Source organism: Sus scrofa, chromosome 6 (genome assembly GCF_000003025.6).
Source record: "Sus scrofa isolate TJ Tabasco breed Duroc chromosome 6, Sscrofa11.1, whole genome shotgun sequence".
Classification (NCBI taxonomy): Eukaryota; Metazoa; Chordata; class Mammalia; order Artiodactyla; family Suidae; genus Sus; species Sus scrofa.
The window spans coordinates 45,986,044-46,045,885 of NC_010448.4; the positions used below are offsets into that span (position 1 = coordinate 45,986,044).

The 59,842-nt window shown below is 42.2% G+C and overlaps 1 protein-coding gene and 1 long non-coding RNA gene across 6 annotated transcripts; both read left to right on the forward strand.

The window, feature by feature from the left end:
- ZFP14 (ZFP14 zinc finger protein) lies at positions 1,617 to 29,625 on the forward strand. 5 transcript variants are annotated; one of them, XM_013998451.2, is made up of 5 exons: positions 1,617 to 1,727; positions 8,435 to 8,521; positions 14,628 to 14,754; positions 16,290 to 16,388; positions 25,650 to 29,625. In XM_013998451.2, the coding sequence occupies exons 2-5, from the start codon at positions 8,513 to 8,515 to the stop codon at positions 27,014 to 27,016; spliced, it is 1,602 nt and encodes a 533-aa protein (XP_013853905.1). In that variant the 5' UTR covers positions 1,617 to 1,727; positions 8,435 to 8,512; the 3' UTR covers positions 27,017 to 29,625. The 5 variants fall into 5 exon arrangements, with proteins under 5 accessions (XP_013853905.1, XP_013853908.1, XP_013853909.1 ...); XM_013998454.2 differs by having other exon boundaries at positions 16,293 to 16,388; XM_013998452.2 differs by lacking the exon at positions 1,617 to 1,727 and adding an exon at positions 5,774 to 5,816.
- Positions 30,208 to 31,288, forward strand: LOC110261281. The gene is made up of 2 exons (XR_002345324.1): positions 30,208 to 30,496; positions 30,988 to 31,288. It is a non-coding gene; the product is annotated as an uncharacterized LOC110261281 (long non-coding RNA).

Below are 59,842 nucleotides of genomic sequence, written 5' to 3' on the forward strand. Positions count from 1 at the left end.
TAAATGCAGTGTGTTAGCATTTACAGAAACTATCTGAAGGGTATATAAGAATTCTTTGTGCTATTGCAACTTTTCTCTGCATTTGATATTTCAAAATAAAAAAGTTTTATTAACAAAGCATGTTTGCATTCTCCCTTCTCCATTAATTGCTCTGTGATGTTGGACAGGTTTCTTCACCTCTCCATGTTCTGTGTCTGTTGCATGAGGATCAAAATAGTACTAACATGATGGAGTTATGAAGAATAATTAATACATGCAACAGTCTTAAAACGGCCTGGTAAAAAGAAAGAGCACTGTATATTTTAGCTTTTAATTTTTGCTTGAAAATTTGTCTAGATACAGAGAAATGTTTCATAAAAGAAGGGTCAATTCATCGGGAAGACACACAATCATAAATGTGCACGTACTATAATAATGGAGCTTCAAAATATATGAAGCAAAAACTGAAATTCACAATCATAGTTTTCATGTGACTCCTACTTCATATCTTCCTGTTTGCAAAATGAGAACTAAGATTAGCCTAGACATTTTCAAATACTTTCTAAAGTTTTATATTTTTAAAAAAAGTTTTATGTTCTTGAGAGAAGAAAAATTCTTCCTTCTATTAACTAATACATAAAAAATGTAAGATGGAGAAGCTGCTACAGTGTAGTCCCTGGTAGGCTTATCCGGTTTCTTAGGAATGAACCCAGGACGGGATGAATTCAATTATTACTCATCTGAGAGACTTCGGAAGACACCCTTCCTAATGTTCACTTTTCAATCGTCCTCATCAGTATGTATGTATGTATTTAACAGGGCTTGAAAATACTTTGAAGCAATACCGGGTAGAACTAAAAGGAAAATAGAAATAGACACACCTCTCTTAGTAATTACTAGGACTAGATTTTTTAAAAATCAGTAAGGATAAATAACATCTAAATGACAATACCCACTACCTTAACCTAACAGATTTTTACAGAACTATCCGTCCACAAGCTCAAGAGGGAAGGAGGGGGAAAAAAAAAAAAACCAAAACAATCCGGGAGAGAATAGGAAGGGAGGAGGGAGCGAGCACTAAGCAACCTCTGTGTGTCCAGGTTCTGCTAGGGTTTGGAGGATATTGAGACTTTTTTTCCCCCCCCAGGGCCGCACCTGCAGTTTATGGAAGTTACCAGCCTAGGGATCGAATTGAAGCTGCAGCTGCTCGCCAGCCACAGGCTGGATCCCAGCCTCGTCTGCTACCTACACCACAGCTCATGGCGATGCTGGATCCTTACTTAACCCACTAAGCGAGGTCAGGGATCGAACTCGCATCCTCATTGGTACTAGTTGGGTTCGCTTCCTAAGCCACAACGGGAACTCCGGATTTTGAGTCTTGAGGTACAACCACGTCCTGCTTGGGTATACACACCCGAGCACCTGCTATGTGCGTAGTACATATATTAGGTGCCTGCTGCACTTCTCTTAGCACTAGTAGGGGTTTCTCAAAAACAACGCTAACCCAAGTTCGAGGAGGGTGCCTCGGTCAGCCTGGGACAGCCTCGAAGGCTCTCAGGCAGCAGTCCAACCGTCTCGGAGACTCAAGGACCCTGGGGATTCTCCGCCTGAGCTGGACAACCCGCACTTGCGCATTCGGCGCAGCCAGCTGGGGCGCGGACCAGGCCCTCCCTAGCCGGGACTACATCTCCCACAGGCCTCTGCGCCTACTTTCCTTCCGCCTTCCTTGCTGGTGTCGGCTCGGAGAGGTGAGTTGCTCGCGTGCATTGAGGAAATGGGCGCGGGGGCGGCGCGGGGGCGGCGCGGCCCTGTGTGTGCAGGGCTGCAGTGACTGTGTAGTTTGTGACGCTGAGTGGACATTGGGTTCCCCGATGCATCCTCTGTCCGCCCGCTTCGGGGCCGCACAGATGCAGCGGCCCAGAATGGCTCCGAGTTAGATTTATGAACCCCACAGTGAAGGCCCCTAACAAAAAGACGCAGTCTGAAGAACAACAGCTTTCAAAGCCACAGCTTAACCAGAGCTCCCTCCCAAGGCAGCTCTAGAGAACTCGTAGACAGATACCAGCCCAGGTCTTTGTACTCTGGCCGTTCTCTCTGATACCGGGAAGGGTCAGCTTCACCCCAGGCTCCCTGTTATTTCCATCGGGTTTGGTGTGTGGTGGATGGTGGGAGAAAGTGTGGTAGTGAAACCGGACACGGTCCTGTGGGGCTCCTGGGCGCAAGAGTAGCGGGGGTGTGTCTTTAGCCTGGCCTGGCTTACCTCCAAAAAAAGGCTCAGTGCGTTGAGATTCCTGTTTCCTTACCCCAGCCTGCTGATCTTTAGGACGGAGAGAGAAAGGAGGAAATAATTGCATATATTTATATTTGTGTATGTATATGCACATATGTATATATATATGAGTTTGTTTTTTCTCTTTGTTCCATGAAATGTAATTTTTATTTTTTCTGGACATGGTGGTATTTGCTTCTCCTGATGAAAGAGTGAAAAAATCAGGTCGGACCGAAAAGAGAAAAAGCGACGCTCCCATTAATGAGATTGGAAAAGAAAAGATAAAGCCAGCTGCAGAGTTAATAGAAAACATTATTTCTGCCCAGGTCATGCAGCAGTTGTAAAATGCTCCCTGTTTGAGAGCTTAAAGTGTGCTTACCAATGATGCTACTTTTATTTTATTACTAGAGATACTCAGTTGCTAAATTACCCTCACTTCACTGATAGCACTTAATCTCCAGTTAATCCTTGCCTCTTCTGTTCTCACCTCAGAAACAGCAGTGGTTCCAGAATTGTTCCCACTTCCTCAGGTTCCTTCAGTTGGAGCTCAGCTCTTTACAGAAGAGGTTTTCTTATCCTTTTTGTTGCCGAAACTCGGCTTCTGTCCACTGGTGCTGAATAGAAACACAGAGTTTTGGGTGAAAGAGGAAAAAAGTAGCCCTTATTGCCTTGCCAGGCAGAGGAGGCCACAGCAGGCTAATGCTTTAAAGACTGTGCCCTACATTGAAAAGTACTGCAGGGAGTTTTATAGTAAAAAGAAGAAAAACAGGTTTCTGGATAAGAATCAGGGTTGAGGGCAAATATGCATTCTTCTTTCTTTGGGGGAAATCTTTATAGTCATCGAGGTTGGTGTCAGGACATCTCAGCTGACCCTGCTTATCTTCTGGGTTATTGTATCTTGATTTTTCCTGAAATAAAAATACTTGGAAAAGAGGCACGTTAATCAGTGATGAGGTCAATCTAGTTAAGTCCTAAAAAAAAAAAAAAAAAAAAAAAATGTGCTTAATAATCTTTAACTCACAGGCATTTATGCTCAGGGTGCCTCATCTTTAGCTTACAGGTAATTGTGTTTAGGGTGCAGTTAAGCCAGGGAGAAGGACAAGGAAGGGCGCTAAGCTGTTCAGTTTTAAAGTATTCATTATGTGTTATTCCTCAAGAGGGAACCAGGGTCCTGCCTGGGCGCTGTACTCTTGTTCCTTGACTGCTCCTGCTTTGTCTTTGCGTCCCCTTCCTTCCCTGGTCAGCAACTGTCTGAACCTGCCCCTTGGAACTCAGGGAACACTATGAAGGCTGAATGAGGCCCATTTCCTAAAAAACAAGAAAAGAGACACACAGAAAGGCTTTTGTGCCGGGGAGCCCCACAGGGCCCTGCTCTGTTACAATTTGCCCCATCACGTTCCAGCTGTTCCTGTGAACTTTCCTCCCTCTCTTGAGTCAGTAACTCTTAAATTTTGTTGCACTTTACAGGCTTGTTCCAGGTAGTCTAGCTGGCTAGGCTTTAACACCTGAAATACTGTCTCTGTGGCCCCGGTGCTTTGTTTTTCCTTCCTAGTGAATGATGGGGAGGATGAGGATAGAGCACCCCAGCCCCACCAAGGGTATCCTCTCCTCTCCAGTGGCTATTCACATGAATATTTGGCAGCTATTTAATTCCTCCTCTGAGTGGCTGCTTTCTCTTAATATGAATGGTCTGCAACTAAACCTCATGCAGGGAGGCTAACTACAGAGCTTTATTTATTTATCTTCTTAGGGCCGGCGTATGGAGGTTCCCAGGGCAGGGGTTGAATCGGAGCTACAGCTGTCTGCCTACGCCACAGCCACAGCAACGCCGGATCCGAGCTGCATCTTCGACTAACACTGAAGTTCACGGCAACACCAGATCCGCAACCCACTGAGTGAGGCCAAGGATCACGTGAGGCCAGAACCTGCATCCTCATCGATGCTAGTCGGGTTCGTGGACCGCCGAGCCACAATGGGAACTCCTGCAGAGTTTTATTTTAGGCTGTAATATATCGAGAAGATTATAGTTGAGTTGAAATCTTTTTTTTTTTTTTTTTTTTTTTTTTTTTTTTTTTTTTTTGTCTTTTTGCTATTTCTTTGGGCCGCTCCCGAGGCATATGGAGGTTCCCAGGCTAGGGGTCCAATCGGAGCTGTAGCCACCGGCCTACGCCAGAGCCACAGCAACGTGGGATCCGAGCCGCATCTGCAACCTACACCACAGCTCACGGCAACGCCGGATCCTCAACCCACTGAGCAAGGCCAGGGATCGAACCTGCCATCTCATGGTTCCTAGTCAGATTCGTTAACCACTGAGTCACGACAGGAACTCCCGAGTTGAAATCTTACACTAGTGACTTTGGTATTTTCCGCTGCCCTGAGGTCAACATCGAGGAAAGGAGTTCCTAGCATGGTGCAGTGGAAATGAATCTGACGAGATCCCATGAGGATGCAGGTTGGATCTCTGGCCTCGCTCAGTGGGTTGGGGATCCAGCGTTGCTGTGAGCTGTGGTATAGGTTGCAGACACGGCTCGGATCCTGTGTTGCTCTGGCTGTGTTGTAGGCTGCCAGCTACAGCTCTGATTCTACCCTTCTGGAACCTCCATATGCCACAGGTGCTGCCCTAAAAAGACAAAAAAAAAAAAAAAAAAAGAAAGATGGGGTATGGTTTTATTGGTGACAGGGTCTTGTACTTTTGAGGCTTTTATGAGTGGTAATGTTGTAGATTTTTAACAGAGGAACCTGTGTCAACAAGAGAAAAGGTTATTAGTGGAAGGGAAGGGAAGACATCAGTAGAAATTTGAGAAGTGGTTTGAAGTTTTTGACAGTATGAGTTTGTTTCAGGCCACGTATTAATGTGGTCTCATGAAAGGCGGTTTAGTATAGTGGCAATAGTATGGGTTATGGAGCTAAATAAATTATCAGGGTTCTCATCCTAAACCTGCCACTTAGAGCTCGGTGAAGTTGGGGCAGTTTATTTCATTTCTTGGTGCGACTGTTCCTTCATCTATTAAAGGAGGATAATAATAGAACCTACCTATAGTTTGCTATGAGTAGATGAATCAAGTATTTGTAGAGTCCTCAGATAATGCTTGACACATAAATCCTCAATAGATTTATTTTATTTTTTCTTTTTATGGTCATACCTGTAGCATATGGGAATTCCCAAGCCAGGGATTGAATCTGAGCTGCAGCTGTGACCTGTGCCACAGCTGCCACACCAGATCCTTAACCCTCTGCACCAGGCTGGGGATTGAAGTTGCAACTCAGCGGCGACCTGAGCTGCCACAGAGACAATGCCGGATCCTTAACCCACTGCCTCACAGTGGGAATGCCATATAGATGTATTTTTGATGCATTGGTGGGAGGAGGTGAGCTCTATGTCCTTCTATTCCACCATCTCAATTGGAGCCTCACAATTTACTGTTTTTTTTTTTTCTTGCTCCCTTATCTGAGTTATAGTTTCTGCCTTTTCATTTTGTATAGGTTTTTGGTGTGGTCTCCTTTTTGCAGAAAACAGAGTTGTAGCCTCTCTTGCTGCTGGTGTCCACCTCCCTTGTGGCTGAAGTTGGTATGGGGGGGGCTTGCTTTGGGCTTCCTGATGGGAGGGACTGGTGCCTGCCCACTGGTGGGTGGAGGTGATTTATCCCTGTGGTGGGTGGGGCTTTGTCTCTGGGTGAGATTAGAGGCGGCTGTGTTGGAGCCTCACCATTTTTACTTTAATGATGTTGCCTGCAAAGTGAGACTAATAGGACAGGAAGATCCATTAGTAGTTGGATAGACAGCTCGTCCTAAAGGATAGGTTCAGAAGCGAAATAAAACCATTTGTCAGGACGATCTGAAAGGAAGCAGCCATGAGACTGCTATCAATGCCTAAAAGACATTGTCATTCTTTTGTAGATGGTACTCTAACGTCCATGGGCAGATTAAATCATAAAGTGGGTTCATGAATTGGTAGCTGAGGGAAAACAGAAAGGCCACTCAGGGAAAACAGCAGCCGTTTTTTTTAGAGCATCCTGAGCTTTTTTTTCTTCCTCAGTTCAACAGAAGACGGAAAGGAAACTTGAACTGGGAAGGTCTTTCTCTTCTTTGGAGTGTTTGTGTATTTCACTCTCACGCTGCGTTTAATGTGGTGAGGAGTGTTGTGGGCTGTTGCTGTAAACATTTTAACTGATCCTTCTAGGCTCACATGTAATGTTTATTTGTTTGTTTGTTTGTTTCTGTCAGAATAGTTTAATGCCACACATACTGGGTTTTTTGTTTTTAGCATACTGATTTCACGAATTTCATCAAAATTAGGATATTATCACTGTTTCACTCTTTGCGTGGTGTTCAGTGGTATCGATGCACCACAGTTTATTTAATCATTTCCCAGTTTGATTCTTTTCAGCTTTTATTCATTATAAACCACATCGGTCAATCAGTTGGCATACTTCTGCAAACACCTTTTTTTTTTTTTTTTTTTTTTTTTTTGTCTTTTTAGGGCTGCACCCACAGTATGTGGAAATTCCCAGGCTAGGGGCTGAATCAGGGCTGTAGCTGCAGGCCTATTCAACAGCCACAGCAGTGTGAGATCTGAACTGCATCTTCAACCTATACCACAGCTCACGGCAATGCCAGATCCCTCACCCACTGGGTGAGGCCAGGGATTGAACCTGTTTCCTCATGGATACTAGTCAGGTTCCTTAACTGAACCATGACGGGAACTTCCTGCAAACATCTTTATGTCCATGTTCAAATAGTTCCTTTGGAACCAGAAGTGGAATTTCTGGTTCACAGGGTTACAGGGTTTAAATGCCGTTTTACACAGTTCTACATTTGTGGGGTTTTTGTGGGGTTTTTCCTTTTTGGCCGTGCCCACAGTGTGTGGAAGTTCTTGGGCCAGGGATTGAACCTGCGCCACAGCAGTGACAGGGCTGGATCCTTAAACTGCTGAGCCTCTAGGGACCTCCCACGCACAGTTCTAAATTTGGACCAACCCCATTTCCTTGTGACCTTGCTAATACAGCATATCATCAGTTTTGTACATCTCCCAATCTAGTCACTGCAAAAAGATATTTTTGGTTGCTTTAACACGTCATTAATTAGTAGTGAAATCTAGTATCTTTTGAAAGGTTGTTTCTATTTTTTTAGTGAATTTCCCTCACTCAGGTTTCTCTCACTGAAAGAGAAATCCTAGCCTTCAGAAGTTAAACACCAAGATTGAAAGATGGCATCTTAGAGAAATGTAGACTCAAAACAAAGCTCTGCCACTTCATAAGTGTGAATCTGAGCAAATGATTTGACCTCTGACCCCTCAGTAGTTTTCTGAACTATTGGAGAGGGAGGAACTTCCTTGCTGAACGATGCTGAAGAGCAATGGGTGATGTGTATAAAGCAGCTCTCAAATAACAGTTCTCAGTGAATATTTGTTGCGTTCCTGCAGGGATCATGAATCCTTTACTGAAAGAGAGCTTGTAGCAAAGGACGTCAGGGGATGAGAGGTTCTGATTGGGAACCAGAGTAGCGAGTTGCCCTGGCTGGGGAAAGGCTGATGCTACTTCACAGTGGCAGGAGCTGCCGGGCTCACTCTGTACAGTTTTCAGTCTTTGTATTCAGGAAATTCAAGCAAGATCCTGGCAGGAGGTTGGGGGGTGTCATAGGAGCCTCTGTGTGGTTGGTGTGGCCCTTTCTTAGCCCTGAGAAATGGTACCAGAAAGAAGAGGAGCTGCTCAGGAAAAGTCTGAGGAATGTAGTGTTGGGACCAGATCCACACTGCCAGATGGGAAGCTGGTCAGAACTCCTCCTGCTAGAAAATCCCTTGTGGGGCAGTGGGTTTTTAGGATCTGGTGTTGTCACTGCAGTGGCTGTGGTTGAAGCTGTGTGGCTCAGGTTTAATTCCTGGCCTAGGAACTTCCACATGCCACAGGCATGACAAAAAAAAAAAAGAAAGAAAAGAAGAAATCCTTCCACTGAAGTATCTGGGCTTCTACACGAAGGTCATCGTTGTTCAGCTGGGTTTCGTCAGGGCTGGGATTTCTTCAGCCTCCCTCCACTCTGCTCCAGTTTGGGTGTGAGGGCAGTGTGGCTCTAGTAGTGAGGAAGAGTTTAGAAGCAGGAATGGAAGAGAAAAAAAAAGCTTACACGACCATAAATCATGTTGGGAGTTCTGAGGCACATGAGTTTCATGGCTGCTGCTTCTTCTTCCAGATCTGACGTATCTGGACTCTGCATTTCTCCAACAGAGAGATCTTGAAAAGGACTGACCGGTTCTTGCAGTTGGAAACAATGGCCCACGTGAGTTGATGTTTCTTCCTCCCCTTTGCGATATTGCTGGTTTTTAGGCCTTGGATACCTATTTATTCCTTATCCTGAGACTTGCTGTTTACCAGAACTCTATCCAAGACCCTGCTTCATTTCCTCTCATTCCTGTGAGGGCTGGGAACAAACAGCCCAGCGTCCCCTCTGTGCGCCCTTCTCTTTTATCCACTAAGGTGGTCCATCTCCTTTCTACAAAATCTTCTGTCAAGGGCTGTGAGGGAGCAGAAGTGAAATGCCTTGAGAAAAATGTGGGCGTTCTCTGCAAAACGTCCCCCCATTAACATTTTTTAATAGAACAGCTTTAGATTTTAATAATTCTGAGAAAGGATATTTCTCTGAATACAGTGCTTTGGGGGCTTTTTTTTTTTTTTTTTTTTTTTTTGTCTTTTAGGGCCACGCCTGTGGCATATGAAGGTTCCCAGGCTAGGGGTCCAGTTGGAGCTGTATCTGCTGGCCTGTAGCACAGCCACAGCAATGCAGGAGGCTCCAAGCCACATCTGCAACCTACACCTCAGCTCACTGCAACGCCAGATCCTTAACCTTTTAAGTGAGGCCAGGGATTGAACCCTCATCCTCATGGGTGCTAGTCACGTTTGTAACCTGCTGAGCCACAATGGGAACTCTGAGTCTAATTTTTATATAGGAAAAGTTTACATCCCCAGTACACAATTTGACCTTTTTTTTTTTTTTTTTTTTTTTTTCAGTGTACAGCAAGTTTTATTTACACCCTCAGAGAGACCAGGCCACCCTGGGTAGGGCCTGGCAATTTGACATCCTTTAAAAGATTTTTGGGAACTATATCTAGTCATTTATGATGAAACATGATAATGTGAGAAAAAAGAATGTATACATGTGTGTGTGATTGGGTCACCTTGCTGTACAGTAGAAAATTGACAGAACACTGTAAACCAGCTATAATGGGGAAAAATAAAAATCATTAAAAAAAAATACAAGAGAACAGAAAAAAAAAATTTTTTGAAATTTGTATTGACATATAACGTACATAGAGGATAGTGCGCAAATCATAACTACAGCTGAATGAATTTTCATAAATTGAGTGTATATGTGCTATTAGCCCTCAGGTAAAAAAAAAAGTGAATATTACTAGCGCTTAGATGCCCCCCTTTCAGTTACTTTCTACCCACCCAGTCCAGATGTAACCACCATCCTGACTTCAAACACCATACATTAATTTTGCCTATTTTTAGAACTTCATGCAAGTGAGGTTGTATAGTTCAATCCAACATTTTTTTAAAAACCAGAAAACAACGTGCACAGAATTCGCTTTGGCACAATGGAATTGGTGGCATCTTGGGAGCCCTGGGGTGCAGGTTTGATCCCCGGCCAGGCAGAGCAGGTTAAGGATCTGGTGTTGCCGCAGCTACGGCTTAGGTCAAGACTGTGGCTCGGGTCTGATCCCTGGTCTGGGAACTCCGTATGCTGCAGGATAGCCAAAAAATAAAAAGAAAATGTGCAAGAAGTCTTGTTATATTCCAAATACAGTTGCTGGACCATGAGAACTCTCCGCAGATGTTTTGAAATGCATGCATATATCAATAAAGTGGACATGTATAACTCATGCTGCCAGTGATAAGGGAGGCATCAGAGCATCGTATAGATAGGAGCCCTTTCTGCCATTATGTTCTTGTTGGAAATGCATGTTCATAGTGCACGTCACATTGTAGCCCCTGTTGTTGTCATTTTGTAAAACGAGTTCTTAAAAAGTTGGAAAAGTATTGAAGCAAATTGTGGAGAAAGAAACAAAGCAAGTGAGAAAAAAATTCAGTAAGACAGTGAAAACCCTAAAGCCAAAGATATCATGTATGCACTGATCCACGTGTACTGTCGTCCTGTGCTGGGGGAAATGTTGAGAAGCTAGTTGGAGGGTTGGAGTTTGATGTGTAATGTGATATAATTCTTTGCTTTAAAATAGTGGGAAACCAAAAACCTGGTTAATAATGTAGTCTTAGACTGTCTGATTTTCAAGAATGTACTATTGATATTAAGTGAGAGATCCCTGTTTTGAACTTTTCCTGAAGATCTTATGGTTTGATGAAAGAGAATTTGGTCTTATTTGCTTATAGGAAACACTCCAATCTTCTCCACAGACCTGCGTTTTTTTGGGTTTTCTTGGCTGTGCCCACAGCCTTCAGAAGTTCTCGGGCCAGGGATCAAACCTGAGCCTCAACAGTGACAGTACCAGATCCTTAACCACTAGGCCATCAGGGAACTCCCCACAGACTTGAGTTTTTTTAAGTACATAAGTTGAGATTTAGTATTTGTCTTAGCCCCTGTACATGTTGAGATCTTATGGTCTATAAGACTTTTAGGATCTTGTGGATAGGAATGCGATTGGGATCTTGTATTGTGAGGCCTGAAATTTCATATGCTGCCCTGATACCTTTTTTTTTTTTTTTTTAGAGCCACATCTGCAGCACATGGAGGTTTCCAGGCTAGGGGTCTAATCGGAGCTGTTGCTGCTGGCCTATGCCATAGCCACAGCAACACCAGATCCAAGCCGCGTCTGCGAACTACACCACAGCTCACAACAACGCCGGATCCTTAACCCACTGAGCAAGGCCAGGGATTGAACTCTCAACCTCATGGCTCCTAGTCGGATTCGTTCCACTGCACCACAACAGGCACTCCTGCCTTGATATCTTATCAAGGCTCCCAAAACCTACCCATGAGTTCCCCCACTCTCCCCAGATATGGCCCCCATCCAGTGGAAAAGACTACCTGGCTAGCTTCCCTATCAGGCAGACTAGCTAAACCCCTCCTTGTCCTCAACCTAAGAGGTTTCACTTCCTTGCCAGCCCACAGACTCATTCAGACAAGCCAATCACAACCTCCTGCTTTGGCCTGGGAACCCCTCACCCTCTTTTACTTGGCTTGTTCACTCTATTCCTGAATGCAATCCCTGTGTGGCTCTGTGTGACATGTGGTGTCCTCTCCTGGGCTGTGAGTATATGTGACTAATAAACTGCTCTCTATCTCATCTGTCAGGTGTTGGATATTCAGGCATCTCATACTATTTAGGGAGAACGATCCCTTTCTCACCAATGGAGTGAGTAGGGGGTGACCAGAACAGGACTGCACATAGATCAAGAATTGTCTTGGAGTTCCTGTCATGGTGCAGTGGTTAACGAATCTGACTAGGAACCATGAGGTTGTGGGTTTGATCCCTGGCCTCGCTCAGTGGGTTAAGGATCCGACGTTGCCGTGACCTGTGGTATAGGTTGCAGACTCAACTTGGATAGATCAGTGGCTACAGCTCCGATTGGACCCCTAGCCTGGGAACCTCCGTATGCCGCGGGAATGGCCCTAGAAAAGGTAAAAAGACAAAAAAAAAAAAAAAAAAAATAGAATTATCTCCAGGGAGTTCCCTTCATGGCTCAGTGGTTAGTGAACCCAAGTAGCATCCATGAGGACACAGGTTTGATCCCTGGCCTTGCTCATTGGGTTAAGAATCTGGCTTTGCCATGAACTGTGGTGTAGGTCACAGACGTGGCTTGGATCCCACGTTGCTGTGGCTGTGGTGTAGGCCACTAGCTCCAGCTCTGATTGGATCCCTAGTCTGGGAACATCCAAATGCTGTGGGTGCATCCCTAAAAAGACAAAATGACAAAAAAAGAAAGGAAGGAAGGGAAAGGAAAGGAAAGAAGGAAGGAAGGAAGGGAGAGAGAGAGAGAGAGAGAGAGAGGGAGGGAGGGAGGGAGAAAGAAAAAGAATTATCTCCAGGATACCTGAGAGAAGAATGCTAGGAACAGAGTCCATTGTGTAGTTTTACGGAATGTGCTGGTTTAGAGCGGGGTTTCTCAGCCTTGGAACTATAGTTGACCTTTGAGCAACACAGGGATTAGGCACATGACACGCTGTGCAGTTGAAAATCTGGCCCTCTGTATATGCCACTCCTCAATATCCAGAATTTCTCGTTATTTTTGGTTCTACATCCGTGGATTCTGCCAACCCAGAATCACACAATACTGTGGTATTTACTATTGAAAAAAATATATGTATGACTAGTACCGGACAGTTCAAATCCAGGTTGGTCAAGTGTTAACTCTATTAATATTTTGAGCCAGAGAATCTTTTACTGTAGGGGATTGTCCTCTCCGTTGTAGAATGGCTAACATTTTATCCCTGGCCTCTACTAATTAGTGGCTTTTTTTTTTTTTTTTTTTGGTCTTTTTGTCTTTTTGGGGCTACACTTGCAGCATATGGAGGTTCCCAGGCTAGGGGTCTAACTGGAACTGTAGCTGCCAGCCTACACCATAGCTACAGCAACACCAGATCTGAGCCGCATCTGCGACCTACACCACAGCTCACAGCAATGCTGGATCCTTGACCCGCTGAGTGAGACCAGGGATTGAACCTGCATCCTCACAGTACCTAGTCGGATTTGTTTCCACTGCACCACCATGGAAACTGCAGTAGTCGCTTTTAATACACCTCCCCTTCCCCAGTTGTGCCGATGGAAATTGTCTCTGGACATGGCATCATGTCTTCTGGGAAGTAAAATCACTCCTTGTTGAAAATCGCTGGTCCAGAGTGATGTCTTTACCATTTAGTATCCTCTAACTCAGGAATAAAGGAAAGGTGTTCGGTGAGGGATGATGAATGCTAAAGGCTAAGAAAGTCTGGAGACCCTGTTGTGGCTCACCGGGTCAAGAGCCCGACATGATGTCTGTGAGGATGCAAGTTTGATCCCTGGCCTCACTCAGTGGGTTAAGGGTCTGTCATTGCCACAAAATGTAGTGTAGGTCACAGATGTGGCTCGGATCTGGTGTTGCTGAGGCTGTGGTGTAGCCCAGCAGCTGCAGCTCCCATTTGGCCCCTAGCCCCGGGAGCTTGCATATGCTGCAGGTGTACCCTAAAAAGAAAAAAAAAAAAAAAAAAAGAGGAGTTCCCGTCGTGGCGCAGTGGTTAACGAATCCAACTAGGAACGATGAGGTTGCGGGTTCCGTCCCTGCCCTTGCTCAGTGGGTTAACGATCCAGTGTTGCTGTGAGCTGTGGTGTAGGTTGCAGACGTGGCTCGGATCCCATGTTGCCGTGGCTGTGGTGTAGGCCGGCGGCTACAGCTCTGATTCGACCCTTAGCCTGGGAACCTCCATATGCCTCGGGAGCGGCCCAAGAAATGGCAAAAAGACAAAAAAAAAAAAGAAAAAACTAATCCAGATGCATGTGTAATAAATAATGTAGAATGTGAGAGTTGAGGACGATTTTTGAGATTGTATTATATTCAGACATCTGAAGGGGTGGGAGACTGAATCTAATATACTCAAAAGGTGAACTTCTCTGTTGCAAATTTTTTAAAAAATTACTAAAGAATTGCTCATAACAGGGAAAGTGCTTATTAAAAGTGATTTTTATGATGAGCTTGAGACTGTTTTCTTAGAGATTTTGTAGTACATTTGGGAGACATTTTTATCAGTTTTCTTTTTTCATGATCATTAAAGGGGAAAGAAGGTAGAAGACCTCATATTTCCGAAGAATTTGTGATGGAGACACAAATTGTAGGAGTCTTGTGTATACTGTTTCACTTCATCAAGATTTGGGGGGGGGGTATTTTATTCCTTTCTAGGTATTTGAGGGTAAAAATTTAATCTTGTTCAAAACAAGTAGCCCTCTGCTTCAGTAATACTAATTTTCATTTTTGTTTGTTTTTGATTTTTGGGGCCGCACCCACGGCATATGGAAGTTCCCAGGCCAGGGGTCAAATCAGAGCTACAGCTATCTGCCTACGCCACAGCCACAGCAATGCAGGATCCAATCTGCGTCTGCGACCTATACCGCAGCTCACGGCAGCGCCGGATCCTTAACCCAGTGAGTGAGGCCAGAGATCGAACCCCCCCCCCACCCTTGTGGTTCCTAGTCAGGTTCATTAACCACTGAGCCATGAAGGGAACTCCCGTAATACTAATTTTCTTACTGTCCCTTACGCACATCATAAGTTTTTAGCCCTACTTTATTTGCTTGCTATGTGCTCCCTCTACAATGCAATCCCTCATCTCTTCTCTTTAATGTTTAAAAAACATTTCATTTATTTTCACAAATAATGCATGATTTTTTCTCTTTCAGGGTTCAGTGACATTCAGGGATGTGGCCATAGACTTCTCCCAGGAAGAATGGGAATTCCTGGACGCAGCTCAGAGGGACTTATATAGGGATGTCATGTGGGAGAATTACAGCAACTTCATCTCACTAGGTAAGGCTTTTTATCCCAAGTTATACTGGCTTTCTCTTCTGTCAGTTTCAGGACTCCATTTTGGCAGACTAGGTACCATTTTTCTCTGTGTTCCAAAGGGAAGGCGTAAGCTTTGTTAGGTTGGCAATGGGCCTCTCTTTTTAACACTTCATCACCCTCAGGCTCAACAGGCTCCGTCCTTCAGACTTTCTTTAGGCTCTGTTATTTCCTTGTTCCTTAAAAAATTTCTAGGGGCCTAGGTTTGAATTCTGGGTTGTTTTTGAAAGGGGCACTGTCCACGAAACCAGATTTCCCAGTGTATTTGAGCTCAGAATTGATGTAGATGCTTAACCCTCCCTTCTCATCTACTTGCAAAGAGAACACCTAGACGCAAGGATTCTGCATCTCTTTAAAAAATCAGAGGACCCTGTAGAACTTATATAGTATGAAATGAATCCACAAAGTTCATTTCAAACTCAGGTAAATGTGGGAGCACCCATTGTGTCTCAGCGGTAACAGACCCAACTAGGACCCATGAGGGTGTGGGTTCCATCCTTGACTTCACTCGTTGGGTTAAAGGATTTATTGCCGTGAGCTTCGGTGTAGGTCATAGATGCGCCTCAGATCTGGCATTGCTGCGGCTGTGTCATAGGCCAGCAGCTACAGCTCCAGTTCAACCCCTAGCCTGGGAACTTTGATATACTGCAGGTGCAGCCTTAAAAAAATAAGCAAAATAAATAAGTGAATAAAACTCAAGTAAGTGCATTCTGTTTCCAATAATAGACATAGTTCTACTTGCTTTATGGTTAAAAGTTAAAATCTAAGAACTTTTCATTTAACATTGAGTGAATATCCTAGTAAGGTTCTGAGCATTACACATTATTAATTAATGCTCACAACAGTTCTAGGAGAAATAGGCGGTTTTTATCCTTATTTCAGATAAGAAAACTTAGGCACAAGAGAGTAATAATTTGCTGAGATAACACAAGAGCCCAGGCAGTCTGGATCCATATACTGTGTTCACAACCATTGCACAGGACTGCCTCTCAACAGAACTTCTATAAGTTTTAAATTGTTTTTTTGTTTTTTTTTGTCTTTCTCTCTTTTTAGGGCCGCACCCACGGCATATGGAGGTTCCCAGGCTGGGGATCCAATCAGAGCTGTTGCTGCCAGCCTACACCACAGCCACAGTAACGTGGGATCCGAGCCATGTCTGCGACCTACACTATAGCTCACGGCAATGCCGGATCCTTAACCCACTGAGTGAGGCCAGGGATCAAACCTGTGTGCTCATGGATGCCAGTCAGGTTCATTAACTGCTGAGCCATGACAGGAACTCCAATAAGTTTAAATTGTTTTAAGGCCAGTTTTTAACCATCTGGTGTCTATTCCTTGTGGTCCTGTGGTGACGCTCATACAAATGTTTTGACTCCCTTGCATTCCTTTGCTCTTAGACTTTATTAAGTACTGTTTTAATCTGTAGTTTGTTCTAAACTTAACCAGCTCTGAATCTAAGGGCTTCGAGGCTTATTTTTCATGTCACATTATCTTTTAAGCAGGACCTTCCATTTCTAAACCAGATGTCATAACCTTATTGGATGAAGGGAAGGAGCCCTGGATGGTTGTAAGGGAAGGGACAAGACGACACCACCCTGGTGAGTGAGGGCTGAACAGGCACGGGGAGTCCTTACTGTAGGTCACAGGCAAGCCTGTTAGGGGAGAGACGTACCCTTGAGATGTTACGGACCCCTCTTCAAAAGCCCACACATGGCCTGTGGAGGCAAGGCCTGAGACTTAGGAAGCAAATTAAAATCTTTCAAGCCTGGGCCAGCAAAGGAACTTCCTTTTGGCCTTGATTATAACTCTTTGCTTCTCATCCCTGCTATTTCTCTCCCACTTCAAAATGAGAAGCTGTTCTCAATAGAAGGGAAAAAAAATGATAATAAATATAAGAGCTGAAATCAACAAAATAGAAAAAGAAAAGAAGTAGAGAAGATAAAGCTTTAAAGTTGATTTCTTGAAAAGATCAACAAAGTTGGTAAACACTAGCTTTACTAATCAAGAAAAAAAAAGAGGCAACATACATTACTAATACCAGGAACAGAAGGGAGGTTTTCACTTCACAGGTTATAGCCATTAAAAGAATAATAAGAGAATACCGTGAACAACTTTTTTTTTTTTCTTTTTTTGCTTTTTATGCCCATACCTGTGGCATATGAAAGTTCCCAGGCTAGGGGTCCAGTCGGAGCTGCAGCTGCCGGCCTACACCACAGTCACAGCAATGTGGGATCCAAACTGAGTCCGTGACCTACATCACAGCTCACGGCAATGCCAGATACTTAACCCACTGAGTGGGACCAGTGATCAAACCTGCATCATCATGGCTACTAGTCAGGTTTGTTACCACTGAGCCCCAGTGGGAACTCCCCAAGAATACCGTGAATAACTTTATGCCGATACATTTGACAACTTAAGTGAAATGGAAAAATTCCTTAAAAAGTCACTTTAACAGAACTGACACAGGGAAAAAAAAATATGAATAAGCTTATATCTATTAAAGTAATAGAAGTCATTATCAGAAGTCTTTCCACTAGGAAAATACCAGGCCCTTATGGTTTCTCTGGTGTATTGTATTTGAGGAAGTGATAATAGCACTATTACACAGATTCCTTTGGAAAAGGAAAGAACTCCTTCCAACCCCTTCCAATTTTATAAAACTACCATGACTCTTATAGTATGACTTGGCAAAAAAATCCAAGGAGAAAAAAATTATAAACTTATATCCTTCATGAACATAGACATAAAATGCCTAACTAAATATCAGCAAATTAAATCCAGCAGTATATAAAAATGATGGCCAAGTAGGGTTTATTCCAGGAAATCAAGCTTGGTTTTAACATTCAAAAATTAATTAGTGTAATTTACCATATTAAAGAAATGTGAGAAATCATGTGATCATCTCCATAGATGTAAAAATAGCATATGGCAAAAGTTCACAATCCATTCATGATAAAAATTCTTAGAAAACTAGAATTGAAGAGAACTTCTTCAGCCTGATAAAGGGCATCTTCTAAAAAAATACTTCATTATAAACTTCATCATACTTGATTGAAGAAGTTACCCCCTAAGATTGTGAGCAGGCAAGGATGCCTAGTCTTCTCAAATCTATTTAATATTGTATTGATGGTCCTAGCATTGCAAGAAGACAAGAAAAAGAAATGAGACGTACAGATCAGAAAGGAAGAAGTAAAACCATTTGGAGATGGCCAACTTGTATATTTAGAAAATCCTGGGAATCAAAACAACGGCTTCTCAAAGTGATAAGATCATAGGACACAAGGTTAAGCTGCAAAAATCAATTGTGTTTTTACTTAATAAGTGTGAAAAAATTGGAAAATTAAATTAAACCAGTGAAGGAGTTCTTGCTGTGGTGCAGTAGGTTAAGGATCCAGTGTGGTCTCTAAGGCAGTGTGGGTTTGATTCCCCAGCCTGGTGCAGTGGGGTAAAGGATCTGGCACTGCCACGGTTGCAGTGCAGGTCACAGCTGTGGCTTGGGTTCGGTCCCTGGCCTGGGATCTATATGCTTCAGGTATGGCCAAAAAATCAATTTAAAAAATTAAAGTAAATTAAATCAGTTTACCATAGTGTTAAAAAACAAAATACGGAAGAATAAATTTGACAGAAAGCCTTTATAATAAGAACCATGGAACATTGCTAAGAGAAATAAAAGACCTGGTAAATGAAGAGATACATTTTGGGGATGAGGACTCAGTATTGTAAAAATGTCAGTTGTATAGATTCAACACAATTCAAATCATAATCCTAGGAACCTTTTTTTTTTTTTGGGAATATATTAGCAAACTGAATCTAAAATTTGAATGGAAAGGCAATGCACTTAGCATATCTAAAACAATCTTGAAAAAGGAAGAGCATATCATAGAACTTAGATTACATTATTTCATGGTACTTGAAGATATAACCCGTCATGGCGAAGTGGAAACGGATCCGACTAGAAACCACGAGATTGCGGTTCAATCCCTGCCCTGCTCAATGGGGTTGAGGATCGGGCATTGCATGAGCTCTGGTGTAGGTTACAGATGAGGCTCGAATCCCGCATTGCTGTGGCTGTGGTGTAGGCCATCAGCTGCAGCTCCGATTTGACCCCTAGCCCAGGAACTTCCATATGCTGCAGTGCGACCCTTAAAAAAGAAAAAGGAAAAAAAAGAATCCAACTGTAGCAACTTGGGTTTGATCCCTGGCCTGGCATGGTGGATTAAGGATCAACTGTTGCCGCAGTTGTGGCTCAGATTTGATCCCTGGCCTGGGAACCTCCATATGCCACAGGTGTGGCCGTAAAAAAAAAGGAAAAAAAAAAAAAAGAAGAAAGTATATTATGGTGTTGGCTAAAGGATCAACAAACTGAACAGAAACCCTAGATGTAGGTCTCACATGCCCTTATAGGGTCATTTATTTGTTAAGAAATGCATCAAAACATTCCAGTGAGGAAAGCAATGTCTTTTCAACTAATGGTGTTGGAATATCTGGAAAAAAAGTCTGGACCTCTATCTCATATGAAAATTAATTTGAGATAGATTTTAGACATAAAGATAAAAACTAAGTATTAAAAAAATAAAAAGCCATATATAAAGCTTAATACAAAAAAATAAATTTTAAAACTAATGTACATTTGTACATAAAAAATATAAAAGCTAAATATAAAGCTCTTAGAGGAAAACACAGGAGAATGACTTGGTAGTAAACAAAGGTTTCTTGGGTGGTAACAATAATCATAAAAATTAAAAATTGACAAATTACAGTGTATCCAAATTAAAAACTTTGTCTAGAGTTCCCTGGTTACCTTGCCATTAAGGATTCTGCCCTGTCACTGCTGTGGCTCAGGTTCAATCCCTGGCTGAGGAACTTCTACATGCTGTGGGGCATAGCCAAAAAAAAAGCAAAAAACCGAAAAAGACAAAACAAAACCCAACTTCGTTTCATCAAAACATACCAATAAAAAAATGAATAGGCAAGGTCACAGACTGAGAGAAAACAGCGATAAAACAAAGGACGAAACAAAAGACAGTATCCAGTCTATAAATTATATCTCAACACTGTAATGATAAATGACCTAGTTAAAAATGGGTAAAAGCTACATCCATACCATGGAATAAGACTTAGCAACAAAAAGGAATGTATTAATACATACAGCTTGGGTGAACCTCAAGGAAATTATGCTGAGTGAGATAAACCAGTCACAAAAGGTTATGTACCATATGACTCGAATTATCTAATATTAATGAAATGCTAAAATGATAGAGATGGAAGATGGATTGGTGGTTGCCCGGGATTAGGAATGTAGGCAGGGGAGGGGATGGTGGTGGCTTCGAAGGATTAACACAAGGGAGTCTTGTGGTTATGATATAGTTGAATATCTGGATGGTGGTGCTGGATATGCATAGGCTGGATGTGATAAAATTGCATAGAACCATGTACATGACACATCCATGAGGGCATGTATAACTGCTGAAATCTAAATAAGCTCTATGAATTATATCAAGGGCAATTTCTTGTTTTGAATTATTGTACTATAGTTTCTAAGATGTTAACATTGAGAGAGGCTGAGCCAAGGGGGCATGAGACTCCCCTGGACATTTCTTTGCAACTTCCTGTGAGTCTACAGTTATTTCAGAATAAAAAATAAGGAGTTCCCTTCGTGGCTCAGCGGAAATGAATCCGACTAGTATCCATGAGGATGCAGGTTTGATCCCTGCCCTTGCTCAGTGGGTTAAGAATCTGGCGTTGCCGTGAGCTGTGGTATAGGTTGCAGATGCAGCTTGGATCCCGCGTTGCTCTGGCTGTGGCGTAGGCCAGTGGTTACAGCTCCGATTCGACCCCTAGCCTGGGAACCTCCATATGCCTCAGGTGTGGCCCTACAAAAACAAAAAAATAAAAATAAATAAATAAAAATGTCCTTTTGGGGCTGATAGGTAAAAGCTTTGAATCAGGAGAGGAGCTCCTCTTTTTCTTGTTCAGTTGCTGCAGTTCATCTACATCTAAACGTGTATTAGGCAGCTCATCTGCCATAACCCAATACCATACACTGGGTACTTAAATGACAGGAACTAATTTTTTTCACAATTCTGGAGTCTAGAAGTCAGAGATTAGCATTTGGGGGCATGATAAGGGCTCTCTTCCTACAGTGTCCTCACATGGTGAAGAGAGAGAGCCTCCTATAAGGCCACCAGTCCTATCCTGTCCTGTCTATCCACTAGTCCTGTGAATGAGGACTCCATCCTTATTCATTTAACCTTAATTACCTCCTAAAAGCACTGTCTCCAAATTAGTCACAGTGAGGGTTAGGGCTTAAATGTATGATCCAGGGAGTACACAATTCAATCCATAGCAGTATCTATATAGGATCCAGTTTCTCTCCAGTCTTTATTTTGATTAGTTTATATGTACATATATTTGCGTGCCTCAAATATATTCATTCATTTATTCAGCAAATCCCTGCGTACTCATTGTGAAGCCAGCACTGTGCTAGATGCCAGTAGAATGATTGTGAGCAAGAGGGGTAGGTCCCAGCAGTCTTGTTGTTTACATCTTAATAGGAGTAAAGACATTAAGTTAACAAGTAAATGAATAAATAGTATTATGTAGTAACAAGTGTTACTTAAGAAAAACGAGGAGAACATGGGATAGAAATTGGCTGTTGTAGAAAGGGGTTTGTTGTAGGATGGTTCAGGCTTTTTGAGGAGGTGGTATTTGAGTGGTGACATGAAAAAAGAGTTCAGACTATATGAATATCTAAAGAAAGAAACAAGAACATGGAAGTTCCTATTGTGGTTCAATGGGTTACAAACTCGACTAGTATCCATGAGGATGCGGGTTTGAACCTTGGCTTCACTCAGCGAGTTAAGGATCTGGTGTTGCTGTGAGCTATGGTGTAGGCTGCAGATGTGGCTCAGGTCTCCTGTTGCTGTGGCTGTGGTGTAGGCCGGGAGCTGTAGCTCTGATTGGACCCCAGGCCTGGGAACTTCATAGGCCACAGGTGTGGCCCCAAAAAACAAAAAAAGAAAAGTTTTGTTTGACAGCTTTCCCTTTTTTTTTCTTACTATCTTATTAGCAAATGGTTAATATATCTCACTGAATTCTGTTTCATACAACCTGGGTTTTTCATTTGCATTAATTTCATTCTTTTTCTGTTACCTAATTAATGAAATTCTTCGTTCAATTTCTTTACTCCTTCTGGGTTCCTCAGTATATTTTGTTGTTCTTTTTCTGACTTTTGAATGAGATGCTCATATTTTTTCCTTTCATTTCTGTTGCTCTGAGTAGCTAAATGTGTTGATAACTTTTCTTCCAAGATCTGTCACTGTATTTCATAGATTCTTGATAATATAGTGTTTTCAGTATTCTAGAAATTCTTCAATTTTCTTCATTTAGTAAAGAGTTTAAAACTTTGAAATGGGGAGTTCCCGTCGTGGCACAGTGGTTAACGAATCCGACTAGGAACCATGAGGTTGCAGGTTCGATCCCTGTCCTTGCTCAGTGGGTTAACGATCTAGCGTTGCCGTGTGCTGTGGTGTAGGTAGCAGACGCTGCTCGGATCCCGCATTGCTGTGGCTCTGGTGTAGGCTGGCAGCTACAGCTCCGATTGGACCCCTAGCCTGGGAACCTCCATATGCCGCGGGAGCGGCCCAAGAAATGGCAAAAAAAAAAAAAGACAAAAAAAAAAAACTTTGAAATGGGAGTTCCCGTCGTGGTGCAGCAGAAACGAATCCAACTAGGAACCATGAAGTTGAGGGTTCTATCCCTGGCCTCACTCAGTGGGTTTAGGATCTAGCGTTGCCCTGAGCTGTGGTGTAGGTCAGAGATGCGGTTTGCATCTGGGGTTGCTGTGGCTCTGGTGTAGGCTGGCAGCTACAGCTCCAATTAGACCCCTAGCCTGGGAACCTCTATATGTTGCTGGTGCGGCCCTAAAAGGACAAAAAGACAAAAAAAAAAAAAAAAAAAAAGATTTTTTTTGAAATGAAGATGTCTCTTGGTTTTATGATTTTATTTTTCATTTTGTTTAATAGTGATCAGGCTATGGTTTGAGTCGTTTTGACAGTTTTATATATTTATACTGTAGGCACAGAAAAATACTTTCCTATCTCTCCTATCCCATGTCCTTCCCTCTCCTTGCTTACTTCATTCACATTTAGATTTTCTTCATGCACCTTCCCGTCTAATCACTGGTTTTGAGCCCACATCCAACATAGCCTTTGTTTTTACTCTTGCACTCAGGCGATACCAAGCCCGTTCCATAGCTGTCAGCCGTTCTGCTATACTCAATATCTACCTGATCTGTTTTTTGTTTTTTTTTTTTCTTTTTTAGGGCCACACCTGCAGCATATGGAAGTTCCCAGGCTAGGGGTCCAATGAGAGTTGCAGCCACCAGTCAATGCCACAGCCACAGCCACAGCAACACCAGATCCAAGCCACATCTGCAAGCTACATTGCAGCCTGCAGCAACACCAGATCCATAACCCATTAATCAAGGTCAGGGATTGAACCTGCATCCTCATGGATACTAGTCAGATTTTTAACCCTTTAAGATACAGCAGAAACTCCTGCCCTTTTTGGTCAGGATTTCATAAGCCTGTTGGCATGATTGAAAAATATTTGAGATCGTTTTATGGGACAAATGAAAGTTGCTTTGGCTATGTAGGGTTGGAGAGGAGCGCCTAGGGAAGATATGGGAGTGGGGGCAAATGTTTGAGTAAATGTAGCATTGATGTAGGAATGGTATAAAATCTGGTGGAGATAAAACATTGTGGTGCAATATAAATGATTAGAGATGTGCATATTTTACATACATAATTACATAATCTGATCCCTGGCCCAGGAGCTCCACATGCTTCGGGGTGGCCAAAAATAAAAAAATAGTAAGCCGTCTTAGAATTGTTTCTGCCACTGGGAAATGTAGGGGTAAGAAACTAATAGAATAACAAGTGAGAAAAATCAATAAATACATTATTCCAAAATTGGGAGAAGTGTTATAAAGAAAAGCAGCGGGTTGCTGGGATAGAGCATAAAGTGCATAGACCTAAGTAGAATCAGCAGTATCTTTTCTGAAAAAGTCATTTTTGATTTGACACCTGAGGATAAAGAGAAGCCAAGCTGCAAAGTCAGAGGGTTTCTCAAAGGAGCAACCTGTGAGTGGTCTTATTTAATGGCAAAAGCTATAGCGCATTTTGTGAGCTGAGAAGAGACCTTTATGGCATGAACAGAGAGAGTAAATGGGAGTAGAGTTGATAAACAGAAGCCTTATCATCCATGCTCACATATTTATGTTTCATTCAAATTGTAAAGAGGAAGCACTGAAAATATTTAAGTAGACTCAATCATTGATCAGCAACAGGGTTATTATTATTAATTTTTGGAGGGTCTTTTTAGAGCTGCACTGGTAGCATATGGAAGCTCCCAGACTAGGGGTTGAATTGGAGCCGTAGCCACTGGCCTACAGCACAACCACAGCAATGCCAGATCCAAGCCACATCTGCAACTTCTACTGCAGTTCATGGCAACACCAGAGCTGTTGAGACCAGGGATTGAACCTGCATCCTCATGGATACTAGTCGGGTTCTTAAGCCACTGGGCCACAAAGGGAACTCCACAACAGGATTATTCATTGTCAAATATAAATAAGAACAAAACCACAACCGGCCTAGAACTAGTCTTGAGGATTTTGTTCGAGCCAGTGAAACATATCACTGTATAGTTGTAACAAACCTTCAGTGGTTCTTATCCATGCTTAAATCAGACCTCCACTAATTTAACTCGTTTCCCTGATCACCAGACTCACTTCCATTCTTGGTCTCTCTTTATTCTGTTTCCTTTTTTTGAAATGTATGAGAACACAATAGGTCCCATAATACAGTTATGGGTTAAGGATCTGGCATTACCGTGAGCTGTGGTGTGGGTCGCAGACATGGCTTGGATCCTGAGTTGTTGTGGCTCTGGTGTAGGCCGACGGCTATAGCTCTGATTAGACCTCTAGCCTGGGAACTTCCATATGCCGTGAGTGCAGCCCTAGAAAAGACAAAAAAAAAAAAAAAAAAAAAAAGATAAAAAATAAATTAATTAATTAAATAAATGTTAAAAAAAATCCGAGATTCAGCCTTCAGCTATGCTGTTCTGTTTTTTGGGTTATCTCTTGAGGTATCAATTATTATATTTGTTAGTGCTCTGCCAATAAAGTTGCATAGATTTGAGTGGATTTCTCCAGTCTTATTTTTCCTATAATCTCTTAATTTTTTGGTGTGTAATTGTGCAGAAGATAGGGTTTTTTTTGGTTTGTTTGGCTGCACTTACAACATGTGGAAGTTCCAGGGCTAGGGCTCTAACCCCTGCCATAGCAGTGACCCAAGCTGCTGTAGTGAAAATACAAGATCCTTAACTCACTGCACCACAAGGAAACTCCAAGATAGGGTTTTTTAAGGTACATATATGTATCATTGTAACAGAAATGCCTATCTTCTAGAGAAGTCTAATCCATTCACTGGTAGACTTTTTTTTTTTTTTTGTCTTTTTTGTTGTTGTTGTTGCTATTTCTTGGGCCGCTCCCTCGGCATATGGAGGTTCCCAGGCTAGGGGTCGAATCAGAGCTGCAGCCACCAGCCTACGCCAGAGCCATAGCAACGCGGGATCCGAGCCGCGTCTGCAACCTACACCACAGCTCAGGGCAACGCCGGATCGTTAACCCACTGAGCAAGGGCAGGGACCGAACCCGCAACCTCATGGTTCCTAGTCGGATTCGTTAACCACTGCGCCACAACGGGAACTCCGGTAGACTTTTTATTTCTGTATAGAAGGTTTCTTTCTTTGGGATCAAGAAAACAGTATATGTTTGCTTTCTTGTTATCTTTCAGATTTGGAGTCTAGATACAGGACCAATACTTTATCTCCAGAAAAGGACATTTATGAAATATATTCATTCCAGTGGGAGATAATGGAAAGAATTAAAAGCTATAGCCTCCAGGACTCTATTTTTAGAAATGATTGGGAATGCAAAAGCAAGATTGAGGAGCAAAAGGATCCACAAGAGGAATATTTTGGGCAAGTGAAAATTACGTCTGAAAAAGTGACCAGTTACAAAAGGCTTAATCTTCTTGCCGAATATCAGAGAATTCGTAATGGAGAAAAGTTATATGAATGTAAGGAATGTAGGAAGACTTTTATTCGTCGCTCAACACTTAGTCAGCACCTGAGAATTCACACTGGTGAGAAACCTTATAAATGTAAGGAATGTGGGCAGGCCTTTAGACAACGTGCACACCTTATTAGACATCACAAACTTCATACTGGTGAGAAGCCCTATGAATGTAAGGAATGTGGAAAGGCTTTTACAGTGCTCCAAGAACTTACTCAACATCAGAGACTTCATACTGGTGAAAAGCCCTATGAATGTAAGGAATGTGGAAAGGCCTTTAGAGTACATCAACAACTTGCTCGACATCAGAGAATTCATACTGGTGAGAAGCCCTATGAATGTAAAGCCTGTGGGAAGACCTTTAGGCAGTGTACACACCTTACTCGACATCAAAGACTTCATACTTCTGAGAAACTCTATGAATGTAAAGAATGTGGGAAAGCCTTCGTATGTGGTCCAGACCTTAGAATTCACCAGAAAATTCATTTTGGTGAGAAACCCTATGAGTGCAAGGAATGTGGAAAGGCTTTTAGAATATGCCAACAACTTACGGTCCATCAGAGTATTCATACTGGTGAGAAACCCTATGAATGCAAGGAATGCGGGAAGACTTTTAGATTAAGGCAACAGCTGGTTCGACATCAGAGAATTCATACTCGTGAGAAGCCCTATGAATGTATGGAGTGTTGGAAGACCTTTAGTAGTTACTCACAACTTATTTCCCATCAGAGCATTCATATTGGTGAGAGACCTTATGAGTGTGAAGAATGTGGGAAGGCCTTTAGACTGCTGTCACAACTTACTCAACACCAGAGTATTCATACTGGTGAGAAACCTTATGAGTGTAAGGAATGTAGAAAACCTTTTAGACTGCTCTCACAACTTACTCAGCATCAGAGTATTCATACTGGTGAGAAACCTTATGAATGTAAGGAATGTGGTAAGGCTTTTAGACTTTATTCGTTTCTTACTCAACACCAGAGAATTCATACTGGTGAGAAACCCTATAAATGTAAGGAATGTAAGAAGGCCTTTAGACAACATTCACACCTTACTCAGCATCAGAAAATTCACAATGGAATTTAATACAAGAAGGCTTTCAAATGTACATTATGTTAACAGAATATCAGAAAATTTGTTTTTGAGAAAATTTGTTTCATGCTCACAACTTAGCATAAAAAATTCTGTGTTTCAGAAAAAAATGGTTGCTTCAAAATTTTCCACCACCATTCAAACATTATTTTCAGCAAATTTATATGAAAATATAAAGAATGCAGAAAAATGTTTAGCCTTACATGTCATTGTTGCCATTTCACTACTTTACTACCAATGTGTTATTGGACAAGGTAATTAAATTTCTGTGCCTCATTTTGCTGACTTGTAAGCTGATGATAGTAGTACCCATGTGTAGTTAGTTATTTATTGCTGTGTAATAAATTACCACAAATTTAGTAGCTTAAAATAATATACATAATTTATTATCTCAATTTCTATGGGTCAGGAGTCTAGGCACAACTTAGTTGTGTCCTCTGCTTCAGAGTCTCTCACAAGGCTAAAATCAAGGTTTCAGCCAGGGCTAAGTCACATCTGAAGGCTCAACTGGGGAAGGGAGCTGCTTCCAACTGCACGTGGTTGTTGGCTGAATTAATTTCCTTGAGGGCTGTTGCACTGAGGTCCTCAGTTTCTAGCTGGCTGTTGGCTGAGGGCTGACTTCAGTTCCTTGCTACAGTGGGGACCTCTTCAACACAACTGCTTACTTCATCAAAGTGTGCAAGCCAAGAAAGCAATAGAGTCTGCTAGCATCATAGTAGTTTTCATCTTGCATAATCTAATCACTGAGGTAACATTTCATCACCTTTGCTACCTTCCATTGGTTAGAAGCAAGGAACTAGGCTGCTCTACTCTCAAAGGAACAGGCTTACACAAGAGTATGAATACCAGGAGGCTGGGACCATTGGGGCCAATTCAGTCAGCCTGCTGTGTTTTGTAATAGAACTGTTGTGAGAATTGAGTAGTTAGTACTTGGAAAAATGCCACATAGCATGTTTTCTGTACATAGTACCTATAGTGTTATTAACATCATTAGTATTAGTGACTTCACATGAAAGGAATATCCTTTAGAAGTAATAAGTGTAGAAATGCCTCCTGTCACTGTTCAGCACTGATTAAAGTTAAGATAATTTATTCTGGATAAAGCCTAGGAGGTTATATTGAATATGAGAAGTTTTTCATCACTTGACCTGCATCAGAAGTTTCATGCTGAAAAGAAACTATGAATTTCATGAGTATGAGGTTGTTAAGAGTACAGATGTTGAAGAATCAAAGAGAAATATGAAATTATTTCCCTGTAATTCCAAAGAATAAATGTTTTACAATCCCTATTGTCTGACCACCATTCAAAATTAATTAGAAACGATCAAAAAGATGGCAAAAAGGAAACTAACCGCTTGGAAATTGAAGTGCATGTGTTTGTATGTGTATGTAATACTCTTGTATAAAAGAAAGAAAACATTCCATTGCAGTCAGTATACTTTTTGATGCTCAAATTGCCCCATCTTCAACCAGTGGGAGTTGAATCTTTCAACACGACCTCGATGAAGTTTGATAGTTTACTTGGTTATGGCTACACAGTTTGATCAGTTATGGAAGATGCTTGGGTACCAACTCATCATTCTGAAAACCAGTAAATAGGAAAATAAGCATTTCCTTTGCTTTTCCCATGTGAAGCAAGTTTCAGAGTCACCCAAAGCTCATCAAATGCAAACAGACAAAAAAATTTTTTTAAATCTCACCAGTAAATAGAGAAAATTGATGAGATTAGAAAAATCATTATTTTCTAGTTCCTGGAATAATGGGTCCAGAAAATGACCTTCAATGGATTTTAAAGCTACTTGGTGAAAACTTTATATTGGATTTATTAAACTGACCCCCTCTGAGCCCTTTGATCAGTTTTAACCTCTGTAAAAGTGAACTATCAGATAAAATGCACCTCCTAATACAATGGAATAGGAAGTAAGCACCACTGCCTATGAAGTCTTACTGCCAAAATAATGAACTGAAGGAATCAAACCTTCAAATTGAAAACATTTCAAAGCCATGAATTTGGGGAATAGATGGACAAAGTAAATGGCACCACAAGGAAGCAGCCAAGGCGATCCAGAATTGTGAAAGTCTATAAAACAAACGACCTTATTGCCTCAGCTAATGAGTGGCATGAAAAAGAAAAAGGCACTCTTAACATATTGAGAGACTTAAAGAGACATATCAACTAAATTGGATATGTGGGCATCACCTGGATCCAGATTGAACAAAATGTAAAAAAGACCTTTTGGAGACTGGGTGAAATGTGGACATGCACTGAGTAGTAAACGATTTTTAGAAATAATTAGTTTTGTTAGGGATAACAATATTGATTTGGTTATTAAAAAACAAAAGATGCTGTGTGTTAAGAGATATATATATATATATATATATATATATATATATATATATGAAATAAGACAGCCAGATTTGCATTAAAACACTCCAGCAAAAGAAAAAGAATTGGCAAAGAGAGCTAGAAAGTAGATTGCCAAAATGTTGGTAATTGCTGAAGTGGTATGGTTGTTTATGGGGGTTCATTGTTTAATATTTCTACTTTTTTATGTGTTTGGAAGTTCAGTAATAAAATATTTAAAATTGGAACTGAAACAATACACTACTTAAGTGATTGTTAATGAGATGCCTGCATATCTAAACTTACCAGATGTCACCAAAGTTCTATTCAGTGAGAAATTTATGCCCCTGAGTGCAATAAGGAAACTTCATTTGTGGGCCCAGTCTTTATCCTTTTCACTTATTACAGCAATCTGTCCCAGGCCTGTCACATAGATAAATATGTTAAAGGAATAAACAAGCGTTTATGTCAAGAAACTAGAAACAAAACCAGCACAAGAGAAGCAAAGTACAGTTAAAAGTTGAAATTAAGAGATTAGACACTAGTAGACTTAATCTAGTGTTAATAACTATATCATCTTGGCAGGTCTAATTGAAGAAAATGAAACAATATATTTAGAGCATGAACAGTGTTAAAAGTAATATAACTACAGATTATCAATAAATTTTTCTTTTCATTATAAGGTAACACTATTTTTATGGGTTTATGTTTTTTTGATTTGTTTGTTTTTGCTTTTTAGGGCTGCACCCACAGCATATGGAGGTTCCCAGGCTAGGAGGTCTCATCGAAGCTATGGCTGCCAGCCTACACCAGAGCCACAGCAACACAGGATCCGAGCTGCGTCTGACCTACACCACAGATCACGGCAATGCCAGATCCCCAACCCACTGAGCAAGGCCAGGGATCAAACCCGCAACCTCATGGTTCCTAGTCAGATTTGTTTTTGCTGCGCCATGATGGGAAACTCCCTATTTGTGTGTATTGTATGTATTACAATACATGTAAAGGGATTACATTTTCTTGTCTTAAAAATATGTTATCACGGCTTGCTCTAGAACCCAAGCAGACCAACCAACAAATGTGTGTGAATGGAGTTCCTGTTTAAGGAAAAAATCTGATAACTTGAACAGGTAAGAGCCTTCCAAAATAGATCATTCTTAACAAGATTTTGCCCATTAATTTTGCACAGCTGAAATAATCCTGATACAAAACTAGAAGATAGCTCCTAAAGAGCAAAATCTAGACCAGCTTCGTTTAAAAAGATTCCATGCTTCATAATTCTAGATAGTTGTATTTAGAATTTATTACAAAATCAGTCTTCGCTAATATGTCAGTGTTTTGCCTTTCCCAAGTACCAACTATCTCCGAAAGATCTGTGTTTAACATAGCATAAGGCTTTAACCCAACCTTCTCCACGAGTTTGTTACGGGGGAGTGGGGGGAGATTTCTTAGGGGAGAAGTGCAAGTGAAACAAGGATTAAAATAGCTGCTTTTGCAGGAAATCCAATACACATTGTCAGCTTGTAAAAAAATGGATTAAAGAAATTTTAATTTCATACAGTGTATCTCTAATATACTTCATTGTGCATTCCTCACTCCAAATGTCTCTTAACACCTTTAGAATGTGAACCACTTTGATAGATGCTACCACAACCGCAAGGAATGTCTTCAAGGATGTCATTTCAGACATCATGGTGAGTGGTTTTGTTGGGAAGGGGTGCGGAAGGGAACTTTTCTTTGCAGCTCATATCATACTCTGGAAGCAGATTCCTGCTTGAATGGAGGGCTAGTGCTTTTCTATAGAATGGAAAAGGTTCCAGCCTGATTCTTGATAATGTATATATTGAATATGCTTAAATATTCTATTAAATAGTGATTAGGACATAAGTGAATTTTCATTCTAATAAAGATGCTATGTTGAATACCATTTTGTGCATTTTCTTCTTTGAAGAAGAGTCAAGACTCAAAGGTGCATATCTAGAAGTGCTGTCTTTCACACTTTGCCAGATTGTTGTTCCAACATTGCACTAATTTGGAATCCCTTCAGTTATTGAGTAAGAGTGTCTGTATTTCCTTGACTACAAGCAAATTAGGCATTTTTTTTCATATGTGTTTATTGGCGAGTGGTGTTTCCCTTAAAGTGCTTTTTCATGCATTTTTCTCTTATTTATTTTTGGGTTATCTCATTGATCTTTCAGAATTTTTTTTTTTCCTTTTGTACCCACAGCATGTGGAATTTCTCCAGTCAGGGATCAAACCTGCACCACAGCAGCCACCTGAGCCATAGCAGTGACAATGCCAGATCCTTAACCCACTGTGTCATAAGAGAACTGTCTTTCAGGATTTGTGTGTGTGTGTGTGTGTCCCCGCACCCATGGCAATTGGAGGTTCCCAGCCAGGGATTGAATCCAGGCTGCAGCTGTGACCTACACTGCAGGTGCCAGGTCCTTTAACCCACTGCAAGGAGCCAGGGATCAAACCCATTCCTCCACAGTGACCAAAGCCACTGCAGTCAGATTCTTAACCCACTGTGCTATTGCAGGAACTCCCTCAGGATTCTTAAAATAATCCAGGTATTGATAATTCTAGGCATTACACATTTATAAAAGTTGGGCTTATTTTCTCTCCATTTATAAATGTTTGGGCTTGTGTAATAGCTGTTATGGTGTTTCTTGTTTTGCTAACATTCAATTTAGATCCAGTTTTTGTTTTAAACTTTGCCAAGTTATCATATTCTTTTTTCTATGTATCTTTTATGTTTTCTGCCATATATTTGCAAGTAGAAATAAGTTCCCTCAATATGTATACTATTTGTTTATTTCTATTTCTTATTTCAGTAGCTGGAGTTTTCAGAATAATGTTGAGTATTAGTGAGAATAGCAGACATTTCCCTCATATTTCCAATTTAATGGAAATCTCACATTTCTTTAAACATTTAGGAGTTCCCATTGTGGCTCAGTGGTAATGAAGCCGACTACTATCCATGAAGATTCGGGTTCAATCCCTGGCCCCACTCAGTGCGTTAAGGATCCAATGTTGCCAGGAGCTCTGATGCAGGTCACAGATGTGGCTCAAATCCTGTGTGACTGCAACTCCCACTCGACCCCTAGCCTGGGAACTTCCATATGCTGTCGGTTCAGCCAAAAAAGAAAAAAATAATAATGTAATGCTTATTGATTTAGATTAAACAGTGTTTGTTATGTATAAGTAGTTTCATTCAGTCACTGTTTTAATACCTGGTAGATTTTGTTGGAAGCTATTTTATCATCTTTGGTGTGAACCTGTTTTTCTCTTTTAACTTTCTGTTGTGATGCTTATTCAGACTTCTTGACAAATTCAAGGGTTCCTATGACCATTCCTAAGTTCAGCGATTCACTACAACAAAATGACCAAACATGGAAATATAGTGCAGTTGTGCTTGGGTTTATTACAGTGAAAAGATATGTTAGAATCAGCTAAAGGGAGAGACATAGATGCATAGGACAGAGTGTGGGGGGGTTCTAAATGTGGGAGTTCTGGTCATCTTCTCTTTGAAGACATGGTTGGCATTACCTCCCCTTGGCCATGACCTGTGGCAGTATGCACAGGAAAACTTGCCCAAGCCTTTGGTCTCCAGAGTTTTTGTTGGGGCTCAATCATATTCTGTCTATGGTTGGGCTGATTTTTAGTCTTCAACTCCTACAGAGGGTTCAAGCTCGCACCTTTCAAGTATTGAGCTTTGAAGACTCAGGTCTCCAGTTCCTCCAGTGGTCAGAACTGATATGGTGTGTCCCAAAACCCCTTTCATAAATCACATTGTTAGGCCATCTGGCACCCCCCCCCCGCAAGCAAACAAAGGCGCTTCTCTCAGGCAGGACATTCTATGGCCTAGAGATTACCTGCAAATCCATAGATGTGTCGCCCTCTCACCACTTTTATTCAACATAGTATTGGAAGTGCTAGCCACAGCAATCAGACAAACAACAGAAATAAAAGGTATCCAAATTGGAAGAGAAGAGGTAAAATTGTCACTCTATGCAGATGACCTGATCAACGAATTCAGCAGAGTAGCAGGATATAAGATTAACATTTAGAAATTAGTTTCATTTCTGTATACTAACAATGAAATATTAGAAAAGGATTACAGAACTAAAATATGGCGTTCCTGTTGTGGCGCAGTTGTTAACAAATCCGACTAGGAACCTTGAGGTTGCGGGATCAATCCCTGGCTTTGCTCTGTGGGTTAAGGATATGGCATTGCTGTGAGCTGTGGTGTAGGTTGCAGATGCAGCTCAGATCCTGCGTTGCTGTGGCTCTGGCATAGGCCGGTGGCTACGGCTCTGATTGAACCCCTCACCTGGGAACCTCCATATGCCACAGGAGTGGCCCTAGAAAAGACAAGAAACAAACAAGAAAAAACAAAACTAAAATACCTCTTATAATTGTGCCCCCCCCAAAAAAAATCAAAATACCTGGGTATAAATCTATGGAGGTGAAAGACTTATATGCTAAGAACTATAAAACATTAATCAAGGAGATTAAAGAGGATTCAAAGAAATGGAAAGATATTCCATGCTCCTGGGTTAGAAAAAATAATATTGTAAAAATGGCCATAGTACCTAAAGCAATCTATAGATTCAATGCAATCCTTATCAAATTACCCACGACATTTTTCACAGAACTAGAACAAACAATCCGAAAATTTATATGGAACAACAAAAGACCCATAATTGCCAAAGCAATCCTGAGGAACAAAAACCAAGCAGGAGGCATAACTCTCCCAGACTTCAGGCAATAGTACAAAGCCACAGTCATCAAGATAGTGTGGTATTGGTACCAAAGCAGACATACAGACTGATGGAATAGAATAGAGAACGCAGAAATAAGCCCACACAGTTACAGCCAATTAATCTTGGACAAAGGAGGCAAGAATATACAATGGGAAAAAGACAGTCTTTTCATCAAGTGGTACTGGGACAATGGGACAGCTGCATGTATATCAATGAAACCGGAACACACCCTCACACCATGTGCAAAATAAACTCAAAATGGCTTAAAGACTTAAACGTAGCAAAAAATAAAAATAAAAATAATAACAAAAGGAGTTCCCATCATGGCACAGCGGAAATGAATCTGACTAGGAACCATGAGGTTTTGGGTTCTATCCCTGGCCTCAGTGGGCTAAGGATCTGGGCTTGCTGTAAGCTGTGGTGTAGTTTGCAGATGTGGCTCAGATCCTGCGTTGCTGTGGCTGTGGCACAGGCTCCCAGCTGTAGCTCCGATTTGACCCCTAGACTGGGAACATCCATATGCCACAGGTGCAGCCCTAAAAAAGCAAAAAAAAAAAAAAAAAAAAGACTTAAACATCAGACAAGTCACCATCAAACTCCTGGAAGATAACACAGGCAAAACATTCTTGACATCAACCTTACAAATGTTTTTTCAGGTCAGTCTCCCAAAGCAACAGAAATAAAAGCAGGAGTTCCCATCGTGGCGCAGTGGTTAACGAATCCGACTAGGAACCATGAGGTTGCGGGTTTGGTCCCTGCCCTTGCTCAGTGGGTTAACGATCCGGCATTGCCGTGAGCTGTAGTGTAGGTTGCAGATGCGGCTCGGATCCCGCGTTGCTGTGGCTCTGGCGTAGGCCGGTGGCTACAGCTCTGATTCGACCCCTGGCCTGGGAACCTCCATATGCCGCGAGAGCGGCCCAAGAAATAGCAAAAAGACAAAAAAAATAAAAAATAAAAAAATAGAAATAAAAGCAAAAATAAGCCAATGGGACCTAATCAAACTGGCAAGCTTTTGCGCAGCAAAGGAAATCAAAAAGAAAACACAAAGACAACTTACAAAATGGGAGAAAATAGTTTCAAATGATGCAACTGACAAGGGCTTAATCTCTAAGATATACAAACAGCTTATACAACTCAACGGCAAAAAAGCCAACAGCCCAACTGAAAAATGGGCAAAAGACCTGAATAGACATTTCTCCAAGGAAGATATACAGATGGCCAACAAGCACATGAAAAAATGCTCAACATCCCTGATTATTAGAGAAATGCAAATCAAAACTACCACGAGATACCACCTCACACCAGTCAGAATGGCCATCATTAATAAGTCCACAAATAACAAACGCTGGAGAGGGTGTGGAGAAAAGGGAACCTTCCTGCACTGTTGGTGGGAATGTAAATTGGTACAACCTCTATGGAAAACAGTGTGGAGGTAACTCAGAAAACTAAACATAGAACTACCATATGACCCAGCAATCCCACTCCTGGGCATATATCCCCAAAAAACTTTCCTGGAAAAAGAAACATGCGCCCGTATGTTCATTGCAGCACTCTTCACAATAGCCAAGACATGGAAACAACCTAAATGTCCATTGACAGATGAATAGAGTAAGAAGATGTGGTATATATACACAGTGGAATACACCCCAGCCATAAAAACGAACAAAATAATGCCATTTGCAGCAACATGGATGGAACTAGAGACTCATACTAAGTGAAGTGAGAAAGAGAAAGACAAATACCATATGATATCACTTATATCTGGAATCTAATATATGGCACGAGTGAACCTTTCCACAGAAAAGAAAATCATGGACTTGGAGAACAGACTTGTGGTTGCTAAGAGGAGGGGAAGGGAGTGGGATGGATGGGGAATTTGGGGTTAATAGATGCAGACTATTGCCTTTGGAATGGATAAGCAATGAGATCCTGCTGTGTAGCACTGGGAACTGTATCTAGTCACTTATGATGGGCATGATAGTGTGAGAAAAAGAATCTATATGTGTATGTGTGACTGGGTCACCTTGCTGTACAGCAGAAAATTGACAGAACACTGTAAACTAGCTATAATGGAAAAAATAAAAATCATTAATAAAATAAAAAATAAGATGTGTTGCCTATAAGTAAAATCCTGTATAGTCCACAAATGCTCAGATGCTTTGTGTTTAACTTGATGTCATCACATTGGGCTGACACCAAGAATCAGTGTAACATGGGCTTAATAAGAGCAGAGCTGCAAGTCTGAATTTTACATTTGCCTGTATTCTATCTTACCAATATACCAAAATAAATCAATGTCTTTAATAAGAATGCAGGTACTTTAGAAGACGTATTATTAGAAAAGGAAACGAATAAAAATATCCTAGTATCCCAAGTGACAGAAACATGTCATTGTTCATTTTTATTATACATGTCATTTCTGTTTGATTGGTCCTATTATATTTCCATTCTCTCTTTAAAAAGTCTTACATACATGTATCTTAAGGGAGTTCCTGTCATGGCGCAGCAGAAATGAATCTGACTGGGAACCATGAGGTTGTGGGTTCGATCCCTGGACTCGCTCAGTGGGTTAAGGATCTGGCGTTGCCGTGAGCTCTGGTGTAGGTCACAGATGTGGCTCGGATTGTGGTGTAGTGTAGGCTGTGGTGTAGGCTGGCAGCTGTAGCTCTGATTGGACCCCTAGCCTGGGAACCTCCAAATGCCAAAGGTACGGCCCTAAAAAGCAAACTAACTAAATAAATATATGTATTTATATATAAATAAATATAAATATATGTATCTTAAGAATACGAAATAGGATTTCCCTTGCAGTGGTGCAGTGGGCTAAGGATCTGGCATTGTCACTGCAGTGACTTAGGTTCATTTCCTGTCCTGGGAATTTCCATATATCATAGGAATGGGGAAAAAAGAATGTACAATAATACAACCTGTATAATTTAAATATTAAATTGTTGAGTCAAAGAACAGAAACTTTATAAAAAATACTGATATTTTCTTCTACATTTAATTCATTTAGTCCTAGTAATTACCACTTCTACAGAGTCCTGCTTAAATGATAGCCTGGGAGTTCCTGTCGTGGCTCAGTGGAAACAAATCTGACTAGTACCCATGAGGACACAGGTTAGATCCCTGGCCTTGCTCAGTGGGTTAAGGATCCAGCATTGCTGTGAACTGTTAATAAAGTTGTGTTTTTTGAAAAAACAAAATTGCACTGTATGGAGTTGCGTGCCTCATCTTTTGGTCTCAAATTTCCTTTTCAGTTTGGAGGATGTTACCCGATATCTCTGCCTTCCAACATAAATAATAGTATTTAACTTCAAATAAACTCTTATTTTCATGTGAATACATAAGTGTCCTATGGGAGATATTTTTATTTGTACCATATGTCTGTGTCCTAGGTTGCCACTCTTAAAATTTTGTCATTCAGGGAGTTCCCATCGTGGCTCAGTGGTTAACGAATCCAACTAGGAACCACGAGGTTGTGGTTCGGTCCCTGGCCTTGCTCAGTGGGTTACGGATCCGGCGTTGCCGTGAGCTGTGGTGTAGGTTGCAGACGCGGCTCGGATCCCGCGTTGCTGTGGCTCTGGTGTAGGCCAGTGCCCACAGCTCCAATTCAACCCCTAGCCTGGGAACCTCCATATGCCGGGAGAGCAGCCCTAGAAAAGGCAAAAAGACAAAAAAAAAAAAAAAAAAAAAAAAAAAGGTTTGTCATTCGGTTATCCATATGTCATTTATGATTTAAAAGCGACTCCTAATTTGCTGTGCTGCAGACTACGTTTCGCAGGGTATTTGGATATTTATCTTCTGTGCCAATGGTTCACCTGAAGTGGGAGAAGCAGGAGAATTTGATAAACAGATTTAAAAAAAATTTTTTTTTCTCTTTAGGGCCGTGCTTGCAGCATATGGAAGTTCCCAGACTGGGATCAAATCCGAGGGGGCAGGTGCCCTCCTACACCAGACCCACAGCGATGCTGGATCCAAGTTGCGCATCTGCGACCTACGCCACAGGTCACGGCACTGCCAGATCTCGGACCCACTGAGCAAGGCCAGGGGTGGAATCCACATCCTCAGGGATTCTAGTCAGATTCATTTCTGCTGTGCCACGGTGGGAACTTGATAAAGAGATTTTTGACAATTTGAAAACCACCCACCTGGAAGTGCCTCTTGCGCCTGCAGCTGTAGCTCAAATAATACATATTCAGGTTTCTTTTTAATTGACACTCATCAATTCCATCAAACCTGATTTTGCTTTTCTTTTTAGGGAAGCACCCACGGCATATGGAGGTTCCCAGGCTGGGGGTCCAATTGGAGCTACAGCTGCCAGCCTACACCACAGCCACAGCAACGCCGGATCCAAGCCATGTCTGCAACCTATACCACAGCTCATGGCAACACTAGATCTTTAACCCACTGAGCGAGGCCAAGGATCCGACCCACATCCTCACGGTTCCTAGTCAGATTCGTTTCCACTACGCTATGACAGAAACTCCAAACTTGATTTTTACCAGGTTTTTGTGTAGCTGTCTATTGAAGTGTGTTGTTTTGTTTTGTTTTTTCCTACAGCTGCACCTGCTGCATAAGTAAGTTCCCGGGCTAGGGGTTGAATCAGAGCTAGATCTTCAGGGCCTATGCCACAGCTACAGCAACACTGGATCCAAGCTGTCTCTGAGACTCATGCATGATGCAGTTTGCCACACACCAGATCCTTAACCTGCTGAGCAAGGCCAGGGATCAAACCCACATCCTCACAGATGCTATGTTGGGTTCTTAACCTGCTGAGCCACACAGGAACCCCTAATGTAACATTTCCATGTGGCTGCATTCTGGAAGAACTCTTTAAAGATCCTCACACAAATCCACCAAGATCTATCATGGTGAAGTCATGCTTTGTATAAGATAGTGAGACTCTTTGTACTAATAACCAAGGACATAAACCAGCATGACTGATCATTTTTTTCATTCATAGAAGGAATAAAAAAATTGAATGAGTTATCTTAGGAAATCTCCCAAGTTCAATAAAGAATAAATTATAGTGTTTTTTTAAGTTTTATTGAGATATAATTGCCACATAACACTGTATAAGCTTAAGGTGTAAGCGTAATGATTTCACATACCTCAAGAAACGATTGTCATAATACAGAGTTCCCTTTGTGGCTCAGCGGTTAACGAACCCAACTAGTACCCTTGAGGATACGGGTTTGATCCCTGGCCTCACTCAGTGGGTTAAGGATCCGGCGTTGCCGTGAGCTGTGGTGTAGGTCACAGACACGGCTTGGATCCTGCCTTGCTATGGCTGTGGCGTAGGCAGGCAGCTGTAGCTCCAATCCAACCCCTAGCCTGGGAACTTCCACATGCCATGGGTAGGGCCATAAAAAGCAAAAAAAAAAAAAAAAAAAAAAAAAGATTGTCACAATAAGTTTAGTGAACATCCATCATCTCGTATAGATACAAAAGTAAAGAGAAAAAAATTCTCCTTGTGGTAAGAACGCTAACTCTCCCGTATAACATATAGCAGTGTGGATGCCATTTCTCAGGTTGTACATTATATCCCTAGCACTGACCTTATGACTTGAACTTTCTCCCTTTTTCTTACCTTCATTCAATTGCCCCTTCTCCAGCACCCCCTCACCCCCCCAACCCCTTCTCCCCTGATAACCACAAAGGGGATTTTTTTTCCATGAATATGTTTGTTTCTTTGTTTCTGAAGTATAAATGGCCTAGAGCACTAGGTTAATCCTGTTATACAATAATGTTTTCCTATTGCTACATTTTTCAAAATTATCACCACAATAAGTCTAGTTATGTTACCATACACAGATGTTACAGTTATGGACTCTCTTTCCCACAGTGTACACTACATACTTGTGACTCATTTACTTTGCAACTGGAAGTTTGTGCCTCTTAAACTCCCTCACCTGTATCTTTATTCCTCCAACACCTCCTCACTGGCAACCACCTGTTTCTTCTCTGTATCTACCAATCTATTTCCGTTTGATATGTTTGTTCATCTGTTTTGTTTTTCACATTTCACATATAAGTGCAATTATACAGTATTCATCTTTCTCTGTCAGATTTATTTCACTTAGCATTATTCCATCTAGATCCATCCATCTTGCTGTGAATGGCAAGATTTCATTCTTTTTATTAAAAAAAAATTTTTTTTTTGTCTTTTTGTCTTTTGTTGTTGTTGTTGCTATTTCTTGGGCCGCTCCCTCGGCATATGGAGGTTCCCAGGCTAGGGGTTGAATGGGAGCTGTAGCCACCGGCCTACACCAGAGCCACAGCAACGCAGGATCCGAGCCGCGTCTGCAACCTACACCACAGCTCACGGCAACGCCGGATCGTTAACCCACTGAGCAAGGGCAGGGACCGAAACCGCAACCTCATGATTCCTAGTCGGATTCGTTAACCACTGTGCCACAACGGGAACTCCAAAAAAAAAAAATTTTTTTTTAAACGCTGAACCTGTCTTTGGAATCCAGAAATTCCTGGGCTAGGGGTCGAATTGGAGTTGTAGCTGCTGGACTACACCACAGTCACAGCAGCAATGGATCCAACTGCATCCTTGATCCACGCTGCAGCTTGCAGCAATACCAGATCCTTAACCCACTGAGTGAGGCCAGGTGTTGAACCTGCACAGACACTATGTCGGATTCTTAACCCTCTGAGCCACAGTGGGAACTTGAAGATTTCATTCATTTTAATGCTGAGTAATATTCCATTATATAAAAATGCCACATTTTTATCCATTCAGCTATTGAGTATTTAGGTTGCTTCCATATCTTGGCTATTGTAAATAGGGCTGTAATAAAAAGAGGTTCATCTGTCTTTTCAAATTAAGTGTTTTCATATTCTTTACATGGATAACTAGGAATGGAATTGCTGGGTCATATTGCAGTTCTATTTTTAATTTTTTCAAGATCTCCATACAGTTTTCCAGAATGCTGCACCAATTTACCTTTCCACCATTAAGGCACAAGTATTATCTTTCCTGAACATTCTTGCCAACACTTGTGATGGGTTGTCTTCTTGACGTGTCAGAATGAACTGTGTATGATCAGGTATTCAAGATGGCTGTTCTCCTGCTCTCTGTACCTCCCCTGCTCCACCAGCCCCTTCTTCAGCTGCACCCTATTCACACGAACCTCTCTGCCTCCTGCCCCAGCTAGGGATCATTCTAATCCTCAGGCCAGAAGAGCTCCATCTGGTGGTTCATTAGAGCAAAACATCTGCCCTCGTGATGGTCATTACCTCCAGGGGCTGTGAGGGAGGTGCCCCAGCTGCTGTTTCCCTGGCAACTGAGAACCAACCTGAAGCCCATTTCCCCTATAAAAATGGTAGCCTCCTTCTCCCGTGGGTAGCGGGGCTGCTGCCACGTTCTGCTCACTCTCCGATGCACGCGGTGCGGGTGTCACTCCAGGACCTTGCTTCAGGTATGAAAGATCCCCACTGATGTCTCTGTCTCCATCCCCGGGTTCTCTCTCTTTGGTCTTGACCCTGGGCAGCTACAAGGCTTGCAGGCCTGAGGGTGCAGCCCAACAACTGGCCAGTGAGCCAGGAAGCCGGGGCAACTCCTGGGAGCACCAAGATGTTGGAATCTAAAGATGCGGAACAGAGAGTCGAGGGGGTGACTCCGAGGTGGCCGTCCATTAGGATTGGGGCTCTGTGGCAGCTGACTCCCAGGAGAGAGAAGGTTCTCTTCCATTATATGAATGATACTCCTGTTAGCCTCAGAGTCCTTCTCCAGTTTAAAAGTAGCTGCCTTGGAGTTCCGGTCGTGGCTCAGTGGTTAACGAATCTGACTAGGAATCATGAGGTTGCGGGTTCGATCCCTGGCCACCCTCAGTGGGCTAAGGATCCAGCATTGCAGTGAGCTGTCGTGCAGGTTGCAGACGTGGCTCGAATCCCGCGTTGCTGTGGCTCTGGCATAGGCTGGCAGCTATGGCTCCGACTCGACCCTTAGCCTGGGAACCTCCATATGCCGCGAGAGCGGCCCAAGAAAATGGCAAAAAAAAAAAAAAAAAGACAAAAAATAAAAAATAAAAATAAAAGTAGCTGCCTTGTGTTTGGGCTCCTCTGGCAGATGAATAGAGACAAAACACAAGGACTAGGAGTATCTATGAAATACAAGCCCTCTCCCCCATGACCCCAGAACTCTCACCCTCAAAACAATTACAGACAGAGGCTTTGGGAATATTAACTCAGGGACAGGCTTGTGAATTGCATGTGGCCTGTTACCCAGATGGTTTGGTGGGGGCCTGTGGCCATGACAAAATGACAAGAGTACCTTGGGTTTCTTCTGGTCCAGGCTATGGAAGGGAGCAGAGCCATGATGTCCTGTGATGTGAACAGCAGCTGTATGCAGGCCACAATGCATGACAACAGCTGGAAGGCCTTACAAAAGGCCTGCCTGAGTTGTCTCGCAATGCAAAAAACCCCCACTGGTTGGGGTCTAGGACCCCTGTGGACATGGAGAGCGACCAAAGAATCCACTTTACCAGCCATGAAGTGCAGGGATGGGCTGGAAAAAAATGACATGTACTAGGAGTTGCCCCTGTGGTGCAGTGGTTTGAGAATCTGACTGCAGCAGCTCAGGTGGCTGCAGAGACAGGGGTTTGGTCCCTGGGCTTGCAGCAGTGGGTTAAAGGATTCAGCATTGCCACAGCTGCAGCTCAGATTCAATCCCTGGCCCAGGAATTTTTATATATCGTGGGTGCAGCCATTTAAAAAACAAAAACAAAAACATACACTGGTGGTTCCACCTGCCCTACAACCCCAGTGCTGCTGGGCTAATTGAAGGTACGAGTGGACTGTCAAAACAACGGTTGAGACAGAAAGCTGCACTCTCAACATACGGCCTACAGGCTAACTCAAGCCCTACAAACTCTGAGCATCTCAGGAGCAATTCCCCAGTGCCTATGCCTGTTAACCCAGAGACAACTAGTCAGCACAATGCAAATTGATTTGTTGACCACGGAAGGGCCATTGCCAGCTATCAGGACAGCTTGCTTTTACCCTTGACACAGGATCTACCCCAGAGGGACACATTATAAAATGGCCCTGGGTCTGAGAGAGAATGGATGTGTGTCTAGGTTAGACTGGGGCCCCTAGTTGGACAGCAGAAGTTATCCGCAGCTTGTAAACGAACAATACTACATTAACACTTAAATAAAGTGGCCCCAGGACTGGCAGGCAAGTTTCCGTGGTTTGGGTTTGCCGCCCTGTGGGGAATAGGATTAGAAAGGTTGAAAGATTTCACCTGTCTCCTACCGGGCCCCACCTAATACGACTAAGGTAATTCATGCAGGCCGTCCACTGGGGAAAGGCTCCCCCTCTTAGCCCTGTGGTCTCTTACACGGCCTCGCCAGGGTACAGCACCAGCCGTGGGGCTGAGGGTGGACAGGTGGTGTGGACCTCAGGACAGGCCAAAACCCCGGGCGGGGTGGTGTCCTCTCAGAAGGATGTTTGTGCTTGTCTTCTGCTTAATGGTCATGATCTTCTAACGAGGCCTGCTCGCCAACCCAGGTCCCGAAGTCAGCGGTGCCGCAGAAATAGAGTGGGGATGAGGGGGCTACCGCCTTCAAGAGGCAATAGCCACCCTCTGAGCCAACTCATGGTTTTTATTTACTCTTTTCTATTTCCTTGTACGTGCAGGGGATACATCAGTATTTTACTGCAAACAGATTGGAAGCGAGATATGCTAGGACAGGCATTCCTAAGCACAGAAAGTAGTCATAAAGGTTTTAGCCCTCCCAGGCCATAGTTTGTTCTTTGCTTCAAGCCATCTATGGCCTTGCCCATAAATCCCCCAAGGCTCCAGTCCTGAGAAAGTCAGAGCTGATGGTTTTCCATCAGCAACATCAGGGCTTCAGCAATCTTGTTTTCCAGATGCCATTCTTTGATGATGTTCTCATTCATTTGCCTCAAGGGTCATGAGAGAGTCACGAGACCTTGTGTAGACTGACCTCTACAGCCACTCTATGGGCCAGTCTTTTCTTTCCATTCTTTCTCAGTCGCATATTCATGACTCCAACCATCTTCCCCGTGTTGTGCCTGTTAACACCTCTTTCCTAGTCTGAGGGGGAGGGAATCTGTTCGTAGATTGGGTGACAATGGCACCCTTGCTAGGAAGTGAGTTTGCTTGCTGGGTCCAAGGTAGGATGCTGTTTTCCTCTTCCGGACATCCATGAAAAACAGACTCATAAGTGTCTGGCTGTGATGTTTGCCTGCCTCTTGGACTCCTGGTAGTCTTTAGCTGCTGATTGTATTGCATTTGTGGTATTTGGTGGCAGTGCACCTCTACACACCTGACCCAAGGAGTAAGGGGCGGGCGGGGTGTGGAGGGGTGCAGTGAGTGTCAGGTACTCAAGATGGCTGTTCTCCTGCTCTCTGTACCTCCCCTGCTCCACCAGCCCCTTCTTCAGCTGCACCCTATTCACACGAACCTCTCTGCCTCCTGCCCCAGCTAGGGATCATTCTAATCCTCAGGCCAGAAGAGCTCCATCTGGTGGTTCATTAGAGCAAAACATCTGCCCTCGTGATGGTCATTACCTCCAGGGGCTGTGAGGGAGGTGCCCCAGCTGCTGTTTCCCTGGCAACTGAGAACCAACCTGAAGCCCATTTCCCCTATAAAAATGGTAGCCTCCTTCTCCCGTGGGTAGCGGGGCTGCTGCCACGTTCTGCTCACTCTCCGATGCACGCGGTGCGGGTGTCACTCCAGGACCTTGCTTCAGGTATGAAAGATCCCCACTGATGTCTCTGTCTCCATCCCCGGGTTCTCTCTCTTTGGTCTTGACCCTGGGCAGCTACAAGGCTTGCAGGCCTGAGGGTGCAGCCCAACAACTGGCCAGTGAGCCAGGAAGCCGGGGCAACTCCTGGGAGCACCAAGATGTTGGAATCTAAAGATGCGGAACAGAGAGTCGAGGGGGTGACCCCGAGGTGGCCGTCCATTAGGATTGGGGCTCTGTGGCAGCTGACTCCCACGAGAGAAGGTTTTTTTCCATTATATTGATGATAATCCTGTTACCCTCAAGAGTCACTTTCCAGTTTAAAACAGCTGTGCTGGAGTTCCTGTGGTGGCTCAGCAGATACGAATCTGACTAGCTTCCATGAGGACTCAGGTTCGATCCCTGGCCTGGCTCAGTGGGTTAAGGATCCGGTGTTGCCATTTGCTGTAGTGTAGGTTGCAAACGCAGCTGGGATCTCGCGTTGCAGTGGCTGTGGTGTAGGCTGGCGGCTACGGCTCTGATTTGACCCCTAGCCTGGGAACCTCCATATGCCACTCAGTTCCCTCAAGATGTTCTCATGCTCTCAGTACCTCCCCTGCGCCACCAGCCCCTTCTTCAGCTGCACCCTATTCACAAGAACCTCTCTGCCTCCTGCCCCAGCCAGTGATCATTCTAATCCTCAGGCCAGAAGATCTCCATCTGATGGTTCATTAGAGCAAATCATCTGCCTTTGTGATGGTCCTTACCTTTAAGGGCTATGAGGGATGTGCCCCAGCTGCTGTTTCCCTGGCAACTGAGAACCAACCTGAAATTAATTCCCCCTGTGAATTGTGGCTTCTTTTTTTCCGAAGTAAGGAAGATTGCTGTTGTGTCCTGCCTGACATCTGTGTAGGATCCTCTGTCCAATAAATGATGTCTCTGTCGCCATCTGCAGGCTCTTCTGTCTCAAGGCTGGACAACTATAAAGCTTGTGCGGTGCAGACCAAGAGTGTGCCACTCTGGCCCATTTCCCAGATAATCTAAAAATTGAGTAGTTTGGTGAGGTTGGGGCCCAGGACCAGAGGTCTAGGCTCCCATAAAGCTTCTCTGCCTCTTGGACCATGTGATCCAGCAGATCCAGAATAATGTCTGACAAAATGGCTGGTCACCATGGCCCAGCCATACTACACATAAAATTAACCATCACAGGAGTTCCCTGGTGGCTCAACAGGTTAAGGATCCAGCATTGTCACCACTGTGGCTTGGGTTACTGCTGTGGTTCAGGTTTTGTTCACTGGCCTGGGAACTTCCACATGCCATGGTGAGGCAAAAAAAATAAAAATAATAAAAATAACCAGCATAAAAATATTAAAAACTATGAACAAGAAGTCTTCTTGTGGTGCAGTGGGTTAAATATCCAGGATCGTCACTGCAGCGGCTCAGGTCACTGCTGTGGCACATGTTTGATTTCTGACCTGAGAACTTCCACATGCCATGGGTGCAGCCAAAAAAAAAAACAAACAAAATAACAAAAACTATGAACTAGAAAGAAGTAGGTGTTACAGAATAAATTGAGTCAACAAAAATTTTGGAGGCCCTTTTCTTTAGAATTAAAGAATTTTTTTTTTTAATTTTATGGCAGCATCCGTGACATATAGAAGTTCCTGGGCCAGGGATCGAATCCAAGCTACAGCTGCAACCTCTGCCACAGTTGCAGCATTGCCAGATCAGATCCTTGAACTCACTGTGCCAGGCAGGGGTTTGAACCTGCATCTCCACAATGACCCCAAGCAGTTGGATTCTTAACCCACTGCACTGCAGTGGGAACTCTGCTAACTTTTTATTTTCTTTTTAAACTGATTTAGGTCCCATTGGTTTCTTGCTTTTAATCCTTTTGCCAGGAGAGCCAATATGTTCTTGGATGTGAGGCCTGAAAAACATTCAATGTCACAAAACCGCAAAAATTCCTTAATCACTCCGTTCAAACAGTATAAATTCTAAAGAGAAAAATCTCAAAATTACAAATCTCTCATGTGTTATAATGGACTTGCTAAACTTAATCAAGATACTGAATGTAATTGTAATGTATACATGTAAGGATAACTTGATCCCCTTGCTGTACATGGGGAAAAAAAAATGAAAAAAAAATACTGTACAACGCATCCAGATTATTTTATTTCACATTTACCTTTCCATCTTGGGATCAAATGACCTCTTAAATATTTAAGAATTTGCATACGTTAAGGTTTACTCTCTGTGCTATAAAGTTCTATGAGTTTGACACACGCTTAATGTCTTCGCTCACCATTTAGAGTATCGTACAGAACAGTTTCAACACTAAAGAATCTCTTCTGCTTCACTTAGTCAAAACTCCCTTGGAGTTCCTGCTGTGGCTCAGTGATAATAAACCCACCAGTATTCATTAGGATTCGGGTTCCATCCCTGGCCTCGCTCAGTGGTTTAAGGATCCAGTGTTGCTCTGAGCTGTAGTGTAGGTAGCAGACCAGGCTTGGATCCCAAGTTGGGGTTGCTGCGGCTGTGGTGTGGGCCAGCAGCTGTAGCTCCGATTTGACCCCTAGTCTGAGAACTTCCATAGGCCGCCGTGGGTGTGGCCCTAAAAACAAAAAAACTCCCTCTCCTGCCAACCTCATCCTTGAACTCCTGGCAACCATTTACCTATTCAGTATTTCCAGTTTTGCATCTTCCAGCATGTTGTATAATTGGAATTATACAGTCTAGATCGTTCAGACTGGCTTCTTTGATTTTACAACAACATACGTTTAAATTCCTGTATGTGGCGTTCCCGATGTGGTGCAGTGGAAATGAATCCGACTAGTAACCATGAGGTCATGGGTTCAATTTCTGGCCTCACTCAGTGGGTTAAGGATCTGGTGTTGCCATGAGCTGTGGTGTAGATTGCAGATGCAGCTCGGATCCTGTGTTGCTGTGGCTCTGGTGTAGGCTGGCAGCTGTATCTCTGATTCAACCCCTAGCCTGGGAACCTCCATATGCCATGGGTGCGGCCCTAAAAAAATAGATAAATAAATAAATTCCTGCATGCCTTTTCATAACTTGATTGTATTTAAATTGCCAAATAATAATTCCTTTTTATCGATCAGTTTGCTCATCCATTTGAAACTGCAGTCCTTTAGATGGAACTCAAACTCAGCGTCACCTCATATTGGGACTTGAACCCACAATCCCTGACTTAGGAAGGGACTCGAACCCAGTGTCTTTTAATTGAAATCCCACACCTGGTCTGAGGACTTACTCAGGTTCTTTTGCCTTGATGCAGAAAGAATTCAGTCTGAGGCAAAGTGATAGGCAAAGAGTGAATTGACTAGCCCAGGACACTTTTAAGAGATACAAGGGGGCAGGCAAGGGAGAGCATCCCAGAGAAGAGGCTATGTTTTTACAATTAAAAAGTGAGAAAGAGGAGTTCCCGTCGTGGCGCAGTGGTTAACAAATCCGACTAGGAACCATGAGGTTGCGGGTTCGGTCCCTGCTCTTGCTCAGTGGGTTGACGATCCGGCGTTGCCGTGAGCTGTGGTGTAGGTTGCAGACGCGGCTCGGATCTCGCGTTGCTTGGCTCTGGCGTAGGCCTGTGGCTACAGCTCCGATTGGACCCCTAGCCTGGGAACCTCCATATGCCGCGGGAGCGGCCCAAGAAATAGCAAAAAGACAAAAAAAAAAAAAAAAGAATCTGTCTACAAAACAGAAACAGATTCACAGACGTAGGGGAGGGAGGAGGAAGTGGGCTGGACTGGGAGTCTGGGGTTACAGTTAGAATGGATAAGCAGTGAAGCCCTGCTGTGGAGCACCAGGAACTATACCCAGTCTCTGGGGAAAGACCATGATGAAAGATAATATAAGACGAATAATGTATGTGTGTGTGTGTGTATATATATATATATATATATATATATATACACACTATTGGGTCACTTTGCTGTACAGCAAATAAATTGGCACAACACTGTAAATCCACTATAATCAATTTTTGTAGTGCCCTTAAAAAATACCATACAAATTTTTTTAATAAAGAAAATTCTTTATAGTTTTTAAAAAAGTGGGGAGGGGAGAAGTCTGCCTTTTTCTTCATTCTTTGGTGGATGTCAAAATTTACATCATTTGTTCCTCCTTTAACCCTATATGGCCTAACTGGGGCCAACATGGTCATATTTAAGTCATATGTATATTAGCAAAAGCTGATAACATATACTAAAATGTGAAATGATAAAATAGGATAATTCATCTCAGGTTTTAGAATCATGTCCCTCTTTACCTAGTTTTTTTTTAACCTTTCACCTATACTTCTGTCTTGGCCACATGCAGGAACGCAGCTTCTATCCGAGTTTGTTATCGTATTCTTTTTTTTTATTATACCATTATTTCCTTTTGTCTTTTTTATTATACTGTTATTACCTTTTTACCTTTTTTATTATTCTGTGAATAAATGGTGCCGGCGGCCAGCTCCGGCGGCCAGGGAGTATATATCCCGATCAGAGAGGGACACGGCGTCGGCAAATGTACATACGGAGACAGCCTCTTTGCCCCTTCTTTCAGGGTGCTGGACTGCTCAAACTTTATTGGCAACAGTGGTTGATTCTGTAGACAGTTTTTCACTACACATTACATCACAGTGTTAAAAGTACATTGGGGGAGTTCCCGTTGTGGCGCAGTGGTTAACGAATCCGACTAGGAACCATGAGGTTGCGGGTTCGGTCCCTGCCCTTGCTCAGTGGGTTAACGATCCGGCGTTGCCGTGGGCTGTGGTGTAGGTTGCAGACGCGGCTCGGATCCCGCGTTGCTGTGGCTCTGGCGTAGGCCGGTGGCTACAGCTCCGATTCAACCCCTAGCCTGGGAACCTCCATATGCCGTGGGAGCGGCCCAAAGAAATAGCAAAAAGACAAAAAGTAAATAAATAAATAAATAAATAAATAAATAAAGCGTTATGGCAGGGAGACAGTGTAAGAAATATAAACCAACTTAACTAGATATCACTTAAAATCTTCTATAACTCATAGCTAGGTGTCTTTTGGTCAAGAATAATATATGTCTAACTTCTATGAACCTCATTAAAATCCTAACTCTAAAGTTGACTGTATAACTAATTAGTAGATAAACACTATGTTTTAATTAAGTTGGATTTAAATAGGGGAAAGTCCTTTAGGATGAAATTTTTATTATATTATTGTTGTAACTTTGTTAAATCACAAATCGCCACAGGAAAATAAGAATGGGAAATAAGAATAAGTAAATAATCAGGAAAGACTGAGGAAAACCAAATAACAAATAAAACAACAGGAAAGACTAGGTCACCCGAGAAACAATCCATGTTCTCCAGCGCAAACATGGAAATTGCTTTCCCAGGAAAGCCCCAATTCTTCCCCATCAACATCGAAATGAGAGCTGTGTAACCCGAGGCCTGCCCTTGGCTTGTACTGTACAAGCAGGCTTCCATCCTGACCAGAAGCCCACCTTCAGCTTGTACTGTTCAGGTGAGCTCCCTTTCTTGGTTAAAAACCTGCCTTCAGGTTTTTCTGCCATCAGGCAAGTTCCTTTTTTTGAGTCCCTGCATTTTCTTGGCTCCCTGCAAAATGGGAAATATACATACAGCACATTTCCGATATATCAAAGTATAGGGTTATAGCAAGGAAAGTTACTTTTTTTTTTTTTTTTTTTGTCTTTTTGCCATCTCTTGGGCCGCTCCCACGGCATATGAAGGTTCCCAGGCTAGGGGTCCAGTCGGAGCTGTAGCCACCGGCCTATACCAGAGCCACAGCAATGCGGGATCCGAGCCACGTCTGCAAGCTACACCACAGCTCATGGCAATGCTGGATCCTTAAGCCACTGAGCAAGGCCAGGGTCAAACCTGCAACCTCACAGTTCCTAGTTGGATTCGTTTTCCACTGAGCCACAAAGGGAACTTGCAGGGTTCATTATCTTATAAACCTCCCAAGTCTTGTCTCCATTTTTCTGTGGTAGTGGCCCAAGCAATTTGTTTCAAAATGTTCTGATTGTTACTTAGCTGCCAGGTGTGCTGGGTATTTTCTGGTTGGTGTCCGGCTTATGGTGATCTCCTGAAGACCCTGTCTTTCCCTAGTGGGGTTTCTAGCTGTGTAACTATCTTATTCTATCCCTATGAAATTCATGTATTGAAGGACACCCTGGTTGCTTCCAGCTTTTTGGCAATTATGTAAAAAGTGACTAAATGTTCACCTACAGATTTTTGTATGGACATAAGTTTTCAGCTCAAAGTGTGCAACGTCTGGATCACACGGTTAAATCTTTAGTAAGAAACCAACAAACTGTCTTCATAGAATGGAACGTCTTCCGTTTTCCATTCCCACTTTGCTCCTGTTAGTATTGCCAGTAGTTAGTATTGTCTGCCTTGGGGATATTGACCATTCTAGCAAAGGTATACTGTCTTTTTTTTTTTTTTACTTTACAATTACTTAATGCTAAGAAACGATGTTGAGTATATTTTAATTTGCCATTTGTATATTTTCTTTTAGCTGTTTATGTGGATTCTTGTTCCTTTTAAAATTGTTTTTGTTGGTCTTATTGGGAAGCGTTTTTTGTATACAATCGTTTATCAAATATGTGTGTTTGCAAATATTTTCTCCAAGTCTGATTTTTTTCAATTCTCTTTACAGTATATTTCACAGAGCAGACATACTTAAATTTGAAAATCCAACTTACCAATGTTTGCTGTCATGGATCTTGCTATTGACATTATATTTTTAAAAATCCATCACCAAATCCAAAGTCATATACATTTTATACTATATTTTTTCAATATGGGTGAGTTTAAAATTTTACATTGAGATTTATGATAATTCTGAGTTATTATCTGTAACATAGGCTCTATGCCTAGGTTCTTTTTAAAAATATGTACATCCAATTGTTCCAGCATCCTTTTTTAAAAAAAAGAAAGCAAAGGCCATTTAATAAAGGATAGTCTTTGTCAAATATCTGTTAACTGCTTTTGTATGGGTCCATTTCTGGGCTCTCTATTCAATCGGTGTATGTGTCTATACTTACTTTTATTGAAGTATTGTTGATTTACAATGTTAATTTCAGCAAAGTAACTCAGTTATACATTTATACATTCTTTTCTTTTTTAATAATGATTTTTATTTTTTCCATTATAGCTGGTTTGCAGTGTTCTGTCAATTTTCTACTACACAGCAAGTTGACCCAGTCACACATACATGTATACCTTTTTTTCTCACTTTATCATGCTCCATCATAAGTGACTAGATATAATTCTCAGTGCTATACAGCAGGATCTCATTGTTTGTCCATTCCAAATGCCGTAGTTTGCATCTATTAACCCCAAATTCCCAGTCCATCCTGCTCCCTCCCTCTCCCACTTGGCGATCACAAGTCTGTTCTCGGAGTTCCTGTCGTGGCGCAGTGGTTAACAAATCCGACTAGGGACCATGGGGTTGCGGGTTTGATCCCTGGCCTTGCTCAGTGGGTTAAGGATCCAGCGTTGCCGTGAGCTGTGGTATAGGTTGCAGACGCAGTTCGGATCCTGCGTTGCTGTGGCTCTGGCGTAGGCCGGTGGCTACAGCTCTGATTTGACCCCTAGCCTGGGAACCTCCATGTGCCGCAGGAGCGGCCCAAGAGATGGCAAAAAGACCAAAAAAAAAAGTCTGTTCTCTATGTCCATGATTTTCTTTTCCGTGGAAAGGTTCATTGTGCCATATATTAGATTCCAGATATAAGTGATATTATATGGTTTATTTGTCTTTCTCTTTCTGAATTACTTCACTTAGTATGAGAGTCTCTAGTTCCATCCATGTTGTTGCAAATGGCATTATTTTCTTTTGTATGGCTGAGTAGTATACCATTGTGTATATATAACACATCTTAATCCAATCATCTGCTGATGGACATTTAGGTTGTTTCCATGTCTTGGCTATTGTGAAGAGTGCTTCAATGAACATAGGTGTGCATGTGTCTTTTTCAAGGAAAGTTTTGTCTGGGTATTTGCCCACGAGTGGGATTGCTGAGTCATATGGTAGTTCTATGTATCGTTTTCTAAGGTACTTCCATACTGTTTTCCATAGTGGTTGTACCAATTTTAAATTTATACTTTCATACTCTTTTCCATTATGGCTAATTACAGGATATTGAATAGAGTTCCCTGTACTATACAGTAGGACGCTGTTTATCCATCTTATATATTTTTGCCTCTGCTAATCCCAAATTCCCAATCCTTCCGTCCCCTGCCTCTGCAACCACAAGTCTGTTCCCTACGAGTCTGTTTTTGTTTTGTAGACATGTTGAGTTCTGTGGTACTTTAGATTTCACCATAAGTCATATCACATGATGTCTTTCTCTTTTTGACTCACTTCCCTTAGTATGATAATCTCGAAATCCGTCCATGCTGTGGTAAATGTCACTATCTCTTTCTTTTTAATGGCTGAGTAATATTCCCTCGTGTGTGTGTGTGTGTGTGTGTGTGTGTGTATCCTGCACCTTCTTTATCCATTCATCTGTCAGTGGGCATTTAGGTTGCTTCCATGTCTTGGCTATTATAAATTGTGCTGCAGTGTACATAGGATACGTGTAACTTTTTAATTATAGTTTTGCCTGGGTATGTGTCCAGGAGGGATTGCTGGATCATATGGAAACTTATTTATAGCTTTTTGAGGAAACGCTATGCTTTTTCCATGTGACTGCACCAATTTATATTCCCACCAACAGTGTATAAGGGTTTCCTTTTCTCCACACTCTCTCCAGCAGTTATTTATTTGTAGACTTTTTAACGATGGCCAAATCGGACTGGCATGAGATGGTACTTCATTGTGGTTTTGGTTTGTATTTCTCTAATAGTTAGTGATGATGAGCACCTTTTTATGTACCTGCTGGCCATCTGTATGTCGTCTTTGGATGAATGTCTATTGAAGTCTTCTGCCTGTGTTTCGATGGGGTTGTCTGTATGAATCTATTCTTAAATACCATGTAGCCTGATCAATGTAGCTTTGACCAGTGTAGCTTGATCAATGTAGTTGTGCAAATGTGTAGCAGAGCCATACAAATCTGTTCTTCCTCTTTGGTATTGTGTTGGTTATTCTGGGGGCTTTACTTTTCCATCTAAATTTTAGAGTAACAAGGGAGTTCCTGCTGTAGCACAGTGGCTTAAGAATCCCACTGCAGTGGCTCAGGCCAATGTGGAGTCTTGGGTTTGATCCCAGGCCTGGGAACTTCTATATGCCACGCGTGCGGCCATTACAATTAACACAAGACTCTTAGAGTAACTTTGCTGATTATCATCAGATTTTTCTGACACTTGATTGACACCGTATTGAATCTACAGATCAAAGTCTGGAACAACTGACCTCTTCACAATGTGGGGTGTTATAATATATGACCTGGGATTATCTTTCCGTTTATTTAGATCTGAGGTTTCTTTCCTCAGTTTTATAGACTTCCGCGTATAGATCCTGTATCTATTTTCTTCGGTTTCGTTACAAATCTGTCAAGTTAATACTTGCGTAAGTGGAGCACAGGGTATCAGATTGTGAGCACTGACTCAGCAATAGACCACCAGAGAGTGAAATAGAGGTTTACTAACTAAAAAGTCCTGGAGAAAGTACCCAGCATGCCTCAAGGGGACGTAGGAGGAGGTCAAGGCAGAGTGCAGAGAGAGAATCTGGGGTGCATAACTCTATTAATATCATGATCGAAGACTTTGGGCTTCCTGGACTAAGGCTGGATTGGTCAATTCAAACCAAAGGAGCAGAGTTCTGGGAAGCCCCACAGGGGCTGCAGAAGACTAAGGGGTGCACAAGGAGAAGGTGCTGGGAGACAAGAAAGATTGTTGACCACAGAGTATTGAGGAAGTCATATCAGGAAACATTTGCTAGCGATTCTGCAAACTGTTATGTGGGCTGTGAGCATGAGGGGGCCAGTGTCACAATAAGGTCCCTGCAGGCTGCTTGGCCAAAAAAAATGGATGCCAACCCAGCACAACTATGGGTGGTTCAGCTAACCTCTCAACAGATTTACATCTAATTGTTTTATTTCTGTGCTAATATAAATGGTATTGCATCTTTCAATTTCAACTTTCACTTTATTCATTACTGATATCTAGGAGAGCCATTGATTTTTGCATATTAACATGGTATCCTGTGACCTTCTTAAACTTGCATATTAGTTCCAGGAATTTTTTGGGAATCAATAGAAACACATAGACTATTGCATCATGTGTGACCAAAGACATTATTTTCTCTTTCCAATCAATACACATTTTCTTTCAATTTTCTTGTCTTACTGAACTAGGTAGGACTTCAGTCTGATGTCGAATAGGAATGGTGGAAGAGGATAGCCTTGCCTTGTTCCTGATCTGAGGAGGAAAGCATCTAGTGTCTCAACATTATGATGTCAATTGAAGTTTTATTGTAGATATCCTTTACCAAGTGGAGGCAAATTCTTCTCTTTTACCAAATTATCTGAGAATTATTTTATCATGAATGGATTTGGGATTTTGCTGAGTGTTTTTTGTGTCATTGATAATAACCACATGAACTTTCTTTAGTCTGATGTGATGAGTTACTTTTTTTTTTTTTTTTTTCAATGTTGACCTGCCTTGCATAGCTGGAATAAAGCCCACTCAATCCTGGGGAATAATTCTTTTAATACATTGCATTGTTGTATTTGATTTGCTAATATATTTATGAGAATTTTTGCATCTATGTTCACGAGAGTTTGGGCTGTAGTTCTTATAATTTTTATCTGGCTTTTGTATTAAGATAATGCTGGTCTCATAGAATGAGTTGTTGTTGGTGTTCTCTCATGCTTCCATTATCTCCAAGAGACTGGAAATTGGTATTTCTTCCTTAAATGTTTGGTAGCACTTACTGTTGAAATCATCTGTACCTTTCTTCTTGGGGGGTTATTAATTACTGATTCAGTTTCTTCAGTATAAAGAACTATTTGGTTATCTGTTTCACCCTGTGTGAGTTTTGGTGGTTTGTGCCTTCCAGGAATTGGTCCATTTCACCTAAATTATCAAAGTTGTGGACAGAGGAATTCATAATAATTCCCATATTATTCTTTTAATGCATGTAGGATTAGTGCTGATGACCCTTCTTTCATTTCTGATATCAGTAATTTGTATTTTTTCTTGGTTACCCTGGCTAGAGATTTACCAATTTTATTTGCTTTCAATAGCTTTTGTTTTCATTGATTTCCTCTGTTCTGTTTGCAATTTCAATGACTTCTGCTCTAATGCTTTTCCCCTCTTACTCGCTTTAGGCTGAAATTACTCTTCCTTCTCTACTTTCCTCTGGTGGAAGCTTAGGTTCTTGAGTCTATGTCTCTCTTCTCCAATACATGCATGTGACGCTACAAAATTTCCCTTTAAGCACTGTTTTTGCTTATTACTACATACCCAATGGCTCTAAACAATAGTAACTTGTTCTCCCACAGTTCTGGAGTCTAGAAGTCTGAAATCAGTATAACTGGGCTGAAATCAAGGGTTTATGGGTCATGCTTCCTCCAGGAGTTCTAGGGGAAAATCTATTCCTTGCCTTTTCCAACGTATGGTAATCGCTGTCTTTCAATGAGTGGGCTTTTTTTTTTTTTTTCAAGCAAGCACAGAACTTTTATACAAATTGAGAATATTCTGAACCCTAAAACAAACTTCGACAAATTTCAAAAGGATCAGAAACATAGACGACATGACCATCAATAAGGAAGATTCGATGATGAATCATCAATTGATATTAAACCTTTAATGGAGATTATTTTAATAATCTATAAGCATCTCCCCACATATCACATATTAAGTACAAAGAGAAAAGCATTCTTTGCAGTGGAGAAACGTGGAAAACACCACCTTAATCAGGTGGCTAAGTTACCATCACCAGCAACAGGATAGTCCCATCAAACATCCCTTCGTATACTGCCTGAAGAGAAATCAATGTCCAAATCCATAAATAGGAAGTTCCTTTGTCGTGCAGCAGGTTTAAGTCTCCGGCATTAACCACAGCTGCGGTGCTCGTTGCAACTGGGTTCAATCCCTGGCCCAGGAATTTCCACATGGCAGCGGCAAGGTAAAAAAAATCAAAACCAAAAACATAAATGTCAAGATGTCTATTCTGAACCTAACAGAACGAGAAAGGCTATGGGTTTGGAGCTGAAATAAAGAGAGGCAGAGAGTCTGGAGCATTGAGGCTTCAAGTAGGTTTACTGACCAGACAATGGCCAGGAGCACTGAGAGAAGGCTCAGCTCCTGGGCATTAAGGGGATAGTAGGTTTCATAGGGGCTTGTGGCTGAAGTAACATGTCAAGGTCAGCATCAGGCTACATGGGAGGGGTAGGAGTGGAGGATGAGAAAGTCCCAAGGAAGGGTCATGAGAAGGGCAGGAGGAAAGCGTGAGAATGTTCCAAGACAGGGTGTGGGTTGAAGATGAACCAAGTCAAAATGTAGGACAATCACCGTCCATAGGGTCGGTTCTTGGCAAGAGAAGGGGGTCGGTGGTTTGAGCAGTTTAATCTGGCTCTAAAACGAATCCCAAGGAACCATTTCACAAACTCAAACTGAATAATGCAATTCGTCACATTACCAGATAAGAAAAACAGTACTTAAAAAATTTAAGAGGGGAGTTTCCATCGTGGCGCAGTGGTTAAGGAATCTGACTATGAACCATGAGGTTGCAGGTTTGATCCCTGGCCCTGCTCAGTGGGTTAAAGATCTGGTGTTGACGTGAGCTGTGGTGTAGGTCACAGACACAGCTCGGATGTGTCGTTGCCGTGGCTCTGGCGTTGGCTGGTAGCTCCAGCTCCAATTGGACCCCTAGCCTGGGAGCCTCCATATGCCTTGGATGCAGCCCTAGAAAAGACAAAAAAGACAATAAAAAAAAAATTAAGAGAATACTAGACACAAAGCAGAATAGGAATGCAAAAATTGTTGAATAGATCATCCGTTTTATAAACCAAGGGCCTCCAAAGAACTTAATGTGCCCCATTAGAACCAACCAAATGCAGTGAACAGTGTGGCAGGATCACCTTGAGTTATTATGCAAATAGGAACTTGTTATCTTTGTCTGTCCAATACTTAAGCCCCATCCAGGAAGCAATCAGAAACCAAGGATAGCAGGGTAGGTGATGAGAAAGAGGACTGGAAGGCAGTAGCCATCATGTCTTCTCTCCTCATCTGCATCTTAGCCGCCTCCCAACCAGGCCTGAGCTAAAGGAGGAAAGTCCCACCTGTCATCAATGCTTAAGGCTCTGCTTTCTACACTGGATTCAGAGCCAGGGCATAGAGTCTGCCTATGATTTCATCCCAAGTCAAAGTACTTGTTTCACCAAAGTGAAGGGGACAGTGTCAGATAGTGAATCTGCCTTGTCGCCCCCACGGTGTGACTACTCATTACAATTCGCATACTTCATCCCAACCCCACCATAGCTGGGAATTGGCATGCAACCCCCTAGGTTCTACCAGGTACCACCTGAACACTGCAGACGGAATACGTGAGCATAACGGGGTGACGGCAGCCTATGAAGGTTCTCCTGAGGCAGCTATGGACGTTGACAGCTTCCATTCCCTAGAACGCTAGGTGATGTGCAGTAGGTGTGTGGCAGGAGCAGTTTTTCTTAAACACAGCGCTGGTCAAGTACTGTTCAAGGAACAGTATATCTGAGACTTTATCGTCATAGCGGTGGTGTTTCTAGGCCTTTATCCTTACTACTTTTTTCTGGATTGTGCAGCCAAAAGGCCTAATTCCTTGGCCTTTTGAAAATTCTTCAAATTAGAAAATACCCTTTATTAAATCCCTTGCTTAAAATAGAATGGATTTTATCTGCAATTGTTTTTTCTCTATTTTACCAGTAGAGACATCAATAAATAATTGCCTAAAAATACAACAGAGCAGGTGAAAGAAATCAGTATAGTTCCAGATCCTACATACAATCAACGAAGAAAATTATAATCTGTATGTGTCACTGCATGTGACTGAGGTGGTATCAGTAATAAGCGTTTTTATGTGTACATCTTAAATACTGGTTTTATACGTACTAAGTGCCCTATGTTATTGCTCCTACAGACCCAAGGAGAAGGGCAGGACTGAAGGGAAAAGACTTCACCTATTTCTGAGATGATCTGCTTTTACAAAATTATAATCAAAAAGAAGATACCTAATAACTAGGCAGCACTTAACACAGCTGCAAATGTTCTGTATTTTATTTAGTCAATACGATTTAAAAGTATAAAATAGAAGCTTGAGAAAATCAAAGAGACAATTGGGAACAAAACCAGAAAACTAGGGTATCACACAGCAAAAAGAGAATTTAAAACAGGGGTCAACAATAACCTGTAGGCTAAATGGGGCCTATTGTTTTTGTGAATAAAGTTTTATTGGAATACAGCCACGCCCACTTGCTTACAGGTTAGATTTCTCAACTTCAGCACTACTGACTTTCTTGACCAGATTAATTCAGTTGGGAGAGGGAGGTGGGATGGGTAAGATGTTTAGTAGCACCCCAGATGCCAGCAGCACTCCCCTTCATGGTGATAACCAAAAATGTCCCTGGACTTGGCCAAATGTCTCCTGAGGTTGCGGGTAGGGAAGGCAAAATTACCTTTGGCTGAGAACTGCTGGTTCATGTATTACCTGTTTACATATTACAAAGACTGTATGACCACAAAGCCTAAAATATTTACGTTCTGGCCCTTAACAAAAGTGTGACTTTTTGTCATAAAAAGGGAAGAGTTCCCTTGTGGCTCAGAAGGTTAAGGACCTGGTGTTGTCACCAAAGCAGCTTGGGTCGCTGCTGTAGAACAGGTTTGATCCCTGGCCCAGGAACTTCCACATGCCATGGGGGGGGGGGGGAGATAAAAACAAGCAATTCACAGAAATAAAATTCAAATGAGTCTTAGGCATAGTAGAGGCTCAACCTCACCCTGGCAGTGAGGCACTTTTTTCTTCATCCAATTTAACAAAATTTAACTTCAGTCCTGGTTGAAGTTAGGTTGTAAATG

Coding starts and splice junctions, on each gene's coding strand:
- ZFP14 (XM_013998451.2), top strand. Junction 14,755..16,289: donor CAGCAACTTCATCTCACTAG/GTAAGGCTTTTT, acceptor TTATCTTTTAAG/CAGGACCTTCCATTTCTAAA. Junction 16,389..25,649: donor GACAAGACGACACCACCCTG/GTGAGTGAGGGC, acceptor GTTATCTTTCAG/ATTTGGAGTCTAGATACAGG.